Consider the following 72089-nt stretch of genomic DNA (forward strand, 5'->3'; position numbering starts at 1 on the left):
TTCCTCTTCTCTACACCTCAGGGTTTTCAAGGCAAAGCATACATTTACATAGAATAATTTGTAACAACTGGAAATACCTACACCATGATCCACTACTACAAAATCTTTTTCCAAGACCTCCCATGAGGTTTTATAGAAGGGGGGTTAACTTCAGAGACAGATTAGTGAGAGCAGAAAGAGCTTGCCCAGATACACAAAGAACTCTATCTATACGGAAGAAAGGGACATTCCTATGTTTGGGGTGCAGTAATTGTAACAATATTATCAAGGGCAACACCATCCCACACCCTCAAAAAGGCCAGAAAGTGGAACTAAGGGATTTCTCAACTTGTAACAGTACTGCAGTTGTATATGCAATGAAGTGCCCATGTGGTTTCCTATATGTGGGTCACACAAGAAGGTCCGTAAGAGAAAGGTGGCTGGAACACAAATCTAATATCCTCACTAACAATTTAAAATCCCCAGTGGCAAGACACTTCAAGGAACATAGGCACAATTTATCCCAAATGAGCTTTATGATCTTAGAAATTGTCCACATATCAGCCAGAGCAGGAGATGAATCTAAATAAGTGATGCAGAGAGAAATGCACTCAATCCATCTTTTTGATATAGTGCATCCAATAGGACTGAACAAGAAGTTCAATTTACATTGTTTTCTATAAATACCTATGAGTCTACTGTTCATATCTTTCAATCCATTGTATGTATGTATATACTGTATGCCATACCTTTTTACATTTCTTTGTTGGAAGCCCTATATAAAATACTGTTGTGGATACATGTGATTGTTTTGCGTTTAACCCTTTTCGAATATGATGTTTTATAGCTCAGTGAGATGTCTGAGTCTTTAGTGTGAATATATATTATGAACATTTAACTATATCGTCTCTCAAGCTAGACTCACAGCAGTAAGCTCTTCCTTCTTTATTGAATGTATGTAGAAATTGGTCACTCTGGTGTTATCCCTTAATTCTTAGCAAAGTGTTTTATTGGGCAAGATTTACACATTACCATACACGATAGACGTTATTCATAAAATCTGTGCACAAGGTGAGCTTTTGTGATATAAGTCCAATATATCTTCCTTTTCACATGTGTAGAGGAGGTGCCAAGCTCGATTCACACTCCTACCGCCCATTTTGAAGTACCAGGAACATTCACGCTGAAATATGTGTGGGATGATGAGCAAATAAACCCGCAGAGAGCCGCGGTTGGGCTCTGTCCAGTACCTATCAGAAGAACAGCACCTGTTGAAGTACCGACACCTACGAAAACCTGGACAGTAAGGTACCCATTGAGAAAACCATATCGACACATGAGACAGAGTGACAATTGTCAGAATACAATACCTGAAGAAGCTAAAAAGATACTAAAGGAATACAAATGATGACATCACAAGAACCCGGACTGACTCACATATAGAAGATATGACGACTTGTGAATGATGAAAAGAGACGAAACACCATGGATAAGTGACATCCTGAGCCTCGTGAAATAATTGATGTCAAGATGTCAGAAATTATGCCATATGCTCAATGAAGGCTTGTTTATGCTTAGTAGTAAGATAGATTGTGGCAAGCGCCACCTATACATATCTACCTCAAAGAAGCACTTTATATAAACATATTTCCACTATGCACAAGGGCATAACCAACCAAAGGTTACTAAAGGTCTCAAGACGAAAGTTTTGCAGCAAGCAAATCGAGAAATAAAGACGGAGAGAAACTCAAATGAAGGTAATCGTGCCAAGAAGCCAAGGTCGTATCGGCTGAAATAGACCAACAGTGGATACAATCAATGAGAATAAGAACAGAGTATCCTGTTCAGAAAGGTCAAGATAAGCCACAGATGACAGACGACTGGCAGAATTAAATCAAATACACAAAATTGCATGAAGAATAAGACAATTTCACGGTGTCGAAATCACATGACCAGACGAGCAAGAAGGGATGAAACTTTCACACCTTTGCATGTACCTTTGCCATGCACAGATGCCTTAACTTTCCCAGACCAAGAAGCAGACTCGAGGCCAATCACAAAGAAATAATTGACACATGACCACTGAAGTGATGAGTGATTGTAGCAATAGTTGGAGGGAAGCTGGGGTTGCAGGCGAACTCCCTGCACCTGGCCGGTTATTCTGCATGCTGCTAAGCAAGTGCAAAAGTATGAGTGGGGTTGATGCCAACCCAATCATAGTGGACCATGTAATCTAGGGTCCTATAGTTAGTAGAACCAATGAGAAGTCGTACTTTTAGTGACCTCCACAGTAGCCATTTTTGAAGGAAGGGCTCAGATGCCCCACCTGACATTGTTTATCCAATCCGCTCTCTCCGTTAACATATACAGATGTAGTACCTATATTAAAGTTACCTTCCTGGACCCAATCAAGTTGCATGCTATGTTGTGTGCGTTACACGTCAGTGATGACGAGTTTTTGGTATAAATTATGTGTTTTTTCTGAAAGGAAGATCGAGTGATTGCTGATATTCATGAACTCCCCGTTTTTTGTACTTGTCATTAAACTTGAGTCGTCATTATTGACTTGGTGCGAGAGTATTAATCTGTGTCCCCATCCATCTCACGGGTGCTGCTGCTCATCTTAAAGTGCTGTTTGGGAAGCCCCCAGTCCTATGGGCCGCTGCGGTCCCTACTGCACACATCGGTGGCTTGATGCTCTCTAGATCATCATTAGGCACCTTTATCCTTTTCTTTATTTTTTTAGCATTGTGTTGGTATCTAATATTTGTATGCAGGTCATCCAATTTATCATCACCTATTATTTCAAATACCACTATGGTACATTTCCATACTTTGCTGGTAAGTCCTCACTATAGGAGCGCTTTAGAATGTATTAAAGTACACTTTGCGATGCTCGTGTAGTTCCAGTGCTTTGCTTTTAGCAATTCAATAAATGGCGCCATTTTTTACATTTTTCACAGCTTCTTATTAAGTTCTTTACTCCAATTGATACTGTTATTTTAAAAACATAATATAAGGGTGCTCGTAGTAATGAGTTCTCAAATTGCACGTTAGGTTACACTGTACCTCTGTTTATACGGACAAGGCCATCTTCTATGACTTGTGCCGTTAGTACGGCAACTACATTAACACATAGCGTAATACAGAGAAGTCCTTCTTCTATGACGCATGCCATTACTACGGAAATTAAGAGCTTCATTAGGAGTAAGCCGATCCTGGAAAAAATGGCAGTATAATGGTCCATACTACCGGATCCAGCATTTTTTTCACACCGGCTCTTTCCGAGTTTGCTGGTAGGGGCATAAACTACCAACAGGCCTGAGCTGTAGTGAGCAGGTGCCTACTGGCAGAGTAATCACTGAATCACATGCACTGTTAGCAACAGTGCCGGTGCGTCAGTAGTTCCCATCCCACAGAGTCCCAAGGGACTCCATGAAATGGGAACTTAGCGCCGTTGCTAGCACTTGTAATAGCCAGGTAACACCAGGATATCGGGCGCCAGTAACAGTACCGCGAGTCTACCGGTAGACTCATAATGAGGGCCTTTATAAATGCATGTGGCAAGACACGAGAAACTGCGCACGCAGACCTGCTCAGAATGATAATTCCATTCTGAACGCGGGTAAGATAACCACTCTTCCTTTATCTATTATACATTGTATTGTATAATAATGTAATTAGGTAATGTAAGGGTACAATACGCTCTCCATTTTCTTTGCAGTGGCAAGTGCATTTCTTTGGTACATGGTCACAAAGTCTATGGTTATGTTTAGGTAACCCAGCTTTGTTTCTTTTATTCCTTCCTCCTTGGGTCTAAAATGGATTTTCAAATATCCATTTTTGTAAATGGTTTTTGGTACTTTTGATTATCCCCAGTGATTGTCCTCACAACTTGACCCCCAAGCAATTTGAGATTTTGCCAATAAGAGAGTTTTACAGATGCAAATTTGGGGTTGTTTTAACTTTTTTTCAATACCTTGCTTGTATCTAAGATTGTGAATGATATACCCTCACATGTATCTAGTCCATGCTCTGCACCAATGGATACGTATGCAGCACATAGATACCATTCTGACTGTGGGATTTTCTTTTTCTCTAAAAAACAAACAAACACACAGACATGATTTTTTCTTGCACATAGGATCATCTGTAATCACAGACCTCAGAGAAATTTCACTATTTCTCACATTGACAAATGTCTAATATAAGGCACAACACACATCCTACTAGAATATGGACATTCTGTGACCAGAAAAGGGTATACAAATTGTAATTGCACTGCAATATATTTTTGTTCATACAAGATTTAAAGAATATGGTTATATATTATACTGATAGACTGCCATGTTATATTGTAGATTGTTGAATTGCACCTGATGAAGTGAGCCTGAATCCTGAAATGTGTCGTGCTGATGATATCAAACATAAAGAAAATGTTATCCATTGGACTACTGTGGAATTGAATTATTGCCATTTCACTGAAATCAGTGGATGTTTTATACATCTGCTACTAATCTTCGCTGATTAGTTCATCACTAAGGTGTGCAGGGGATGGGAGTATCTGATACTTTTGGATACTTTTCAGTTGCAGTTGAATTTCCAACCTTGTGTCAAGGTTAAGTGAACTCCTCTGCACCCAAATTCCCTTGATCATATTTGAATTGTTTTTTAATTAACATCATTTAGAAGGTGTGCACCCACACTTCATCTTCTGTACATTGTTTTTTTAGAACAGTTGTCCAAGCCCTGGTCATCTCTGACCTGGACAATGTCCACACCCATCTTGCAGGAATCCGAGATGTCACCTTGAACCCTCTGCAAGCCATCCAGTCCACTGAAGCCCACCTTAGCACAGGACTAAGAAGATTTGACATCACTCGCATCCTCAAGGATTTGAACTGACTACCCTTTCAAGCATGCATCATGCTCACGACTGCCTGCATCACCTACAAAGCAGCCGCAACCAAAACACCACTCTACTTGGCTGAGAAACCTACAATCGCAGGTGCCATGCACCACCAGAAGCCACAACATCTCCAGGCTGGAAACAACGGATGGCAAGAGTTCAAAAACCATGAAACAGTCCATTTACCTCTATGCACCCTTTCTCTGGAACAAGTTACCAAATCAGGTAAGACTGGCTGCCTCCATCCTTCACTTCAGGAAGGACCTGAGAGACCCAACTCTTCAAAGAACATATCACCAATCATTGATAGCTCGACTGAACCATTTCCCTTTATCTGGCATTCCCCCCAGTGACTCCCCCTTACCCTTCCCAGATCCTCTCCTACCTCTGTATCCTACGTGTAACCCATTGGTGTGTCCTGTTTCTACATCATGTTGCTGCTTCCCAGGTACTAGGTTTGCACTTTTTAAATCCCACACATACACACATACATACATAGAAAGCATGGAAAAGTCACAAAGCATGCATAGACTGTTAATTAGCACAGCTCTGACTCTGAGCAGAAGCACTCGTACCTGCGGAAGGAGAGTCAACAATGGAACACCTGGCCAACATGGAGAAAACGGGGGGGGGGCACACAACCAGGGTGAGAAGAAACTTTACCATCCTGCACCTGGGAAAGTGGTAAAAGGGGCACTGGCAAAGTAAAGCCGTCGAAAATGTGGAGTAAAGTAACGGCGTCAGTTCCGCTTAACAGATGCTGCTCGCCATGCAAGTTGGGTCACAAGAAGAAAAGTGGGAAAGTAAAGGGAAGTAAAGTAAAGTGAAAAGTAACGGCGTCAGTTCCGCTCTACGGATGCTGCTCGCCAAAAAGTGGGGAATGTAAAGGTGTGCTGCTCAGAGTAGAATATTCTGAAGCAGTACTGCCAAATTCGAGTAACGAAGTAACACTTGTGTATGAGCGCGATAGAAATAAAATATCAATCAATCAATCAATCAATCAACTGAACTTGCTGAAGTTGAGAGTGTTGTACTGCAAGAAAAGGGAGATCTGTAAGAAAAGAAGTCCGAGGAAGCAGAGAGAAGTGACTGGACCCATGGACCACAAAGGCCTTATTTGATGGAAATTAAACATGAACAGTCTTACACATAAGAATGACTCAAGTTGATTAAAGATTATTCAGCAACCAAACTTAGGAAGTAGTGACTATCTCATGTTTGCTGGATTTTCTTTCATACATTGTCCATGTCCCTAGTTAAATGTTTTGCTTTCTTGTCCTGTCACACACTGCAGCCCTGATAGATTCTTTTCCTGATCACCCGTTCATGTTTTCACCACACTCATGCTCTTGCCACGAACTAGGGTTGCCCTGCCCTCCTTCTATTTGGATACGGTTCACTAGAGAAAGAAAAAGAAAGCCTGGGGAGGTACTTTTGCTGAAGGGGAAAAGATTAGGGGAGTGTACAGGTCATGCGATCAATAATTCTCACCGTTGTTTCCCCACTGGTTACCCACATTAAGTTGTTTATGTACATGTGGATACAGGAACCTCTATTGAACATGGTAAGGGCGGCTATAAAGCAAATTATATACATTATTTAAAAGCCTATCAATTTAAAAGAGTGTGCCCAACCCAAGATTGACACTGCTGGCGAGGCAATGTGTGTGGCTGACGTGGTGTTACAGCTCAAGGCGATAACAGGAAGTTGAAAGATGATTGACAAATCAAATGAGTGTATTGGAGAGGCTTTTTGTGACCGGTGTGCTTGGAAGGACAACAGGGAGAGTAGACAGTAAGGAGGGTCCGACTAGAATCTGAGGTTCAGAATTGGCCAATGAATAGAACTTAAACGGCTGTGCCCCATTTTCATTGGATATGGTTGTATGAAGTGATCTTTTTTGCCAAAGGCTCGAGGTGGTATGTACCTGGAAGAGATGAAAGTTGCCTGAAATTGAGAAAGTTGAAAGAACCGTCTAGTTTATATCTAGTGTAGAAGGTCACCAACCAATCCAAGAACGTTATAGAGATCCACGTTTGAACAATTTGATAATAAAGGGCTGGAATGTAAGCGCACAGCCCACGTAGATATGATCTTGAAGGTCTCAAAGGACAGTTTACAACCAACAAAAAATTGAAATAATGTGGTTATTAGAACTGATGTTACCCTCCATATACTTAACTATATGTCGCACCATTTGAAGCACAGTGTCATGTGAAACGATTTAGAGGATACAATTTATTCTCCCGAGTTACGTCTTTTATCAAGTCAAGCCAGAGGGTGAAACCTCTCTCTCGGAGATCACAAATAGGCACATTTTGAAAGAAAAGTGGTAACTGCATGGATGGCACCAGCAACATTACCGCTTTAAGGATGTTGCGTCCCCTCCATGCAATTTTAATCATTGCAACATGTAGTTCAAGATGTAAGTGTACATACAGATGGAATCACCTCTACAGCATGTGTTTGCAATCTGTTTTGCAGAAGGTGTAACTGCTGCCTGCCATTTAGTAGTATTTGCAATGGATTTCACAGGATCCAATCCATTGAATGTACAACAGCATGGAATGCCATTCTGGCATGAAGCCATGTCTTATTTGAGAGTGTAGCGGGAATGCACAGCAGGAAAGTACATCCTGTTGCACGCCCCACTCTGCCTCCCAATAGAATGAAAACACCTTATAATGTAAAAGCTTGGTGTAAACCATGCAGCTAGCGCGTGATCTGCCACCTTGCCTTTATGCTCTGTGGACTGACAGAATGACACTTTATGTGCCTTCTGAATTTGTGTAACTCGTGTAATCTGTTGCAGGAGTTTATGACTTGAAAGCGAGAGCCAGGTCTGCTTGCAGGACCATAGCAGACCATGACCACCAGGTACTTTCTGCACTACATCGGATTGGTGGCATGGTTGCCTAGGTAACAGCCTGAAGATGGCAGAGGCCACTTCAGGAAGCACTGTTGCATTGTAGACATGAGAGTACCCAGAAGCCATGTGGTGTCCCAGCCCAGGGCAGGCCTTTGGTGATGGGGGTGTAATTAAGGTGTGATTAGGTTGAGGATTGGAGGTTCCCAGAGGATTCTGGACAGAGAGAGACCACATTGCACCCTTCCTGTGGTTTCCAATTCAGGGGCATTACGCAACCATTGACTGGGAGTTTTCTCATTATGGAATGGCCTACGACCCCCTCTCTGCTAGGCATAGAGGGGTTCCCACACATCCACCATGGAAAGCATAGACCTTGCGTGTTTGAGGAGCCGCCCAATAGAGACACTATCTATCGGGTTAAGTCATGTCCGATCCTCTGGAGGAATCTTCACACTCAGGGGAGGCAGATGACTAACGTTTGGACTAAATATTAGAACCCAACATAATAGTCCTGCTGGCCCACAGGTAAGTGACTCCCCAGAAAGAATACTGAAAAAAGAAAGAGGGGTAAAAGGGAGAAAGTGTAGAAAAATAAGTATCTTTAATTTCTGTTCCCGGGGCCAGTCTATTACACATCACCCACCTTCATCCAAAGGCAGCAAAGTCTTTTCCCTTTGATCAGTTGTACAAGTTTGCTTGAGGCTCTCACAATGGTCCGCATTTGACTGGTTCGCTTTTCTGACTTTAGGGTAAACCTCCCACCTGTCAGGCTAGAATGAATGTCTTCCCCATTAGTGTGTGATGAAAATACAATCTATCATAGAGATCCAAGTAAAATGTAAAAAGGAAGAATAAAGAAAGTTCAATGAAGCCATCTAGGACACCCTCACAGACTGAAGGAGAGGTCGCCTTCAAGTCGTGGAAGGGTCATTATCCTGAGCAGGTACTCAATTACTAATCATCTCTTTGTTGGAGATTTATGAAGATCCACCACCGAGGTGAAAGATACGTTTTTTGTTATTGTATATGTTTTGACATAGTTTCCCCTGAAGAAGGGTTCAGACCCGAAACACATAGAAATGAGAATTACGTTTGACACCATTTGAAATTACAGAATGACAGTATTGTTTAGGTTGGAACATTTTGTTTAATTTAGTAACATATGTAAACAAGTACTTTCAGTTCAGCCTTATGAACCATCAATTTGATAATGTCTACGCTACATTTTTCCTCGTAGCTTTGCAGAGAATATGACCCTTAAAAGCAAACCATTGTTTTCATTTCATGATACGTTTCATCACATGATTACTCTGTTGAAGGCACTTTCATGATTATACCACTTGGTTTTGCTCTTCAGAATTGCTAGAAAGATGACAGGGTTGATTTTTAAACTTGAGAACAATCAGAGGGATTGTCTGGTCATGAGAGGGACACGGCTATGGCAGAGTTCTCTGGGAGACATCATTACGAACCCTCTTGTATAGATTCACATGTGGCCTGAACTACTTAGCGTGTGAGGAAGCTCACTACTCATGTGCAATGTGCACGCCTTGGCATATGAAATAGGCGGGACTAGGTCAGTCCCCACCCCCTTTGGCTCATAATAAAAGAGCTCTAAGGACTGAAGATATTGGCTGAATTGCTGGACGGGCTACTAAAGTGACATTACTTTCATAAAGGTCCTGGATATGCCCAGGGTGATGTCAGTGAATATTTGACAAAATACATGAAAACATAAAAAATAAAATGCTGGTGAGTCCTGTCTGCAGCTATGTCCTTCGTTTTTGTAACAATGAATGGTTGTGAAAACAAATCCAGATGTGTAGATCTGGACACACAGGTGTCATGATTGACCGTACAGTCGCCCCACCCACAACCGCACCCAGAGCTGATGCAGTCCCTTCATGGGACCGGCCTTGTCGCGTGTGGCAGAAGCTTCATTAAAGTTATCATGTCCTGAGGGGAGGCTGGCGGTATGAAAGCTGCTAGTTTTGTCTTGAGGTGTGAGAGATAACCTGCAGTTTACTCCTTGGCATCTATGCATGCCCCACGAGCCCCTCCCACTCTATAAAGACCACCTCAAGAGGGAAGTCATCAAACAATGTATGTTCATTTATAGGCGTTCCCTATGAGACTTTAGCGACTACTTAAAGTCCTGTATATATATCATAGGTATTTACTACATCGACTATACCTTTCAAATCCAATCGGAGCAAAGTTAATGCCAACGCCCGCTATTGTCTGAAAGTGTTGAGGCACATTTGCCATGTTGTATTGGAGAACTCTCCAGCTTCCATTTGAATAGCATTCATCAGCTCAGCACCTTATTACCCATTCTATTTGGAGGATGGAGGATGGAGGAGCAGAGAAGAATCTAATTGGTTGACATTGGGTATCACAGATCTTTCTCTACGCAAGTTCTGACGGGCATTTTCATGAGAGATCACAGAACTCTGACTTTTAGAAGACTCCACTGGTTGCTGGACATTGCAAGGATTTCATTTAAGATCCTAAAATGTGCCCACAAAAGGGTCATTGGTGATGCGCCACTCTATCTCAGAAACACAGATCCCATTAATTATTGGGCGCAGCACGGCAGTTATCTGGGGAAACCGTGCTTGTTGAGTCCATGACTACTCAGGTCAGGGCCGGAAGGGGGGTCTACCCCATGATTAGTCTCTTGTTTGAAACTATGTTCTGGATTTCATAGTGCAAACCTATCTTTGAAACAACTGAGCTCTTTATACCAAGGGTCTTCAGTACCTGAGTACAGTAGTATGGATACAGTTACAAGGACAGACCGTTAAAGGTGTACTTTGAAGGCTCTGGAGATGGAGACACAAAGGGTAACAGGCATGGGATAGATGTTAGGAAGGGCAAGGCAGACCGAGGGATGACTACTTTGTTGGTGGGTCTGCAGCTGCGCACTGGTTGAGCTACACTCCTGAGGGTTTCATCCAATTTGACCTTTCTGGGTGTTTTGTTGAGTCCCTGTTTCTGCACCACTGGTCCCTTCCCTTGCCTTCTTCTGCTATGAGAAAAGCAAGTGTGTTCCATTTAAACACCCAGAGAAAGTCCCCATTAAACAGCTCCTCCCACATTCTTCCAGGCTTTTTCTATGCCGAGATGTACTGCTTTTAGGCAGCAACTCACAATTAAATGTTTCTGTTTTTCTCCCCAGGATTCCACTCTTCTGATTATAGTCACTTACTTTGATTTTCAATACATTTTGGTTGCCAATCATCACAAGAAAAAGGGGTCCAAACAGAGAAGCACTTACTGTGCTCTAATTTCAATGTGATTGTCTTTTTGTAAGGCGCCTCACCCCATGCCTGAGTTTGGTTTCTAAGCACGTATCTGGGATTCAAACCTCTGTTGCTCTGCGTGGTCTTGCTTCCAAGACCAGTGTTGCCCCTGTGCTATCCTCCGTTCACCAATACTGTGTCCAGTGCATAGATGAATAAGTGCAGAGCTGTTATGTTGAACTTGCAAATAGCAGCATTGCTGGGCGAGATGGGTGAGATGAACTCTGAAGAAGACTGTTAAGTAGTCAGCTGGAGACAAACGAGGTTTTCTTTCACAGTGGTTTATTGCACAACAAATACTGGTCACAGATCAATAAATTCAGCCAACTGATGACGGTTCTTTTCACCTCATAGGCACAGGCGTTGTGCCTTACTTTACTTGTAACTTCCGCTGCTGGCCTTAATTAGTTCCAAGATAACAGCCAGGCGATTACGGGCTTTTCACCCTTCAACCTGTCCGCCGGGCATGAAAACGAAATTAACAAAATGTCAATAGTACACACTTCACCACTCCGAATCCTTCTTCTTAGGCAGCCGTTTCTCTCCACTGGAAGGTCTTGAGCCTTGGACCGGGTATGGTGTCAATCTGTGAGCTTTCCGCTTACTACTAGTAAGCTCACTCGTATTCCTGGTTGGTCTCACTCCACTCGGGTGCGGCATCTCTCGCCACGCGCTGCTCCTGAAAAATAAGACGCCTCCTGAGTCTCTTGGAGTTGCATTTAACCCTTTTCCGGCCCCTCCCCCGTAATCAGCCCCATGTGTTCTCAGCAACGGTTTTAACACACCTGATTCAGATTCCCCACCTCCTCCCTGCTCCGTCCACTGTGGGCTAACCCTGTACTTTGTTTGTGTTCGGGCGGTTTTAACATAAGGAAACCCGGTTCTCCCTTTCCTCTTTTTCCTTTCTTTACCCATCGGTGTGCCTCCCCCTTGATGCAGTATTTCGTGGGGCATTTTGGGATCTGTAGTTTGTCTCTTTTCATTGATGGCCAGCACTTGACGGGACTCTTCCCCAACTCCCTCCTTTCTCCCAGTGTCTAGGGCGGCTGCCACTGCTTCCACCTCACATACTTCCCCCAAGGACCCATGCCGTTCGGGCAGGTCCATGGCACGTGACAAGTAATCAGCCACCATCTGATATTTTCCTGGTTTATGCACAGTCACGAACTGGTAAGGCTGTAGCGTCAAAAACCATCTCAGAACTCTATGGTTTGAGTCTTTCTGTGTAGCCAACCCTTTTAGTGGTGCATGATCAGTAAAAATGGTAAACTGTCTACCCAGTAGGTAATATCGAAGAGACTCAACAGCCCATTTTATGGCCAGGCATTCTTTCTCCAGTGTTGAGTACGGAATCTCGTGTGGAAGCAACTTCCTACTGATGAAGGCTATTGGGCAAAGGTTTTGCTCAGTCCTCTGGGACAGCACTGCTCCTAAACCACATCCCGAGGCATCCGCCTGCAAATAGAATTCTTTTGAAAAGTCAGGACAATGGAGAACAGGTTTTGTGGAAATCATCCAGATCAGCTTCTGAAATGCTTGCACTGCCTCCGGGGTGATCCCTAGGGGACGGTTGGTTTTCAGCGCATCTGTAAGCGGTGCAGCTATGGTAGAGAAGTGTGGCAAGAATCTCCTATAGTACCCCACAAACCCCAAGAAGGCTCAAATTTCTTTCTTAGTTTCGGGAGGCCTGAGCTTCTGTAGGGCTTGAATCTTGTCCAAAAGGGGGGTTATCACCCCTTCCCCTACTGCATACCCCAAGTATTTGGTTGTGTGTGCTGCCAGTTTAGTCTTTTTCGGGTTAATGTGCAGACCAGCCTCTTTTAATGCTTGTATTACTTGGGTCAAATGTGCCAGGTGTTCGTTCCACGTATGGCTGAAGATCACTGTGTCATCCAAGTAAGCCGCAGCATATTCTTCGTGTGGTCGCAAGATTATATCCATTAATGCCTGGAATGTGGCCGGTGCCCCATGCAAACCAAAGGGTAGGACAGTGAACTGAAATAAGCCTTGAGGTGTCGAAAAGGCGGTTTTTTCCTGATCTGATTGGTTGAGGGGTATCTGCCAATACCCTTTGGTTAAATCCAGGGTGCTCAGGAATGAGGCTGAACCCAGTTTTTCTATCAGTTCATCAATTCTGGGCAACAGGTAGGCTTCATAGTGGGATATTGCATTCAACTGCCTAAAGTCCATACAAAACCTAGTAGTACCATCAGGTTTGGGTACTAGGACCACTGGTGAGCACCATGCGCTTTTAGATGGCACAATGGTCCCCAATTCGAGCATGTTATCTATTTCCTTGGCCATTTCCCCACGTTTTGACTCCGGAATTCGATAAGGCCTGAGCCTTACAATTTTCCCTTCTTCCGTGGGTATAGAGTGGGTAGCCATATGTGTTCTTCCTGGTATTCCTGAAAAATCCCAGCCACCTGCTTCAAGGTATCCAATAATTCGGTCTTTTGGGATTCACTCAACTGTTCCCCCATTTCCACATCCTGAAGACTACTATGGCTATTAGGGACCATTTGCTCTGAGACTGACATGTCTGAGAGTGTTGAACATAATATGTCCGTTGTTCCTTCTTTCCATAGCTTGAGCAAGTTAATGTGATCATTCTGAAATTTATTTTTCCGTTCGGGTTGTTCCACCTCATAGTTTACAGGTCCCAATGTTATTGTTATCTGATACGGGCCCTTCCACTGAGCCAACATTTTGTTTGTGTGGGTAGGCAGCAAAACCAATACCTTATCTCCTACCTTCAAAGTTCGGGGTCGGCTCCCTTGATCATAATACTTCTCTTGTCTGTCTTGGGCCCTCCCCAGGTTTTCTTGAGCAAAGTCCCTCAGTTTACCTAGATGTTCTTTTAGGTCATTAACATATTCGGTGAGTGAGGTTTCCCCCTGTTGTTCCCAGGTGTCTTTTAGTAAACCCAGTATGGACTTGGGCTGTCTTCCGAATAACAATTCAAAAGGGGAGTATCCGGTTGAGGATTGCGGGGTTTCCCTTAGTACCATCAACACCCAAGGTAGAACCCGATCCCATCCCAACCCTGTGGGGCTGGTGGCTCTTCTTATCATTTGTTTAATAGTTTTGTTATATCGTTCCACCAACCCATCCGTTTGGGGATGGTACACTGAGGTTTTCAAGTGTTGAATTCCTAAGGTCTTACACACCTCCTTCATAACCACTGACATGAAGTTACTCCCCTGCTCTGTCACTATCTCCATGGGAATTCCCACTCGAGCAAAGAACGGCATAAGCACATTGCATACCTGTCTTGCTGAGATTACCCTTAAAGGGAAAGCTTCGGGATAGCGAGTGGCATAGTCCACAATCACTAAGATAAACCGGAACCCTCTACTGGTGGGCTCCAATGGCCCTACAATGTCCATCCCAATTCTCTGGAAGGGTTTCCTAATCAGGGGCATTCTTTGTAGAGGTGCTCTAGCCGGTATATGATGACTAGTTTTTTGACATATGGCACACTCTTGACAATATCTGGCTATTTCCGCATATACTCCAGGCCAGTAGAAATTCTGCAACACCCTTTTCACCGTCATGTTTTCTGCTAAGTGCCCCCCTGTTGTGTGATAATGGGCCAGTTGGATCAGAGTTTTCCGGTATGACTGGGGAACCAGCAATTGCTCCCTCTCCTGATTATCGGAACCTCTGGTCACCCTATATATTAACCCTTGGTTTTCCTTGAAGTATGGAGTAGTAACTGGGGTCCCACTCATTGCTTGGGCTTGTTCCCTGGCCCTTTTTAGGGTTTCATCCAGTCCGGTTTCGGTCCGAAACGAGGGAAGATGGTCTCCCACTCGCCAGTCTATGAGGGCAATTTCCATTCCTTTTCCCCTGTTCTCTTCCATATTTTTTCTCTGGCTTTTTGTGAGTTTACCCCTTCTTATTGGTACCCCAATCTCTGTTTTGGCAAATGGAGCTTCCTTTAACCATTTATCGAATTCTGGAATATCTGTCCCTATTAGTACCTGGGCTGTTATGGCCGGAATAATGGCTACTTTTACTGGTATCTCTTGTCCCTGTAGCCCCAACACAATGTCTTTCGTAGATACCTTTTTACATCCCCATGCACACATTTAATGTCAATGGTTCTCACCTTTCCTGGATCTTGCTCACTCGCATGCAGTTGTATGGCCGTCTGTCTGCTACCGCTGTCCATCATGGCTTGTTGGGGACGTCCATCCACCGTTACCTCTATCACATAGGGCAGTTTCTTCCGATATCCTGGAGCTTGTAGTATTCCAATGTCCATTGGTTCTGCCTTGTTTTTTCTGGCACAGAACCGGGCTATATGGCCCCATTCCCCACATTCGAAGCATTGGGGTGCCTGCCCCTTTAGGACACTGGTTCCGTTGTTGGGCTTAGAGTCTGGCCTATTCCTGAGTTCTTGGATTGCTCCCCTGTAATTGCTGCGCAGTTTCGTTGGGGGGCCTTGCTGGTAGTGTTGTGAATGTGCGGGGTGTTCCGGCTTTTTGATAGGCGGTGGCCACATCTATGGTTTCCGACAGAGTAAGGTGGTGATGTTGCCTTACCCACCTTTGGATGGGACTAGGCAGGGCGTCAACGAATTGTTCCAACATTACCTTTTCCTTAATCTGTCCAATCGTGGCTGTGTTGGGTTGTAGCCATTTTTCCGCTAAATCCTGTACGCAGTAGAACAGTTGCCTGGGGCTCTCTCCGGGTTTCAGTTTGGTTTCACGAAACTGGAGCCTGTAGGATTCCTCATCCATCCCCAGCCTTTCCAACACTGATTTCTTGATGTCCACATATGGGGTGTCCCCTGTGGGGTTGGCAGCCTGATAGGCTCCCTGCATTACCCCAGTAAGCAGGGGCGCCAAAAAGAAAGCCCATCTGTCCTGTGGCCATTGTGCTGCTCGGGCTATTCTTTCAAAGTTTACAAAGAAATAACTAGGGTCATCCCCTGCCTGGTATTTTTGAATTACGGTAGGGGGAATAGCTGGATGTGCCCGTTGGTTAGCCATTGATTCACCCAGAATCCTCAATGCTTCTCTTCCCTGTTCTTGAGCTGCTGTTTGCACTCGTAGAGCCTGTTGTAGGGCCTGCCGGTCCGCCTGGGCTTGATGTCTTTGAACTTGCACCAACTGCTGTAGTTGCTGTTGGGCTTCAGCCAATGCTTTTAACACGGCTACCATGCTGCTGGTGATTTTGCGTTCCTCTGTAATCCCACCGCTGCCACCACTGTTAAATAGTCAGCTGGAGACAACAAGGTTTTCTTTCACAGTGGTTTATTGCACAACAAATACTGGTCACAGATCAATAAATTCAGCCAACTGATGACGGTTCTTTTCACCTCATAGGCACAGGCGTTGTGCCTTACTTTACTTGCAAATTCCGCTGCTGGCCTTAATTAGTTCCAAGATAACAGCCAGGCGATTACTGGCTTTCACCCTTCAACCATTCCGCCGGCCATGAAAACGAAATTAACAAAATGTCATAGTACACACTTCACCACTCCGAATCCTTCTTCTTAGGCGGCCGTTTCTCTCCACTGGAAGGTCTTGAGCCTTGGACCGGGTACGGTGTCAATCTGTGAGCTTTCTGCTTACTACTAGTAAGCCCACTCGTATTCCTGGTTGGTCTCACTCCACTCGCGTGCGGCGTCTCTCGCCACGCACTGCTCCTGAAAAATAAGACGCCTCCTGAGTCTCTTGGAGTTGCATTTAACCCTTGTCCGGCCCCTCCCCCGTAATCAGCCCCATGTGTTCTCAGCAACGGTTTTAACACACCTGATTCAGATTCCCCACCTCCTCCCTGCTCCGTCCACTGTGGGCTAACCCTGTACTTTGTTTGTGTTCGGGCGGTTTTAACATAAGGAAACCCGGTTCTCCCTTTCCTCTTTTTCCTTTCTTTACCCATCGGTGTGCCTCCCCCATGATGCAGTATTTCGTGGGGAATTTTGGGATCTGTAGTTTGTCTCTTTTCATTGATGGCCAGCACTTGACGGGACTCTTCCCCAACTCCCTCCTTTCTCCCAGTATCCAGGGCGGCTGTATCCAGGGCGGCTGCCACTGCTTCCACCTCACAAAGACATTGAAGGTGTGGGAAAGAGAAGGGGTTCAGTATGGAGATTTCAGGGGAGGCAAGGGAAGGGGTTTTGGAGTTTCCCATTGGGACAGAGAAGGAAACAGCCCATCACATCTCATGACATATTAGAAACAAACTCTTATGTTTGTGAGCAACAAATGTAACTGAAACCAATTGAAAACACACGTGGAATAGATCATTGCAGGCATATCTCATAACATGAGAACAGACCCGCTCCCATCGGAGGACAGGCCCCAACAGCATTAGCCACAACCTCACCTTTGCGCGATTAAGCATGAAATATCGCTGAACACAATAGAATGCATAGACAGAGCTGCCCAATGCAGACAGGCCTCAGTGCACGAGGGTAGGTCCTTAAGATTGGAGTAAGCACCAACGACATCAGTAATGGCCTCGGGTTTTTATATCAGGGATTGACTCACTGGTGAGGGACAGAACTCACCCGCAGCAGAATTGTGGAACAGCTGCCCGGTAGTCTTGACTCTAGCCTTTTACTAGTATTTGAGAACCTCACCAGTTAGGCCCGCTCATCTTTTAAGATCTTTTAGAATCTAATCCAGGGGCAGGAATTGCCTAGTTGACAGGTCTCCTAGAGTGCCTGACTCTGCTGCACCATCTTACTTTCTCTCTCTCGCCTGGAGTTGGTCTTTCCTCAATCTCCCTGTAATCTGTGCTCTTCGGGTCCCTTTCTCTCCTCTCCACGCTGATCTCTCCCACAAAGGTGTTGCCCCCCCTTCCCTCTTTCAGCTGTTCCCCAGTTCCACTTCTTCAGTATACTGGTAGCTTCAAACACAGGCAGCACTGCCTACTCTTGATTCACTTAAGTGAATGAGGCCTGCAGTGCCTGCCAGTGCCCCAAGCTCTGCATCCTTACTGGCTGACAGAGCATGACAAATGACAGACACGGTGTATAGAAAATGGCCCTTTAATGTGAGCCTGCCCAGGGCCCCAAAGCATGATTACACTGTGTCTCTACCGCCTCACAAACAATGCCTGATTGTCAACAAATCCATTAAACATCCACTTCCCCTCCTCTAACACTGCACACCATCCAAGGCCTAAGGTCCCACTCCCTGCCCGACCTTAGGTCATCACTGATGACCGAGCGTTTGCTACTCCTGTGCCAGATTGGCTTCTGTATATCCTCCCCTAACCCTACTCGTCACCCTTGACCCAACGTCTCCCACCCTGTATGACCATGTGTCATCACTAATGCCTGAACCTTCAATCCTCCTGGACCTCATGGCCTGTATATATCCTCCCCCAACACTACTAACCGCCCTGGACCTAATGTGCCTCACCCTCGCTGACCATATGTCATCACTGGTGACCAGGTCTTCCGTCCTCCCGAGCCGCATTGGCTCTTGTATCCCCTCCCCTAACACTACTCGCCACCCGGTATCTTACATCTCTCACCCTTTCTGACCACACATCATGCCTGATGACCAGGTCCTTGCTCCTCCTGAACCCCATGGCCCTTGTACAGCACATTGCTAACATGTTGGTGGTCCTGTCATTATCTGCTGTGCCTGTCCAACTTCAAACAAGGTCATTCCTAATGTCAAATGGCCATGTTAGCTATTGTTTTCTGGGGGACCTCTCACATCAACTGTTATGTTATGTTAGCTAAACTTATAAAGCGCTCGTACACCCGGGGGCATCTTAGCACTGAAACACACACAAATGCTAGCCAGCACTTTGACCTAAAAGAGCATGGTTTTCATAAGATGTCTGAATTCCAGGTTGTTTTGGGTTTGTCGAAGGGCGAGAGGCAGCACATTCCACAACTTGCCAGCAGCAATCGAGAATACTTATCGACCTACCCTAGAAAGACGAATCCTAGGAACCAAGACTAAACAGGCATCACCAGAATGGAGGGCTCGGTCTGGAATGTAGGGAGCAAATGTATCACAAAGATAGACTGCCCCCAGATAATAATAGGCCGGATGCAGATAGGGCAGAGGGCTTGGAACTTCACTCGCCAGGACACTGGGAGCCAAAGGAAGGAACCCAGAACAGAGGTAATATGATTACCACAGGGTGAATTGGTGGCCACTCGGGCAGTCAAATTCTGCAGCAGTTGCAACTGATGAATAAGGCCCACAGGTTGGGACTGGAACAGGGAATTGCAGAAATCTATTTTGCTAAGGACTAATTTGGCCACAACCAAAGGACATAGGTGACCTGGTAAAAATGCTAAAACCTAATGCAGTATCCTGGTATGGAAATAACCAGCCTTACAGACCGCACCAACCAGAGAGTCCATTGAAAGAGTCGAGGACAAAAGAACCCCTAAGTTCTTGACCACCGTCACTGGCATAGGAAAATCACAATAGAACAGATGGCCACCACCAAGACCTCTGTCATGTTCCTGTTCAGCGTCAGCCAATGGCTGTTCATCCACCCCGCCATGGCCATCGGGCACTGACACAGGCACATACACTCCTCAGCCTGGTTACGATCGAAGCAAACCAGGATTTGAGTGTCATCGGCATATGAATAGCACCGGAGGATTGAAGGGGCAGACAAGACAAACAAGAGGCTGAATAAAGATGTTAAGATGCATAGGGGACAAGGCAGAGCCCTGAGAAACGCTGCAGAACAGAGAGTGGGAAGGGGAAGAAAAAGGAGGGAGAGAAAAAGATTGACTCTTTATCTGTCAGGAAGGAGGTAAACCACGCTAGGACAGGCCCAGAGAGGCTGCCAGGACCAGACGGGACTGCAGGATAGAGTGGTCGACAGTGTTGAAAGCCGCTGAGAGCTCTAACAATATCAGGACATCCACTCACCCACCGTCCACCAGCCTGGCCATGAAATCAGCAGCAGACACCAGGACACTCTCTGTGCCATGTCCCAGATGGAATCCTGACTGAAAGGGGTCAAGGAGCCCAACGGAATCCAGGAGGGAAAAGAGGAGAGGAGATAGCAGGGCTTCCAAAATGTTCATGAAAAATGGCAAGAGGGAGATAACACAGAAATTGTCAGGGACATAAGGATCCATGATGTTTTCTTTAAAAAGAGGGATAGCAGCGGCCTGTTTAAGCTCTGCTGGAATACATCCAGGTAGGCATGAAAGATAAACTGCTTGCGACACCCAGGGGTCATGCCGGGCATGATGTCTTTAAGGACATCTGGTGGAACAGGGTCAGAGGGAGCGGCGGATTTACGCTGCATGATGGCATTGCTCACTATTTCATTGGAGTCCATATTGGTATCAACCTGATGAGCCAAATGGATTAGTATGGATGTTTGATATTTTAGAAATAAAATATTCGGCCGGTGAATCGCAACGCAATTGCGTAGGTGTAACATTAAGATTAATATTAGCGGTCGAAGACAATGGACCTCATTAGGAAACTGGTGGTGACGGTATGAACAGTGATGGTAAGGGCCGGTTATTGCCCAATCATGGGAGGTGGTGCCGGTAGCGAGCATGCCAGTAGCTGTGGTTGCCATACAGGCACGGCTACCACCATGCTCGTAATGAGGCCCAATGATTTGACCACCGAGAACAGTTCCCTTGGCTGATTTCAAACATTCTAGATTTTATGAGTAAAGAAAGCCTACTTGGCCTGATAGATGACTACATGATAGTTTAAGTGAGCTGATGGTAAACCTACAGAGTTAAGTGAACTTTGAGGGTGTGACTACATCAGCAGCAACCCTTAAGTACTCAGTCAATGAGGACAGGTCAACCATACTACTAGTGTTACACTCTTTTTTAACAAAAGAAGAGCATTCCAATCTGCACAGCGCCAGTTCCGCTGCATAGCTGTAGAGGGTGGATTTTTAATAGGGAGGTACGGGGAACATCAGCACAAAATGCAATAAGTGGTGGTCAGACCAGAGTACTGACTCCGCAGGAAGAACATTGATTCTGGATTTGTCGAAGAATACTAAATCAAGGGTATTTCCTAAAACATGAATGGGCTCAAACACAGACTAATACGGACCCAAATCAGTAAGAGCGTAAAAAGACGGGGATACAATAGGGGCATGTGGGAGATTAAACTTAATAATGAAATCTCCCAAAATCACCAGTTGAGATGAGGAACCAGTATCTGAGATGGAAGGGGATGCAGATCTTACTCATGCATCAGTAATCAGAACGACTTAGGAAGTTGGCAAAATCAAGGATGTTTTAATAATAAGTCTTTACAACAGGGAGTACAACAGACATCAACGGATGCTGCACAGCTTGCTCAATGAGTTCTCAAAAACATATCATAAAAAACATTATTTTATACTAAATATTCATCATAAGTGACGTCATGCTACCTGGCAAAATATGAAAACTAACTAGGGATTGTGGTTGGTCTACGGGGAACATCTACATATACTTTCTATGGGATACAGGGTCGTTATTGGGTCTCTAAAATCAGGTGGACAATTAAGCCTACCCCCAGTGCAAGACATCATCCTTGTCAGACTAATATACGATGGACTATTGGCTTCTCAAACTAAAGGGCTCTTTACTACGTGGCCCTCTATAATTGGTTGGCACGCTTTTACCCTTCTGGAATATTCCACCCGCTAGCAGCACAGAAGCTGGGACCCCAGGTGCTGGGGGGTTGGCCTGGTCAGGCCTCCCCACCCAATTAGCCCAACGTCCATCATCGCTCCTGTGGTTTGTTATTCAATTAAATCTGTTTGAACTTGGCCTTGTAGAGGCTCACTATGCCTGAGAATAAAAGGAAGTGTGAACATGGCCTTATCTTCTGGTCTCGGTGTAACTCACCCCAAAGTCTATTTTTATCTGACCATGTGAGTGGAGACCACGTTTTTGAGCTCCTTCGTAGTATTTAACCTCATTTGTGCCAAGGACGAGGTATCTCATCCTTGGAATTCCCTCCCTGTTGCCAAGGACGAGATAGCTTGTCCTTTTCGGCACTCTGTTCAAAAATGTAATCCAACCCCTGGGCTATGTGAGGAGAGGTCCTCCCTCACTGCCAGGGGGCTGGGTTACTTTCAGTTTCACGTTGGCGTGCGTTAAGCACGCCTACGTGAAAGTGAAAGTAATGTTCACCGCAGCAGCCATTTCGGGCTGCTACTGTGAAAATAGAAGGTGAGTCTTCACCTTTCTCCCCCTCGATCTCCGGCTGTATTTCAAGCCAGAGATCGAGGGAGGTGTCATTGGAAAGGGGAGATTCTCCCCTTTCCAACGACACCCTTTGTGACAGCATTGCTGGGCGCGGATCGGGCGCAGAGCGCTCGATCTGCGCCCATCAATGCCACTAGACTAAGATGGATAAGTTTGTGACGTGGGGGGAGAGAGAGGCTGCTTACAGTAAGCAGCCCTCTACCCCCTTCTCCCCCAGAGCATGGGTGCACATATGTGCACAACCCTGGGGGCAGATGGCTGATCATCTGCCCCAGGGAAGGGGGCAAAATAAAAAAATAAAATAAAAAGAAACAACTGTGATGGGGTGTGGGTGGGATTTTTATTGCCCCCATGAAAGGGTGGTGCCCCCCCCTCCCACACAAAGTGAAAAGGGGGCCACCCCTTGTAGCCCTCCCTGGGGGCAGATATATGCCCCCAGGCACGAGTTCATGAGGTGGACCCCCACCCAAATGGGTGGGGGAGGGCCACCATGAATAAGTGTGCAGGCCCCCCAAAGGAAGGGGCCTGCAGATTAGGCCCCCCCTGGGGGCAGATGGCTGATCATCTTCCCCCAGGGAAGGGGGCAAAATAAAAAATAAATAATAAAAAAACAAAAGGGAATTTTGGGTGGGAGTTGGAGGGCCACTAGCCACCAGGGATTTATTTTACTGAAAAGGGGGGTGGCCCTCTCCCCCTCATCCCAAGGGGAAATGGGGATACCCCTTGTAGCCCTCCCTCGGGGGAAAATATCTGCTCCAAGGAAGGGGCATCTGCCCCCAGGGAGGGTTGAATGAGATGCCCCGATGAATTTGGTGTGGGGAGGAGAGGGTCAACCCCCATTACATTAGAAAATTACCTGGTGGTTTAGGGTGCCCCTCAGCCCGCCCTAAAGTGTAGTGTATAATTTTCCATTGTATTCTTTGTTTATGAAACTTGCCTTGGCGTAGAGGGGCACATTGGTGTGCCAATCTGGCGCTAGGGTGCCCAAACCTTACTGCCCCACTCACTGGGGGGCTTGTCCTACACATTTCTGGTGGCCCTCATGCCCCAACCCAAAATTGGGTGGGGTGTACCTCACGCAGCCGTTTGTAGGAGGCCCAGGGAGGCCTGCTTCAGGTGTCCCCGCCACCCATTTGGGGGGTGGGGGGAGAGGGCCATCAGAAATTGTGGGGCAGGCCTCCCAGTGGGTGTGGCTGTATGGGTTGGGCACCCTGGGGCCAGTTTAGCACACCAATGTGCCCCTCTGCGTCAAGACAAGTTTTGTAAACAAAGAAAAAAAGTGAAAATGGTGGAACGCATTTTAGGGGGGCTGTGGGGCAGCCCAAAGGGACGGGGAATTTTCTAATGGGATGGGGCATTGAACTCCCTGCCCCCCACCCACAATGGAGTTGGGTGCCATGCCATGCAGCCCTCCCTGGGACCAGATATCTGCTCCTAGGAATGGACGCCTGAGCCCAGGAAGGAGTGCAGGACAGCCCCCCCTTATCTGCCCCCAGGGAGGGCTACATGAGATGTGCCGCCCCTCCAATTGGGTTGGGGATGGAGAGGTGCTGCCCCCTTCACATTAGAAAATTCCCGATGGTGTAGGGTGCCCCTCAGCCCCCGCTAAAGGGCAGCCTGCCATTTTGAATTATTTTCTTTGTTTATGTCATGATGCCCGCTCCCGGGGAGCCGGTTCAAGCCCGGCGTCCCCGAAAGCGGACATCCAGTCCCCAAGGAAGGACCCAGCAACCCCATATAGGGGCCCTTTGGACAGTGTCCTGGTGCCTATGGCGCCAGGCTCATAAAAGACATCAGTCCTGGCGCCATAGGTGCCAGGCTCATTATGGAAGTGCTTGGGTGCACTTACCTGATGCAGACCATGCTGCAGGATCCCGGCCTCCTTGAGGCCTGAAAGGAAGTACTTTACCTGTGGGACTAATTTACCATCCGGGCGTGGTCGGGGAAGGATACATACCTGATTGGAGGAAGGATACATACCTGGAACTTCTTCCAAGGCTATTTAAACCCCACCCGAACAGCCACACGTGCTTCGCGTTGTTCTGCATCTAGCAGCTGGACGCTCACCATGTCTGCTCCTGCATCCTGACTTCTGCCACGCCTGCCAGCATCCTGGATCACCTGCAAAGGAAGAGAAGAAGAGAACAGAAGAAGGAAAAGTCCATACCTGCTAAATCTGCATCCCGGAGACATCTCGCCGACAATCCTGAAAAGGAAGACTTTAATTTAAAAGCTCATCGCGTCGATCGCTGCAGCGCCACATTCCACTCACCTTTACAGGGCGCCTCCATGTTCAGCAGCGATCATCCGGATTCGTAGTCACGCCCCAGCGTCTAGGGAGAAAAACACCAGAACAAAAGGTGAGAGAGAGAAGGGAATAAGGAAAGCTAAATCTCCATGTTAAGACTTACCTGTTGATTCATTCCCTCTTCATTTCGGGTCCGCGCCGCATCCTTGCATTTCCGGACCCCGGCCCCTAAGGGGAAAAAGAGACATCAGCGTTAATGAGCGAATGAAAAGACATTACCAAAAAATGCTCATTAAAGACTTACCTGATTTCTACAAGGATTTCACCTCTCATCTCGGGTCGGTGCCTGTTCCCCGGCATTCCGTACTCCGGCCCCTATGGGGAAAAAGACACTAGCATTAGTATATTAATGCATGGACACAAGGGGAACCTCTTATCAAAAAAACTTACCTGGAAGCCAAGCAAGTTTGGTTCTCACCAATCCGAAAATCCAGTGAAGTAACTGGATACCAACGCTCCCCTGCATCAGAAGCAGGATGGAGAGCTCATCCTTCCAGACCCTAAGGTGTGACGCTACGAGAAATCACAGAAGGGTTTCAAGGAGGGTGAGAGGGGAAAGTGGGAGGCCGAATGCATTACCCCGCAGACAGTTAATCCCCTATTTTCGCCTACAGAAGGATACTTCTGCGAGCCAGACAAGCCAGATTTGGGGGCCCGGTCCAGTCCGTCTTCCGAACCCTGCGCATCACCTTAGAAGAGGTCACAGCAGCGCGAACCAGGCCAGCGCCTCCGTGGGAGTCAGGTGAGCGTAACAGAACGCGAAGCCTTCCTACAAATTCCCACCCAGGCGCTATGGAAAGTTCTGAGACTGATCAGTTGGCCCAATTACTGGGGGAATTACGGGCGGAAGTACATGCCACTTGTCAAGAGACTAATGCCCTCAGGAGGGAATTAATAATATCAAAGGAAAGAACTGATGACCTGGCAAGACAGCTTTTGCAAGGTCAAGCTGGGCAAACTCCTCTACCCGGTTCCGGAGGGAACCCCGCTCCTGTGGTTTCCAGTAACCCTGTGCAGATTAATCTACCTGGAAACAGGCCTCCCAGTGGGTGTGGCTGTATGGGTTGGGCACCCTGGGGCCAGTTTAGCACACCAATGTGCCCCTCTGCGTCAAGACAAGTTTTGTAAACAAAGAAAAAAAGTGAAAATGGTGGAACGCATTTTAGGGGGGCTGTGGGGCAGCCCAAAGGGACGGGGAATTTTCTAATGGGATGGGGCATTGAACTCCCTGCCCCCCACCCACAATGGAGTTGGGTGCCATGCCATGCAGCCCTCCCTGGGACCAGATATCTGCTCCTAGGAATGGACGCCTGAGCCCAGGAAGGAGTGCAGGACAGCCCCCCCTTATCTGCCCCCAGGGAGGGCTACATGAGATGTGCCGCCCCTCCAATTGGGTTGGGGATGGAGAGGTGCTGCCCCCTTCACATTAGAAAATTCCCGATGGTGTAGGGTGCCCCTCAGCCCCCGCTAAAGGGCAGCCTGCCATTTTGAATTATTTTCTTTGTTTATGTCATGATGCCCGCTCCCGGGGAGCCGGTTCAAGCCCGGCGTCCCCGAAAGCGGACATCCAGTCCCCAAGGAAGGACCCAGCAACCCCATATAGGGGCCCTTTGGACAGTGTCCTGGTGCCTATGGCGCCAGGCTCATAAAAGACATCAGTCCTGGCGCCATAGGTGCCAGGCTCATTATGGAAGTGCTTGGGTGCACTTACCTGATGCAGACCATGCTGCAGGATCCCGGCCTCCTTGAGGCCTGAAAGGAAGTACTTTACCTGTGGGACTAATTTACCATCCGGGCGTGGTCGGGGAAGGATACATACCTGATTGGAGGAAGGATACATACCTGGAACTTCTTCCAAGGCTATTTAAACCCCACCCGAACAGCCACACGTGCTTCGCGTTGTTCTGCATCTAGCAGCTGGACGCTCACCATGTCTGCTCCTGCATCCTGACTTCTGCCACGCCTGCCAGCATCCTGGATCACCTGCAAAGGAAGAGAAGAAGAGAACAGAAGAAGGAAAAGTCCATACCTGCTAAATCTGCATCCCGGAGACATCTCGCCGACAATCCTGAAAAGGAAGACTTTAATTTAAAAGCTCATCGCGTCGATCGCTGCAGCGCCACATTCCACTCACCTTTACAGGGCGCCTCCATGTTCAGCAGCGATCATCCGGATTCGTAGTCACGCCCCAGCGTCTAGGGAGAAAAACACCAGAACAAAAGGTGAGAGAGAGAAGGGAATAAGGAAAGCTAAATCTCCATGTTAAGACTTACCTGTTGATTCATTCCCTCTTCATTTCGGGTCCGCGCCGCATCCTTGCATTTCCGGACCCCGGCCCCTAAGGGGAAAAAGAGACATCAGCGTTAATGAGCGAATGAAAAGACATTACCAAAAAATGCTCATTAAAGACTTACCTGATTTCTACAAGGATTTCACCTCTCATCTCGGGTCGGTGCCTGTTCCCCGGCATTCCGTACTCCGGCCCCTATGGGGAAGAAGACACTAGCATTAGTATATTAATGCATGGACACAAGGGGAACCTCTTATCAAAAAAACTTACCTGGAAGCCAAGCAAGTTTGGTTCTCACCAATCCGAAAATCCAGTGAAGTAACTGGATACCAACGCTCCCCTGCATCAGAAGCAGGATGGAGAGCTCATCCTTCCAGACCCTAAGGTGTGACGCTACGAGAAATCACAGAAGGGTTTCAAGGAGGGTGAGAGGGGAAAGTGGGAGGCCGAATGCATTACCCCGCAGACAGTTAATCCCCTATTTTCGCCTACAGAAGGATACTTCTGCGAGCCAGACAAGCCAGATTTGGGGGCCCGGTCCAGTCCGTCTTCCGAACCCTGCGCATCACCTTAGAAGAGGTCACAGCAGCGCGAACCAGGCCAGCGCCTCCGTGGGAGTCAGGTGAGCGTAACAGAACGCGAAGCCTTCCTACAAATTCCCACCCAGGCGCTATGGAAAGTTCTGAGACTGATCAGTTGGCCCAATTACTGGGGGAATTACGGGCGGAAGTACATGCCACTTGTCAAGAGACTAATGCCCTCAGGAGGGAATTAATAATATCAAAGGAAAGAACTGATGACCTGGCAAGACAGCTTTTGCAAGGTCAAGCTGGGCAAACTCCTCTACCCGGTTCCGGAGGGAACCCCGCTCCTGTGGTTTCCAGTAACCCTGTGCAGATTAATCTACCTGGAAACATGCCGCTGGCCCCACCCGAACGCTTTGCTGGGGACCCCAAACGATTCGCCGTATTCATGGATCAGTGTTGTTTGCACTTCCTATGCAGACCTGGGGCCTTCCCTAATGATCAAACCAAGTAGCCTTTGTATTGTCATATCTCAGCAGCTGTGCTGCCGATTGGTCAGTTCCACTGGTTACTCAAGATGACCCGATTCTCTGTGATTTTCAAAGGTTTCAAGCAAGCATGGAAAGGTTATTTGCTCGACACTCTCAGGGGCAGGCTCTGGATGACGAACTTCTATCCCTGCGACAGGGCAATCAGGACCTCCTATCCTATATTGCAACCTTTAATAGACTAATTGTGGAAACGGGATGGACAGAGGATAAAAGAGTCACGTTGTTTTATCGAGGCCTTTGCGGAGAACTTAAACATGTCTTGGCCCAAGTTGTAAATCCGCCCCAAGAATGCACAGAGTATATAGACTTAGTGATCCAATTGGATCACAGACTTCAAAACAGAAAAGCAGATCGGTCCAGGTTTGAGACTCGGGTGTTGGTCAAGACCTGTGCTAATCCCAAGGGAGTTGATGTCTCTGAGACTATGCAAATTGGAGGGGTTAAAGGACCCTTAACTCAAAAGGAACGTGAAAGGAGGCGGCAGTTAAAATTATGTCTTTATTGTGGGAATTCTGGACACTTTCTACGAGATTGCCCGGCAAAACCGCCCCGAAAGACGGTAGGAGCCGCTGATAAAAACCATGAAGACTCTGTTTCGGGAAACGACTCCGCCCGACAAGTGTAGGGGTCCGCTTGCCGAGCTTGAAAACTAACTCTCAGACCTCGCATTTCATTGTGCCAATGGTTCTCGTAGATCCAGAACAGCCTAAGCGGTTGCATGCAATAAAGGCATACATCGATAGTGGGGCTATTGGAAACTATGTGGATCGTGAATTGGTCTCTAGGATTAACCTCCCTCTCCGTCCTAAAACCAGCAAAGATGTCATCACCACAGTCGATGGAACTGAAATTGCCTCTGGACCGGTAACACATTCCACTACTGAGGTGACTCTTATTGGTCCCGACGGTCATCGGGAGGGTGTTGTTTTTGATGTTATCAAGGCTCCACAGTTTCAGGTTATTCTTGGAATCCCTTGGTTAGAGACACATAATCCTCGAATTGATTGGCGAGCTAAGAGAATAACCTTCCCGGATTGTACACAAACCTGCTACCCAGAAAACCTGAAGATTAATCTAGCATCTGTAACCTCTGCCTCCATGCAACTACCTCCGGAATACCAAGACTTTCAGGACGTCTTCCAAAAGGAACAGGCCAACACGTTACCTCCTCACAGATCGTACGATTGCCAAATCGATCTGGTGCCCGGTGCACAACCCCCTTGTAGCAGGATTTATGCTGTTACCGAACCTGAGAATCTGCATTTGAGACAATATTTGGATCAATACCTAGCTAATGGTTTTATTCGCCCGTCAAAGTCCCCGGCATCCTCGGCTTTGTTCTTCGTGCCCAAAAAAGAGGGCGACCTTAGAACTTGTATCGATTACCGCGCATTGAACCAGATAACGGTTAAAAACCGTTATCCTCTGCCTCTGATCCCTGAACTCCTTGACCAGGTGAAGGACGCTTGCATATACACTAAGCTAGATCTCCGGGGGGCTTATCATCTGGTACGAGTTAAAGAAGGCGAAGAATGGAAAACTGCCTTCCGTACTAAATACGGATTATTCGAGTACCAGGTGATGCCTTTCGGATTGTGTAACGCGCCGGCTGCCTTCTAATACTTCATGAATGATGTCCTTCGGGAACTCATCGATGTTTGTGTTGTCGTATATATTGATGACATTCTGGTGTACTCCTCTTCGGAATCTGATCACAGAAAACACGTCAGGGCAGTACTTGAAAAACTGCACCAACACAAAACTATTTGCTAAATTGGAGAAATGTGTTTTCCATACCACAGAAGTCGAGTTTCTAGGTTTCATCCTGACACCCAAAGGAGTCCGAATGGACTCAAGAAAAGTGGATGCCATCCTCAAATGGCCATCACCTAGCTCTGTAAAAGGGGTTCAAAGCATGCTCGGCTTTGCCAATTTCTATCGCAGGTTTATGCCGGAATTTTCACGCGTGGTACAACCCATTACTGCACTCTTGAGGAAAAATAAACGTTTTGAATGGTCTGAAGAAGCCGAGCAGGCCTTTCAGGATTTAAAAGCTAAGTTTACCTCCGCACCTATATTGAAACACCTGCGTCCAGATCTCCCTTATGTCATCGAGACTGACGCATCTAGCCTAGCCATGGGAGCTGTCCTGTCCCAAAGAGATCCCGAAACCAACCAACTGCACCCCGTAGCATTTTGGTTCAGAAAATTCTCGGCACCCGAGGTTAATTATGCAATCACAGACAAAGAACTGTTAGCCATTAAGTCCGCTTTTAAAGCCTGGCGGCATTATCTGCTTGGCGCTCGACATACCATCACAGTGATCACTGATCACCGGAATTTACAGTATTTGAAAACCGCCAAGGCTCAGTCATCATGGCAGCTCCGATGGGCTTTGTTTTTCGCTGAATTTGATTTCGTGATTACCTATCGACCTGGCTGTAAGAATGGCAAAGCAGACGCCTTATCCCGAATTGGAATGGGAGAATCTGATACAAACTCAGAACCAGTACCAATAATTCCCGAACAGAGGAATCTAGGCATGACTTCGTTACAGACGCTTGAAGACATTCAAGCCAGAGTGAAACAACTCCTGGACCCTACAACCTTACAGGAATGGATACAAAAGGGATCAGATTTTACCATAGATAATGGTTTACCTTATTTCCAAGGACGCTTATTCCTGCCACATAAGGAATTACACGAACTAGTTATTTCCGGTTATCATGATACATTAATAGAGGGACATCCCGGTATTGCCAAGAAAAGGTGAAACGACAATTTTGGTGGCCCTCTTGGCGAAAAGATGTTAAATCTTTTGTGATGTCCTGTGGTGTTTGCGCCCAAAATAAAAGTCAAAAGAAAAGACCAGCCGGAATCCTTCAACCTCTAGACATACCACCAGCACCCTGGCACACCCTATCAATGGATTTTATTACAGACCTGTCTCCTTGTTCGGGGTACAATACTATTCTGGTAATTGTGGATTTGTTTTCCAAAATGGCCCACTTTATTTCTTTGAAAGGTTTACCTTCAGCTTCTGTCCTAGCCAAAGAATTCCTCGAAAATATTGTTCAGCTACATGGATTCCCATCTATACTAATCTCTGACCGGGGAAGCCAATTCATTTCCCACTTCTGGCGCAAATGTTGTCAAATGGCGCAGATCGACGTAAGATTATCGACCAGTCACCACCCTCAGACCGATGGTCAGACCGAGAGGACAAATCAGACCCTTGAACAGTACTTACGGTGTATGTTACAGCAATCTGAAAGCAACTGGAAAGACATTCTTTGGATAGCCGAATACGCATATAATAATTCGGTACACTCTGGAACTGGCCACAGTCTTTTTTATACTTTGTTTGGGCATCACCCTCAAACCTCAAACCTTGACTCACCTCAGAACCTCAGAATGCCTGCAGTAGAACATCTGCATTCTACAATTACCCAAGCCTTCAAAGAGGCAACTACGCATTTACAACAAGCCAAGAGAAAATACAAGGAGATTGCTGATCTACATCGGAGTGAAGCACCTCTGTATCAGATTGGGGATCAAGTGTGGTTAGCTACCAGACATTTACCACTCAAAGGGCCTCGAACTTTTAACCCAAAATATCTGGGACCTTATTCTATTACGGCAATAATGAACCCAGTGGCTGTTAAACTTGATTTACCAGCTAGTATGCAAATTCACCCTGTTTTTCATGTGTCACTTCTGAAACCAGTGGTACCCGGAACCCGACTACTCAAACCTCCAGAACCTATTCTAATAGATGGGGAGCCCGAATTCGAAGTGAAGAACATTTTAGACTCAAAAATGTTTAGGTCAAAACTGTTCTACCTAATTGATTGGAAGGGGTATGGACCTCAGGAGAGGTCGTGGGAACCCAGCGACCATGTGCATGCACCTCGATTAGTCAGGAAATGCCACCGACTCTTCCCAGACAAACCAAAACCCCCGGAGGGAACAACCTTGGGAGGGGCCTTGGGGGGGAGTGCTGTCATGAAGCCCGCTCCCGGTGAGCCGGTTCAAGCCCTTTGTCACACACCCCTTTAATTTCCCAAATGTGCCCTATATTTAGTCGCTGCTTTAGGCACCATACACTTTTGTAACCTGCACAAGTCACCTACCCTTGAAAAGGTCTTCTTGTGCTCTTTCAAAAAATGTATGTTTGCCCTTCCTCACCACATTGGTTTTCCTGATTTACACATGCTAAGTACGTCTTTTCAGGCCGTAAGCATAAAACTCCTGTGTACCATGGCTCAGTGTTTGGCTTGTGGTATTGCTTGTTTTGTAAAACACTACAAAAAATGTGTGCTTTCCTAACTGCAGGAGTTGGGGGAACATAGCAGAGCATTGCTTTTCTCAAAATTCATACAAGCCATTGCCGTACCAAGCCAACCATGTCCACCACATACCTTTTTTTTCGGGTCATTTTACCGCTTTTCCCTCAATCTATGGCCTTTTCCCCTACCTAGTTGTGGCTCGACCTATGCAAATCACCCCTTCCTAAACTTGGAATTTTGTCTACTTTCCAGAAATGTATGCCTTTCTGTCCTCCAATTCGGCTTTCCTACACTTTTCATCCATTCCGTCCATGCATGTCCAATTGGCAAAATGGCCAAAATCGCCTACCTCTCACAAAACGGTTGATAACCACATCAAAATCATTTCTTTTCGTTTCCACTCAACCTGTTCTTGAAAGCCAGGAAATTGGAAAATTCAACACAGCAAACCATTTGTTCCTAGCTCTCACAAGGAAAAAAAACACTGGCTTCTTTGTACATCATTTTATTGTCATTTTTTGAAAAAACAGAACATTTTCGCCCTTTTTGCTTATTTTCTCTCACCCCCCTACAGCAACCTAGGATTCCTGGGTGGCGTTACGACCGCCTACATTTGGGAAAAAAGGGGCCAAATTTGGTTGAGATATCTCATGTAACAATAAAGTTACAAGGCATTGAAGGGCGACATACCAAAATCACCAAAAAGGGCCTTTGCACTGGGTGGAAAAACTCATGGCAGTTAAAGGGTTAATACTATTAAATGAAGAAATCTTGGCACTTGCAGGGGTTTTCCATTACACCTCAAACAGGAGCTCAGCCTGCATCTCACGCTCATGTATCTTCTCGAGTAGATAACTAGGCTCTCGGCGCCCAGACTCTTGACACTGGGCCAGGCAAGCTTTCAGTGTGCCACACTTCCAGCCCTTTCATTCACGGGGTCCTGAAGAGTCATCAGTCGTATGGCTCTCAGCTATTCCTTTATAGCATTCAATCCTTTTATGGTAGTATTGATCGTCTGCAGGTGCTCTCATCTGGTTATCTGTAACCATTTGGCATTTGCCATCGTCTCGATCCCTGGCATAAAGATTGTAGGCAAGCACTGCTGAAGTATGGCTGAACAACCTGTGTTCATACGGAATCAAATTGAAGGCTTCTATTGATTTACCTGGGAAGTAATTCTCTCTCTTTATTTGATTGAGAAATCCAATAGATGTCATCTTCCTCAGGTGAGCATCTGCTTTTGGAAACTCACCAATGTTCAAATCACTCTTTGGAATTACTAATGCTGGAACATGGACAATCTCCATAGAACATAGTCCTCCCCAATCTCTGTGCAGCTTCATGTATGTTCTGGATCCGCAGGCCCAGTAGTAGTCCATTATCAATACTGTCCCATCCTTCATTCCTGGTACATCGAAGATTCGACCACACTGCTGATTTTCTCCACCTTTTCGTGTGCCATTGTTTCTAAAGCATAGTTCTGTACTAACCAGAGGCACTATCGACAACGGGCCTCCTCTGTCTTTGACCCCTGTCAGCAACTTTGCAAGCCTCGGCCAGAGAGGTTTGCATCCCTTTTCCACACAAACTATAACTGGTTTATGATGTCCAGTTACTGCAACAGCTCTGCATATGACTATGCCTTCTTCCCAGCCATATGGAGAAAGTACTTTTCCCCAGAGCTGCATCTGGTATCTTTCCTTGCATCTTCATATTTCTTCATCAGTCTTTCTTTGGCAATTGAGCTTTCGATTTATTTCCCATTGGATTCCGGCTTCCTTCATGCCAGGCTGTTCATATCTTATCACATGATCTCTGGTGTGCGGTCTCTCTCTTGTCTTTAAATCTTGAATGTAATCATCTTCTTCTGGTGCTGTCCGTTCAGTTGCCCCTACTGCCCATACCAAAGATGATGTTCGACCCTGAAATTGACCTCTTGTATGGCAGAGTGCAAGGTGAGTCAAGCAATGAGCTGTCTCGACATCTATCTCGAAAGCTATGAATATCTAGGACTTCCCCATAATATAAGGTAGGAGAGCACACACATAGCAATTTTCCTCAGAGGTTCTCTTTCCTACCTCCTTTCCCAAATGCGCTGTTCTATCTAGATAATCGTTTCACTCATAATCATCTTCCCTTGCAATTCTCTTGGGCCTTTTTCTTGCCAATTTAGCTCTCATAAGAAACTCATGAAATACATCCGTATACATCCTTCCTACAGGGGGAATCATAGGAACACTTGTCAGAGAAATAAGTGACTTCACATGTGTCACTGGTGTAGGGAAAATCACATAAGGCCTCAGCCTCCTTACAACATCTAACTCTGCATAGGTCACTGGAGTGGGAAGAATCAAAGGGACTTCTACCTTTTTTGGAACCAACAAGGTAAGCAGCATTATTTAGCAGAAATAGAAAAACAATGACAGATGTTGTGCACATATATATTATGCACCAATACATGAAACACGCCATTGGTGTCTTTCGACACGTGAGTCTGCTCACTTTCTGGAACTGCATTATGCTCAATAGACCACATTGTGCCTGGTGCACTATTTCTAAGGAAGGAAAACACCTTTTTAATCAGACAGCCTGTTTAAATGCTCAGGTAGCTGTTGAATTTGCTCAATTATCGCTGCCAATAATCTTCTAATCATAGGGCTTTTTTTAGGATCCTGCACAAAAGTGTGAACATCAGTGCTATACCTAACAAGAGCAGGGTAAGCTCTGAGTATAAAAACAAAGACAGCACGAAGGAGTATATGGACATCGACATCAGACAGGACCACATGTCTGACCAAAGAGAAATTCAGTGATAGATGAATCAGGTAAGTGCTCACTTTTCCAATTGTCCAAAATAAAGTCAAGAGCTGGCATTTTTCGTCACATCAGTACTTTCCAAAGTCCAATTTGACACAATCCCTGTGGTTTGAGAACAGTTACTTTTTGCACCCCAGCTAAAATATCTATAAAGAGTGTCCGGGAAAAGCCACATTCCAAATGCACACTTGCATCTTTTGAATCAGCAATCTTAGCATCCTTCTTCCTCGTCATCGATCGAGTCTGCACGTGCTGAACTGCTTCTTCATGACTTGCTACCGAATCAGGTGGGTGTGTTCTGGTCTCACCTACATACAGCTTCACGTCGCCCAAGTAGATCTAGGCGTGCCTTTCTTGAACTTTTACTGCAGATAGAGTAATATTCTCCACAATGAACGGCCCACTAAATCGGGGCTCATGTCACTTCCTAGTGAAGTTGCGAATTAGAATAGAATCACCAATAAATCACCAATAAATTGTTTGGGTACAGATAGTTCTGTGTATCTGGTTGCTGAATGGTCTTCATCTGTGTCCTGAGACCGACAACCCTTATGCTTGAGTTGATCTGAAATGACTGAAATACTAGCGGTGATACATATTAAATACGCACATAGCTCATTTCCTAACAATTCTGCAGTCATCTGGGCATCAATTCTACTCCTCATTGGAGGTGACAGGGGTATCTCATTCGCCTTCCTGTGACTAGCTCATGGGGTGTAAGGTGGTGGTCCGACCCCGGCTGATTCCTTAATGCATATAATGAAAGGGGCAGGCAATACAGCCACTCCTTCTTCAGTGTCAGTTTAAGTTTGACAATTATTTCTTTCAGAAGACCGTTGAGTATATCACATAACCTGTTTGATTGCGGGTGATAAGCAGAAGAAAACGTGTGTTTAATACTAAGCAATAAGCACCAGGGTGTGGACATGGAGCAGTTTTAATCCATCTCAAAAAGGGGCACACCACCACTATCATATACCTATATCCACTATATACTTTGAGCATATCAACATAGTCGATATGTAAATGCTGAAAAGGACCATTATGATGATGGTGGAAGCTTTGGTGGGCTCGGAGGCACAGGTAAGCTACTGGCAGAAAAATATTGCCGATTATCTACGTCTTCTGAAAGCAGTAAGACCCTTCATTAATGAAATCAATGCCTCAACAATTGCCAGAGCAATCATCCTGTTGCGGCTTGATTATGGCAACGCTCTCTTGTTAGGAGCCACTAAAAGAGAAATTCAAAAGTGCCAAGTCATTCAAGTCATTCAAAACGACGCAGTTCGGATAGTCAAGAGTATAAAAAAACAGAGAACATGTGTCAACAGGGAGAAGAGCTCTACATTGGTTAAGAGTGGAGGATAGAGTTAAGTTCAAGGCCATGACAATAATTCATAGATGCATATAGGGAGAAGCCCCGAGCTATTTTAAAAAACACTTCTCCTTCTATTCACCTGGAAGATGTATAAGATCAGCCGACAGGGGCACTCTGAATACTTCTGGGGCAAAGTATGTATCTAGGCAAGGTAATTCCTTCCCGGTGAAAGCAGTAGACATCTGGAACAAGCTGCCGATGGCATTACGGTTAGAAGCAAACTATCAGAGTTTCAGGAAACAGCTTAAAACCTTGTTGTTTCAATGAGTAATAGAGTCCCTCCCTCGAGGTTCTTAACCTTACTCAATGAGGAGAGTGACGTGTTTTTTTTTTTACTTCCTTGGTTCCCACGCCATGATGCCTGCGGGCTACCGTCGCAAAATAAGCAAGCACATAACATAACATAACATTAGGTCGAGGAATCTCTCCTCTAATTGTTTGCAATGTGTGTCCAGTGGTAAACATTTGACATACGATGCAATTTACTACATAAAAAGCAACGTGTTCTAACAGGTTTGGTACAAACCAATCCTCCACAATAGTTACTGCGAGGCTTCCCCTAGTTACATGCACAGGGTAGTGTAGTTGTTCTAAAGCTACCCTTAATAAGGCTAGAGGCATCACCGGTTTACCAGTGCTGTCCTGTCACCATAATGCTTCAGAGGGGGATAAAGAACAGCCCATCTGTCTCTATAGCTCCTTTTCTTCCTGTGGGGCACTGCCTTGAACCTCCACGGTCTCGGGAGGATAGCTCCAGAGCAACGCGCTTGCCTTGGAAGCAGACGACGTGGAGCAACACAGGTTCGATCCCCGGGTCCGCGCTTAGAAACCTCTGGGTATTAAGCGCATTATAAATAAGCAATCATATCAAATCATATCATCAACTGCATTCCATATAAATGATTAAATCCTTCATTTACAATCATAATCATAACAATTGTTTTGTTTACATTAGGAGTATCAAAACTAGAAATATCATGTGAATATGCAACCCTTTTGGCCTCTTCGTCTGCGGCTTTGTTCCCGCGTGAGATAAAATTAGTTCTCTTAGTATGTGCTGCACATTTAACTATTGCAATGGCTCCTGGGAGTTGTAGTACTTTAATAAGCCTGTCCAATAATGCAGCATGTTGCACTGGAGTGCTGTCCGCTCGGAGGTAGCCCCTCCTTTTCCAATGTGTTAGCCCTGTGTGCACGGTTGACATCACATAGGTGGAGTCACTATACACGGTCACTACCTGTCCTCCGTGTTTCTCAAGCACGACAATAAGCACCACCAATTCTGCAGCCTGTACCGAAAAGTGAGACGGTAGTCTTGCACTTGCTACCACTTCAAATTCCCATTAGCTCTGGGTCTTACCACAGCTGAACTTGAATGCCTTTCCCCATCAGTTTCATCAATTTTTATGACCCATCAATAAAGAGAACCTCCCCCACCCTCCCTACTAGAGTATTCTCCTTTACCCCTGGGATCTTGTCATAATACTCCTCATAGTTAGAGCAATAATGCAATTGCTCATCTGCTGCCAAAGGCTCAGCTACAAATGTGGCAGGATTCACTATTTTACACCTGACTATTTTGATTGCTGGATTTCATATAACTACCCTATATGCAGAAGCCCTCGGATATGTCAGTGTACCCTTAGGTTTCTAAAGAACAGCAAACAAAGCATGCTCAACAAATAAAGTCATTGAACACCCCATCACAATACTTGCAGACTTCTCAATAGCGAACGTGGCTGCTGCCAGCGATTGTTCGCAAGGAAAGTGTCCTCTCATAACTGGATCTAGAATTCCACTATAATATGCCAGAGGTTTATACCCAAGTGTTGTCCTCAGTGTAAGCAGTGCTGTCATAACTGTTCCATTCGTGTATGAAATAGGAAGAGCTCCTCAGAATAATTGGGAATTCCTAAAACTGGAGCTGTACAAATTGCATTCTTCAACTCCTTTAAACCTTCCTCCATTTCTTCAGTCCATTCTATTTTCTCATTGTTCACTTGGGCTTTCTTTGAAGCCTGCAAAAGGAGTCTTGTGTATAAACTGTAATCAAATACCCATGCTCTAACATAGTTACACAATCCCAAGAATTGCTGCATTTGATTTATCGTGTGCGGCTTTGGTGTTTTCATGATCACCTCAGCTCGTTCAGGTGCAACCTTATTTCCCTCATGCAAGATTAATTGGCCTACGTAAAACACCTCCTCCTGGCAATATTGCAATTTCTCCTTGTCTATCTTGTATCCCTTGTCTGCTAGGATAGTCATTAGCCGAATCAAATATTGTCGGCACTCATCTTCTGTCATATTACAAACTAACATGTCATCTACTTACTGCAGCACAAAGCTTGGCAAATCAATATTGCTTAGGTCCATCTGTAGGACCCTATTAAAGATTGACGGAGACTCATATTACCCTTGGGGCAAACAAGTGCTTTTCAACTTAGTCTGACGAAACATAAATGATGTGAGGTCTTGAGAGTCCTTATGCAACGGGATTGAGAAAAAGGCATTTTTCAAGACAATAACTGTGAAATATTGGACCTCTGTGGGAATACTACATAAAATCATCAATGGATTCGTAACTAGAGGAAACTCTGCCTCTACAATCTGGGTAATTGGTCTCATGTCCTGAATTAATCACCATGACCCTCCTTTTGATTTTTTCACAGGGTACACAGCAGTATTACAAAGTGACTCTGACGTCACCAAAATACCTTGTTCCATCATAGCTGATATAGGGGGTCATTATGAGTTGGGCGGTAAGGGATACCGGGCACCGGTAAGGAGACCAGTGCCAGTAATCCCTTACTGCCCAATTCCGAGGTCCCTTAGTGGGAACTGTAAAGGACATGTGGTCTGACCACACGTCCTTTACGGGTCCTGCTAAGGGACCAGGGCGCTAATAACGGGCCTGCTATTCGCGGGCCCGTTATTAGCGCCTTCCCCATTCCCATTGAGCCCTATGGGAGCTCAAATGGGAATGGGGAATGATTGGTTGAATCGGGACTTACCGGGTCCGCACAGGTTGGAATGTCCCGGCAAGTCCCCATTCAACCAGACCAATGCCGGACACGGCATTGGAGGCAGCCATGGCACAAATATCGCCATGGCTACCTCCAATCTCGGAATGAGGGCCATAGTCTTAAAAATACCCTCATCCGCCTCTTGAGACATTGGGTACTGCCTTGCTCAAGGTAAAATTGCTCCTGGTTTTAGTAAATCTTAACTTCTCCCACCCCCCTCAATAGGCCTACATCAAATGGGCCTGTAGTCCATAAAGAGGCAGGCACTTTTTCCATGTCTTCATCAAAGAATGCGGTGTGCTGCTGCACTATCATCATTCGCGGTATCATTTCCCTTCTCTCTATTCTGATCCAATATGTAATACTCAATTTGAATATTAATTAATCGTCTGACTGGTCAGCCTTAAACATATCTTCACCTGTAACGTCAGTCAATCTATACCCTTCCCCAATGGCAATTACTGTTCTCCATGGCCTGCCCTCATCATCAAATCCTTTGAGCATGGCAAATTCTCCTCGCACTTTGGCTGCCTTCAGCTGTAAGGGACAAATCTGTCCCCCCTCTTCGTCCATAGGTATCTGTGGCCTGAACAAAAATTCATCAGGTATCCTCATAGTCTTCCCCACTAAGCCAGGTAGTGACATCAACAAACTGCGTACCCCATAAAGAAAGACTTCTGCCTCTAATGGCATTCCTCACAGAGCTATCTGCCCTGTAAATGGCATGATACATTCACCCACATTTATATAATATATCCCTGGAGTTGAACACACTATGCCTTCATTAGTAAAAGAAATGGTCATATTTAGCTTTGTCATTAAGTCCCGGCCCGAATATTAACTGGTGTCTGCCTTGAATACAATAAAGGTACATACATATCACATTCTCCTATAGAGACTGGTCATTCAACGGTAAAAGGAACTCTACTTGTAGCTCCAGAGAAGCCTTGCACATTCGTGGCATTTCCTGATAACAAAAACGTTCCCTCTCCTTTACATGAGCGAGTTGCCCCAGTGTTTCCTAAAAAAGAAAAAGATTTGCCTCCTATGGTAACATCAACCCTTGGTTCCCCTTGAGGATTCATTGTCACCGATAGTACTGAACACATCAAGTTGCCCTGTGAGCTGTCCTATTGTGGATACATGCATATTTCCGTGCCTGTAAAAGGTCTTCCTCCCACGACAGCGACACCCCCTACTCAAGGAGTCAATAACTGTCCAGGGGTCGCACTCTGCTGTATCTGCATGGCTGCATGCTGTGAATACCCTTGCATCAGATTCAATGGTGCTTGCTGTGGTTGTAAAGCATGTTGCGTTTGCGGCGCTTGTGCTTGATATATTGTCTGATGTTGAGCAAATCTGCCCCTATTTTGTGAGCTAAATGCTGGAGGTTAAGCTGCCCAGACTCTTGAAAATTGCCCATTCTGTATATACCCTTGGTTTCCACATGTTAGCACAATGTGCATTGTCACACCACATGTCCAAAGTATAAGAGGAAGTCTTCTCATTTGCCCTCCTTGCATATTTTGATTGTCATCCTGCATATTCTGAAACCCGCCTTGATCATTTTGAACACCACCCTGATTATTCTGGAAACCACCTCTTCCTCTAAAACCCGATCCTCTGCCTCTCGGCAAAAACCCATTTCCTCCTTGACCCAACTGGCATTGATTATTCACCTGTGGCATACCCACTGCTTGCTGCATTCCCAGCCCTGCTCTGCTTGTCAGTACCACCCCTTCTATGGCGTACTTTGACAATTTCTTCTGCACTAACTTAGCCTCCTCAAGCTTCCTACCATCCTCCTCCTTCTTATTTTTCTCTTGCAGCAATCGGCAATGATGCACAATAGTCAACTGTATTTCAGCCCATGGCTCTGCTTCCATTACACTAGCTTCTTGATCTGTCTCTGTACCTATTATGGCAATCCCTGACACAAAATGTGGTAAAATACTGGCACTGATTTCCCCTTGGCTCTCGAGTTTCCAAGGACTACCGTTCCTGAATGCTTTGAATGTAAGCAAGCAGACCCTCGTTATCCTTCATCTTACGTGCCATAATTGCACCCATATCTGACATATCAGGATACTGTACCCTGGGCACTTTCCAAACAGCCGCCCTGCAATTATTAAATGGCGCTCAATCATGAGCTCTGCTATGTGTCGTGACACTGCTCTTGTACAAATGTCATCAACTCTTTCCCCAAGAATGGCTGCTAGGAGACCCTTAATGTCCCCTCTAGCTAATGTATTTCCTCCTGTCATCTTTTCTAACTCAAAAATCAATTTTCCCACACCCACTGTTAAACTAGAGACTTTGCATCTTAAATTATCCTTATCCATTTGGGGCCAAGGGATATACTGTGGTCTGGCCCCTCCTTTCTCCAATAAGGGGAATTGTATGAACCCAAATCTGCAATCGGCTCCCATTGTCTGCCTAACCATTGTGGGGACAATGGCTCCTGATTGCCTTCTACCTGGCAATGACCTCAGCCTGTTCACATATGGTGGCGATTCCCCCCTCTTACTATGCTATCGTCCTTTAGGTCACTCTGGGTATGCCATGGGGTCTGGCGTTCTATCTTTAGGTTGCTCTAGATCTGACCATCTCACTTCCTTGTCTGTCTGCAAAGATCCCTCTGGACTGCATGCACTTTCTCCCTCTTCCCCACGGAAGGTTTCTCTGTCTTTATCTGACATATCTAGTCCCCAACTAGTATGGCTTTCATATTTCTCATGTCTGTTTAAAGTCAGCCTGTCTATAGACAAGGTTCTATGCTCAGGACTAAACAGGCTTTCTCCTTTGCCTCGTGATTGGACACCCATGGCTCGATATTCTTTTCCCTTGCTTCTCGATTCACTTTTTGTCCTCATCTCTTGATAAGCTTTATTGATCCTATCTCTGATGCTTCCTATCTCCATTTTCTCATCTAGATTTACTCTAGACAATCTTGGCATTGCTCCTTGTGACAGGAGAAACTACTCTATGTCACCCCATGATATTACTGGACTCGGTTCCATCAGCTCTTTCTGAATGCGATTAATGTTGCGTGACCTCTGTCTCCTTTTTCGCTCCATTTCTTTGTCTAATTCCCTTTGCTTCTTCGCTTCCCATCTAATTCTATCCTCCTCCTGTATTTTCTCTTCCCTTCTTTCGTTTACTCTACGCACTTCTTTGTCTCTTCGTCTTTGCATTTTTTATCTCGTAATTTCTGTTCTTCTTCCCCTTTCTCTTCTTTTCTAGCCTGTCCCGTTGTTCGATTGCTCTCTGCCTGTTGTCATACTTTCTCTGTTTCTCTGCCCTTTATTCCTTTCTTAGTTGCTCCTCCTGATACATCTGCTCTCGTCATTGTCTACTCTTCCTTTTATGCTCATCCTCTTTCAATCGTTTCTCTCGATCCCTGTCTTTTCTATCCTGTTTGGTTTGATCTTCCCCTTGCCTCACTTCCTTGATAATTTTCCCATCGAGTTTCAGCAATATCTGTCCACCCAACCATTCGTTCTTTAGGAGCGTAACCGCGCCAGCTTCATCCTTTTCTCAGTTCCATCTCTTAATCTCCCGTTCTATATCTAAAGACACATTCAGTTGTTAGCTTTTCTCCTCTTTGTCTTGTAAGACCTTAAAGATCTCCTCCTTATCTTAGGTCCTTTCCCTTTCTGGGCTCTCGTCACTGCTATAAGCAGGCGGTTCATGTGTCGGATTACAATATCCTGTTGCTGCTTTCAATTCTCTTAATGGATACAATCCTTCATCTTTTGTACTATCGCCATTTACTTCAGGTGCGGTAGGGGGAGCAGAAGGCTCAACACCTCCCTGTACTGATTAAGCAACCAATCCTCAGGAGGCGTATCTTCCTGTTCCTCCTGGTACGTCTTCCAAAGCTCTAAGCTAGCTAACCTTTTCTCCAATTTCTTCCCTGTGTACGCAGCGTGCAGGGATGTGATCATATGTTGCAAAACCACTTTTGACAGTGATCCCCCTTGTGGCCATTGCATAAACATTTTGTCTGTGGTACCCTAACCCATTCCGCACTATACTGTCTGAGCGTGGGTGCGTGTTTTGGCAGTTAGTAGCAAAGATGCATCAGTGGAGTAACATCCCCCATTGCAACAAGTCTTAATTGACTGTCGATACTTAGCATTGCTTTACACAAAATACATTTCAGAAAAATAACAAATATGAGCGTGCACCAACAGTCTCAGCTCAAAGCCTCTACTTCACAATTTACTCTAATCTACCTTTTTCAGCCGGCGCCGACAATGACTGAACAAATATATAATAACTTTCGATCTGTACTCAGCACAACCTATCCTTGTCACTCTTCGACACTTCACTTTTTTCAATACATAAAATACACAGACAAACTAGTTGACTTCAACATGTACTTCCTCAGCCCCTAAACTACTGTGATAGGAGTTTGAGTTATTCCCTCTCACAGACCTTGTCCGTGTGCCACCTAAGTACACACTTTGGGTTCTTGAATAACCCATTCTTGATGCTCCTTGAGCGGAGGACTCTGGGCTTATCTAGACGCTCCTCCCCTCAACGTTCCTCATCATATATTTACTCAAACAACCCACTGTTACTCTTCACTATTACCACAATCCCCTGTTCCCACATTATTTGCCATTCCCCTCAAACCACTCACCATTCGCCTTTTGGCTCTTGACACTCGGGATCGTCTCCTCCTCCAACCAGCCACGGTTGCCTTCGGTCCGCTCAGCGCCTGTAGAAAGCAGGAGGGATTTTGTGAAAAAGGGGCCTATCCCACCTTTATCTTCCTTACTTGCAAGATTTCTATGTCGGCCGCTCTCCACAGGAAGCCCCGCGATCCTACAGCTAAATAGCAGAGGACGCACGATAATCTGAACTTCTAAAAGACTACTGGGTTGATGGGTCTTTCAGAAACCATCCTCCCTCTGCTTCCAAGTGAACCCCGGGACGGGTCCTTTAAGACGAGGTAACAGTATCTGAGATGGATGGGGGGTGCAGATCTTACTCATACATCAATAATCAGACCGACTCAGGAAGTTGGCAAAATCAAAGCTGTTTTAATAGCAAGTCTTTAAAACAGGGAGTACAACGGACATCAAAGCACGCTGCACAGCTCACTCAACGAGTTATCAAAAAAACATTTCATAAAAACATTCTTTTATGCTAAAAAATCATCATAAGTGATGTCATGCTATGTGGCAAAATAAGACAACCTACAAGGGATTGTGGTTGGTCTACGGGGAACATCTACATATACTTTCTATGGATACAGGGTCGTGATTGGGTCTATAAGATCAGGTGGACAATTAAGCCCACCCCAAGGGCAAGTCATCTTCTGTGTCAGACTAATAAACAATGTACTATTTGCTTCTCAAACTATAGGTCTCTTTGCTACGTGGCCCTCTATAATTGGTTGGCACACTTGTAGACTTCTGGAATATTCCACTCATTAGCAGCACACGCGCTGGTACCCCGGGTGCTGGAGGGTGGCCTGGTCAGGCCTCCACACCCAATTAGCCCAACATCCATCATCACTCCTGCGGTCTGCCATTCAATTAAATCTGTTTGAACTCGGCCTTGCAGAGGCTCATTATGCCTGAGAATAAAAGGGAGTGTGAGCATGGCCTTATCTTCTGGTCTCGGTGTAGCTCACCCCAAAGTCTATTTTCATCTAACCATGTGACTGGAGACCAAGTTTTTGAGCTCCTTTGTTTTATTTAGTACTATTAAATGAAGAAATATTGGCGCTTACAGTGGTTTTCCATCACACGTCACACAGGAGCTCTGCTTGCATCTCACGCTCGTGTATCTTCTCGAGTAGATAACTAGGCTCTCAGCAGCCTGACTCTTGACACTGGGCCAGGCAATCTTTCTCGAATCTTCCTTCGTCGTCAGCTATTCCTCTTCTTCTGTGACACACTGCCATCCCTTTCATTCACGGGGTCCAAGTTTGCTAAAATGCGTTGCGGAACATCCAGATTCTACACATTCCTATATATATATATTGGTGCATCACCTGCAATATATTCACTACGTAGCCAGCCTTATGATTACTTCGTCTACTCGCATTACTGTGTCTGCACATTTTTAAAATGGTTTTGCATTTTCTTCAGTGCTTCTCCGCACCTGCAATCTTCATCTTGATCCCGAAATGTTGCTCACTTCGTTACTTCATCATCAGATTCTAGGAGTTCTATATTCTTTCTTCATTCGCATCTCTTTTAGGTGTGTCACTTCTGCTTTATGTGACGTCACCATTCTTCTCTTCATTCATTTTCACACTTCTTCTGGAAATTCCTTCAGGAGACCGTCATTTCTTTGCGAATACATATAGGGTTTTCTCAATGAATACCTTGTTTCAAGGATTTTTCGCGAGATAGGCTCCATTATTGGCTTTGCACATGTCACAATTTCCGGTTGCCAACATATAGGCAGGATATGGGCGGTACTTGAGGGACTTGGCTCCTCCTCTACAACTTCACCAGAAGTTCTGCCACCAAATCCAGCGAAGGGTTCAAGAACCCTACATGGGGGCCAGGTGGCCTGTGCAATATCAAGAAATGCACAGAAAAGGTTGCTGATACAGCCAAACAAATAAAGCTTCAATGTTCTCCACATGTGGTAATGGAATACGTGATCATTGAAATCTAGATTTAAAAACAATAGCAGCACCTCCTCCCAGATGGGGCGACATCCAATCAAGGGGAATTATTTTATATTCCCCGGAAAGCACCTATACCAGCATGGATGCAGATGCCTCCCTGAGCCACGTCTCGGTTAGGCACATACAATCAAGGGATTTGCCACACAAAACATCATAAACAGATGCTGTGTGAGCTACTAATCGACTAATCTATTGTGCGTTAGATAACATCACTTTAAAAGAAGATTCCCACCTCCTTTCTGCGGGTTAGACAGCCAACCAATGTATCTTTCCAGTTCACAGGGAACAAAGCATCACAGGGAGACAAATACTATATATATTCATTGGTGAGCCTAGCATCAGTAGCGACACCACTTCCGCCCGCAGCACGGATGAGCACAGATGGGCTTGCCTTTGGCGTGCATAAGACATGCCCACTGCACTCACCCACTGCACTGTCTGGCCTGCCAGCACATTTACGCTGTGCTGAAATGTCAGGTGACCGCTGCAGAGCAGAAAGTGAAAGCATACTCTAGCCAGCAGGACGCGAGTGTCCGGTGGCTAAGATAAACTAATGTCCCCACAGAGAATAAACAATCAACATCAAGGGAGGTTTTAGGGAAGGGAAATAAACACAATTGGCCTCATTATGAGTGTGCCGGTCCGGAAACAACGCTGCTGGTAAGCCTACCGGCACCGTTGTTTCCGGACTGGCGCACTACGACTCTGCAGGCAGGTGCTGTCCCACCTGCCAGGGTCAGAACTGGCGGGCGGAACAGCACCCACCCGCAGAGTATCACGGAAGCACAGGCAGTGTTGTTAACAGTGCCAGTGCTTCCCTGACTACCGGACTCCATGGGAATGGGGATTTACAAAATTACCGGCGCCTGACTTCCTGGCCGCCGGCGTCGGAATGCCCTAGTGTAACCGGGAAGTCTTGCGCTGGTAATTCATTACGAGTCTGGCATGCGAAAGGACATACCATGTACCACTTCCCTTTAGGCTTCCATGAGTGGATGGACAATACTCAGTGGCAGTGAGACGGGGTCATGGCTCCTATAGGGACTATTCTATGGTTACGTGGCTTATGTTGGGGAATCACAGGACTTCCGGCTGATAATTGTACAGCTTCATTATTTCATGGGGGACTTCCATGTTGATATATGATGTATTTTAAGGGTGGTAGTTGGAATTTCTGCCTTGCTTTCTGCAGCGCCAAAAGGAATATTTCACACGTATGTGCTGTTCTGATGACCTCTGGGCATTGTTGGATGGCAAAGTGTTGAATTTTCATGGATTATCATGTTGTTTTTGTGAAGCTGTTTTCAGTGTGTGACAGTCTGCTACTTTTCATGCATCTTAGTATTTTCTTCTATTAAGAGATGGAACTGAGAAAAGAATAAATCATGTGCCTGAAATGTATTTTAAAAATACCATTTCGCCCCGTTTTATGGGAATCCCTTGTGAATGTAAGTGCTAAATTCTTGTAGAAAAGACCTCTTCAGCGTGTTGCCTGCTTTGTGCAAGTGATAAGGAACGATTCTCCAGACCCTGCATAGACAGTGGGACAATTCTCTAAAAGACACGGAAAAGCGCACTGCCCTTCACTGAAACTGCGCGCACCTACACTTCCCAGAAATCCCTGGGCATGGTCTGGTTTTAAAAAGATGGACTGCGTGCTCTCGATAGCCTAATCCTACTCTCTCCATTCCACCATACAACATCCTTTTCTTTTCCCCTTCCTGCTCCTTTGATATAAATAAACCAGCCCGGACAAATCGCCTCCTTTCTGTGCACAAGAACAAGACTTGCCAACCACCTGCTGGTATGTAGCGCTCGCAAGAAATACCTGCCGGAGATTTTGCAGAACGTCCAAAACGTATCAAGATTACAGCAAGGGAGGTTTGTGCATGTGGCGTGACTTCGATCTAAGGGCCTCATCACGAGTTGGGCGGTATCTCTTTTGGGATACCAGCCAATTTTATTTGCATTAGTGCCCATCTGTCTAATACCGCCGGATCACGGGTTGGGTGCTAAACGTTACTCCACATTGCCCATTGGGTCCATTGGACCATTGGACCCAATGGGGAATTTTCAGCGCAATTACCGCCGGCGGAATTACAGCAGGATAATTGCACCGAAAATGGGTGGAGCAGTAAATGCGCAGTAACCCTGTTACCGTCGCATATAAGGGTTGCCGCCCAAATTGTGATAAGCCCCAAAGTAGGGTACATGTTCTTTAGGTTTATGTTAGACCTGAACAAGTTTTGAGGAGGGGCAGGAGGCTGCTGTGAGGGTTTGAGTTACTGTAAATATGGGAACTTGCATTTGAAATACATTTGAATTGGATACATTTAATATTACAATGGGGCTCTTTTTATTACTATTAAAATAGGTTTTACATTGCAATTCAAATACGGCTTTGCTTGAATAGGTTTTGAATTGCAAGTAGAGTAGAAATACCAAAGGGCTTTTTCATTAGTCAGCATTTCCTGAGGACATGTGGCATGTGCAAAACACACATGCACAGGAGGGGAAAATCCCAGTGACTGGCCTCAGTGATACATTGAGCATGTAATGTTGCTGTGATAGACTAGAGAGTCACTGAATGGCTTGAGAATCACAACATATGGCTTCTGATGGAGAAAGCCTGACAATGACTGGGTTACGAGAGGCAAATGCGCTTTTCCTCACGGGGTAAGAAAAATAAAGCATTGTCTAGAGCGGGGGCACCCAGAGCCATTGCAGGAGCAGACCCCCACATTGGGACCCATTATTTTATTATTTTTATTGTATTTTTATTGGTATGGCTGAAATAAAAATTCAACCTTTCAATACAAAATTTAAAAATAAACATTTCAACACACATTATACTGTTTATACAAAACCGTTCTGTTAAAAGCAAATTGATAATGCATAATCACATAAAATATCCACAGTTATTGCAATTAGAAAAGTTCCAGGGAAAAGAAATCCTTTACCACTGCTAAAATGATTATAATATGATAGCCATTACAAATCTTTTTCCATAAAATGTCTGCACTTAAGCATCCTTAATCACGCCCTCTACACCTTTCTCTCACCAAATACTCTCCATCAAGATTTCTCCGATCTTCTGGCTCCAACTCTCTGCTTGTCAAGCGCGTCTCTAAGCAGCTAGCGGGTGGCTGATCTATTTAATTGGCTGGCTCCCTCCGCTAGCCTCCCCCTTCCTCTTCGTCTTCAGCCGTATCTCCTCAAATTCCACAAGCTTCCCACGACTTTCCTCTTCTCCTCCTCCTCCCCCCTCTCTCTCCTCTGCTAATCTCCTCAGTCGCTGAGATTGGTGCTAGGGGCCCTTATGTGTTCTTATGGGTCCTGCCTTCTGCCCAATCGCCCGCAGCCTCCTCCCTTCCCCTGCACTTACCTTTGGGCACTCACCGGCCTGTGTTGTCTCACAGTCCTGCACTGATTGTATTTACAGGTGACCACTCTTCTACCAAGTGGTCACTGCCTGGCATTTACCAGTTGCCCTTCAACTGGCTCTCTGATGCTACCCCCTCTCAGGAACCTCTAGCACTTGCCCCCTCCGCTGTCCCGTCTGTCCCTTCTCCCCCTCTCTCTCTGAACTTGCACGTTCCAAATGTTCACAAGGCCTAGTAGGGCTGCCTCTGCCTTTTGCTCATCATTGTTTTTTATTCCATTGTCTTTTTTTTCCATTCTTCCCTCCCCTTTGCTCTGTGGGTGCTTTGAAACACAATTTCTTGATGTATAAGCGCCTTACAAATGCACAGTTAATAAATAAATAAATCCTTAATATAATTCTGTCAAAACAATTTATGTTGTGACATCAAATTAGGGCACACAACCACTATGTGCTTCAAAGTTTCAATCTAATTTTCATTTTTACAAAACTGACACTCTCGCTGAGTAATAGGCCACTTCAATCTAGATCCTAAAACATCCCTAGTCTGCCAAAAGTTAATACGGAGTCTCAAAAACAATAAGTTGCATTTTAGACATGGGAACTTCAGAAGGTATGACTGCATTTGATGAAGAGGTTTCATTTGGAAGTGCCCCACCCTGAATATCTGATATTCAGTGCATTGCCCCCACGTTATTCTCCAATCGTATTGCCATACATTACATTTAGCCCATTCAGGGTTATTTAAAAGTAGATCTACAGTAATATCAGCCTCTGTCATAGTACTTAGACATGTTTTCTTCCACGTCTGCATAGAAATGTCTGAGTTTGGACCTAGTAATGAGGCTATGAAAGGGATAATTGTAATTGCTTTATTCTGGTTCAAACTGTATTTTCTAAACATAGACAAGAGCCGCCATTTGTACATAACACTTTGTGATAAAAGCCCTAACTCATGACGTATTATTTGATTTGGGAGACTTAAGGAAAGGCCTAGCACTTTCTTCCAAAAGAACCCCCTATGATATTCCAATCTGGCGTCTCTGCCTCATACATTAAAATTGATACCACCTTTTGTTTATAAATAGGAACGGCAGTGGAACATACAAATGTTCCCTATTACCTTTGAATAATTCACCCCTGCATTACGGCAATTTGGATCTTATGCATAATTTCATCTCTATATACGGCTTTCTGAATGTTATTCTTGGTGGTCATGCTCACGTAGTGGCATTCATCCAATACTAGCAGAGGCTTTTTGTATAGCGACCATTTCAAAGAGATCCTCTTATGCAACTTATTTGGTGTTAGCGTAATAATATTCGATTTTTCAATATCAATGAGCAGATGATTTCTATTAGCATATTTTTCTAGGGCCAATAAAGATATTTGAAGGCCAAATTCTCATCTACATATAGTAGCCATGGTAATTGAATAGCTCCTATTTTCGGCAGGTATGAAACCACTGCTTCCAAATATTGACCAATGTCCACTATAAATAGATTAAAAAGTGCCAGGGCCAAAAATGCACCCTTGCTTAAGACCTCTGCTAGTAAAAATTTGATTGGGCAAGAGACCTTGCTGATTTAGTTGAACCTGAATTGAGGTGTCTGAATACAACTGAGAGACAAACAATATGCACCGGCAGGCCACCCGTTTCCTTTTTTTAAACAGAAGTTCTCTTGGGATAGAGCCAAATGCTTGCTTAAAGTTAATGAAGGCCATATAGACAAACTGTTTTGATTGAATAACTCTTTTCTTCACCAGGGTTATTGCCAAACGATTTACAGAGGTACCTAGCCTCACTTTATTTCCCTTAGTAACAATTGGGCAAAGATTTTCCCGGGGCATCTAAAAGGGCTATTTGCTGATAATTCTCCAGCAATTCCCGGTCTCCCTTTTTAAAAATTGGAATAATTACAGACTTTTTCCAAACTCGCAGAATTGTCTTTGTGTTTATGACCTGATCAAAAATAGTAAAAAGGATCATAGACCAAGCTTCCTTGTGGGCTTTCTACATTGAATTTGTGAGGCCAACTGGACCTGGAGCTCTAGATGTACTCAATTTGTTTATAAGGCACAAAATGTAATCAAGATCAAAACGCAAGGTGTCCACCGAATTCCAGTTGTAAATTCCCTTAAAAACCAACAGGGTTAGAGAGGCATATAATTTTGAAAAATAATGGTTTCAAACTTGCTCTTGAATTGGGTTAGTGCAGCGGGAGCTGAGGTTGGTTAGACCCCAGCCTTAATAAAGACCATATTTGAGCACTGTTTTTTGATGCCATAGCTCTAAGCATGTTCTCACCATCTTGCTTATACATTGCTGCCCAAAGACATTTTAGCCAATTCATATACGTTAACTTTAGTTTTTGTAGCATTAGCCTTTTAGGAATCTGATGGTTTCATGTCAATTATTTGAATGTCAAAGACATGCCTGTGGTTAAAAATGGGTTTAAACCCCAATTGCTTGTGTTCACTAAATAAGCTAAGTACCGAGACATGCTGCTCTTGATCATCATCCATCATCACTCAAGCTGTCTGCCATGAGACTAGTCTTTGAACTCGGCCTTGCAAAGTATCACTGCTCCTGAGAATAAAAGGGAGTGTGAGCAGGACCTTATCTTCTGGTCTCGGTGTACCCTGCCAAAATTCTATTTTCATCTGATCATGTGACTGGAGACAATGTTTTGAGCTTCCTTGTATTTATTAATATTAAATGAATAAAACTTGGCAATCAATGTCCTTCCGTCGAACATTAATAGGAGCTTGGCTCTTGCCTTCTTGTCCATTGTATCTTTTCATTATAATTAACTAGTTTCTTGGCTGCCTCACCCTTGACATGGGGCCAGGCAGGCCTCTTTGATTCTTCTTCCATCCACAGCCAGGCTTTTCCAGCCCTTCTATTCATGGGCTCCAGTTTACCCAAATATGATTGTGGAACTTTCAGATTCCTATGCAAATATATACCTTAGCGCTTCGCTACAATCTATTCACTACATGGCCAGCCTTATGATTACTTTGTCTACTTGTGTAACTGCATTTGTACAATTATAAAATGGTTGCCTGTTTCTTGCATTCTCTTCACATGTGTCATGCACCAGCACTGGAAGGTCTGGTACCGATGGAAGCACACTTAACAAGGCAGTCAGGAACCTCTTTTGGTGGTCTATGCCTCATCCAATATGGCCGCCAGCATGTATTTACGTACGACGCACCAGTGCCCCGATGCATTGTATCAAAGTACTTTTGTTTTTCTTCACAGCGCTGTTTACTGAGCTCTTAGCTTGTTCTAATTATCTCTCCAGCTTATTGTTCTATTACTCTTCCTCGTCTTCCTTGTCACCGCGCGTTTGCTTACTTACGGGTATCTTTCTTTATTGAGGTTTGTATTCTCTGTTAATCGTACATTGAGGTTTTTCTAGTACTCCTCAGTCTCTTTTCCTATCGTTCTTTCGCTTGCTTACCTTTTACCCTGTCTTCGTTTCCTTACCTATTTTTACCCTGTTCTATTTACTCAGCCTTCCTACTATCTCTTTTCTTCCTATTCTGCAGACCGGCTGGGTTATTCGGTTCACCATTCTCGGCGTTCCTCTACCTTCCGGTTTTTGCTACCCAGATTCCCGTGTGGATCTTACCGTTTACTGCTACTTACCTGCTGTGTAAGTGCCTTCCATCCTTCGGCGCCTCTTCCTGGTGGAATCTAACTTTTGCACTTTCTCTCATTGTTTATCACTACCGGCTCCTGCTGTCTGAACCTTCCTGCTGCAACATTCGAGGAGGTTTCTCAGAATGCACATTTGAATGCAGAGTTCATACTACACTGAAATATTGGTCTGCATTGTTTACACTCTGCATCTCTACAAGGAAGCAACACCATCTTACAGGGTTTTTTCAGCCGTATGGCTTTTTCCCTGGATTTGGGGACTGACTCCTGGGAGGCACCTGGATTTGGTTCCCATCTGGTCACGGTGGCCTCCGGGGAGTCACGTTTGTATTAACATCAAAAGAAGAATAAAGAGTCCAGAAAGACTAGAAGAAAGAAGAAGGCAGAAACTCAAGAAGACCCTGCCGAAGACTCAGGAGAGGAGAAGTTGGAAAGGAGGGGACCTACAGTTGCAAGTCCTGACAGTATACAACGTCAAAAGACCAAGACAATGGCCACTCCAGAGCAGATACAAGAGATGTGCAATGCTATTCAAGCACTACAAGTTGACATGCAGAAATTACAAGCAGAGAATCAGTCCCTTTGTCAGCAAGTAGCTACCAGAGACGAAGGAACAGGTGAATTACCTCCGATGCCCCTCTCAATGAACAAATATGATGGAAACCCAAAAGGAATGAAGGAATTCCTAGGCGCTTGTGCTGCATATTTTTCTTTCAGAAGGAGAAATTTTGAGACCGGAAGGGCCCGGGTTGGGTAGTGCCTTCAAATGGGCGACACCTCTAGTTACTTCGGAAGACCCTTCTGTAAATGATTACGACTTGTTTGTCCGCAATTTCAAGACTAGGTTCGAAAGACCAGAGGTCCAGTACTCAACATATGATGCCCTACTGGACATCAAACAAGGGAACCAAGATGTCCATCTTATATATCCCAATTTCAATGATTGGTGACTTTATCAGGATGGCCAGACACAGCCCAGCAGACCATATTTCGTACAGGACTGCACGAGGATATAAAGGATGAACTGGCACGGGTAGAAAGACCCGAGACATTCTCCGATTTGGTATCCTTAGTTCTCCGTATTGAATTCAGATTGAACGAGAGACACCATGAGAAGAGAAGAGGCTGAGGACCCTAATGGAATTACCAAGCAGTAACACACCCTAAGGATCGCACTCCCATTGAAGAACCGATGCAGATCGATTCTACAAGATGACCCCTGTCTTCTAATGAAAGAAGGCGCAGAAGGGAACTAAATTTGTGCATGTATTGTGGGTCTTCGGAGAATCAGTTGAAGGACTGTACAGAGATTCCATCACGGCGTTCAGGAAACGCGCAACCCCGTGTCTATGCAAGGGAGACTACGGGGAAGGTGGCACAAACCCTTGCAACTCCACTAGCTCAGGAGAGGACATCCGACTGATGATTTTCTAGGTATCATTAACCCTTGCGACTGGAATCTCAATTTCAGTAGTAGCCATGTTGGACTGCGGAGCAGCAGGCAACTTTATAGACATCTCATGGGCACAGGACAAGGGGATTCCGCTTAAACAGAAGGGGAAGTCCATTTCTGTAGAAGGCGGTAATGGACGTCCACTGTCGTCGGGACCTATAACTACGGAGACTATGGGCCTCATTACACAGTAGGCGGTAAAAAATGCGATTTACCGGCATGGCGCTATTAGCGTGTCCGCCCTCGCAGGAGACCGCTAATAGTGTTCCATTACGAGTAAGCGGACACGCGCATAGGGCCATGCCGGTAAATGACCCTACCGCCCTGGCGCAAAAGCACCTTTCCGGCTCCGACCAAAGTGCTGATAGCACCTCCGCCCTCATGCAGCATGCTATTAGCGGTCACCGCTATTAGCGGTCACTGCTATTAGCGGTCACCGTAAAACACCGGAACCGGAAATAGCGTCATCGCACAGGAACGGGAAAGAGCCCGGCGGCCGTCTTTAAAAACACAATCCATTGCCATCCCCTGCACTCAGGACCTGCAGCAACACCACAACTGGCAAAACCACTTCCCACAATAACAAACAATGCCCAAGGCCCTAAAGAAAGCTGATGTGCGCCAGCGCAAAGAACGCTTTTCAAACGACGAATTGAAAATGCTGGCAGACACCTTGGCTGCAAATGCAGACGTAGTGTTTGCTAGCGACATGCGGCGCCCTGCACTACTGAGAAAAAAGGAGATCTGGGCTGAGGTGGCGCAGAAAGTCAGTGCAGTGGGCTCCACCCCCCGCACCGTAAAGGACGTGCGCAAGCGGTGGGATGATCTGCGCCTCCGTGTACGCAGCATATTATCGGCCAACAGGAATCTGGCCATGGGCACAGGAGGCGGAGGAGGATCCCCGATGAAGATGCAGGAGTGGGAGGAGACATGTGCCAGCACCATTGGCATTGAATCCATCGAGGGAGTGGGCCGAATGGAGTGCGGTGTGGCAACAACGTCAGACGGAGGTGAGTGTCCACGCAAAACACTGCAATGCAAAGCATGAGTTCCTCCCCCAAATGTGAAATGGGAATTAGCTAATGGATGGGGTCATCACACACACATGTACACAACCCTGCATATATGCTGTGCATATTCCCACACAACCACATGCATGCAGCACCTCACACACGTGTCACCCTGACTCATGTCCGGATGACCCACCCATCTGGCCAACAACCTGCATGTCCAAACTAGATGTCCAAATCCAAAGGACTGCAGCAACAACAACATATGCATGATGCACCTTGACCCATCACTGATGCTATCCCTGTCTTGCTCCCCCACAGGGTCACATTCTGACAGTGAGGAGCTGGACTCTGCAACGCAGGCCCCACCACCCAAAAAGCAGGCCAAGGGAAAGGATGCAGGCACCAGGCCCAGTACATCGAGGGGCACTGGGAAATCTGGAGTGGCCCAGCGTTCACAAGCCACACACGCACCGACCACACCAAGGGTCGAAATGCCATCCGACACTGTGGTAGCACCCACACCACCCACCCCCACCACTCAGGAGCCAGTGCCAGAAGGCACGCCGTCCGCAGCCAATAGCCCCGTCGGGGAAGCAGCAGCCACGGCACCCATTAGTGATGTGGACGACCCATGTCTGACACCGGAAGGGCAGCGTACACCCAGCACCCAGCTGTCCCCACACCACAGCCCATGCAACACATCCAATGGCAGCATCCATGAGGTGCATGCCGGAGATTCAATGGATGGGTCATTCAGTCCCGTGGCAAGCTCATCTGATGTTGGCCACATGCAGCAAGCTGCGCCGAGGAGTAACAGGGGCAGGGCCGCAGACGACAGCATGAGCCTGATACGACAGCGCCAGGAGGAGCTCAATGCCCTGGATGCCCGGCAAGTGAGCGAGGCTGCCTCGACCAGGGAGGAGATCCGGGGGTTATCAAGGGACATGAAAGCTCCCTTGGACAGCAACACGACGCGCCTATGTGACGAGATGGCCGCTGTGAGGCAGGTCCTAACGCGCATTGCTGAGGCGATGGAGAGCATGCGTCACACACAGGGAGCAGATCAACCTGCCACCCCCTCGTCTACTAGCTCCTACCAAACAACCATCCTGCGCAGGTCCAGCCGGTCCTTGCGGCGGTCAGACTCACAACCCCCCAATGGTGGTGGTGGAGAAGAGAAGTAGGGCCAGCCTGTCACTGTTGACACTTGGAGACTAATGCAGCACTGATGTGCACACCATGTTTGGTGGAGTTGTGGGGGGAGGGGGGTGAGGGTGTTTGGTGGAGTTGTGGGGGGAGGGGGGTGAGGGTGTTTGGTGGAGTTGTGGGGGGAGGGGGGTGAGGGTGTTTGGTGGAGTTGTGGGGGGAGGGGGGTGAGGGTGTTTGGTGGAGTTGTGGGGGGAGGGGGGGAGGGTGTTTGGTGGAGTTGTGGGGGAGGGGCGTGAGGGTGTTTGGTGGAGTTGTGGGGGGAGGGGGGTGAGGGTGTTTGGTGGAGTTGTGGGGGGAGGGGGGTGAGGGTGTTTGGTGGAGTTGTGGGGGGAGGGGGATGAGGGTGTTTGGGGTGGAGGGTACATGCACGTTTGAATGACATAATGCTCAATACACACGTAATGGCATGGATAATCACATGACTGGACATTGATTATTGTGTATGTGTGCTTTATTGTTGAAGGGTGCACTGTGTTAATATCCTCCATACACCCCATGCCCTGAGCTCCACATCAATTGCACCCTCCTAATCCATGTGCATCAGAAACAATGGTCTATCAGGTGCTGCCGCACAGCACGTCCCTCATGGGCATCGCCACCTGCATGACCTGCAACCCCCTCTCCTCCATCCTCATCCCCGTCATCATCCTCAGACGGTGGTTGCAGTTCAATGTCAGGGGGCATTGGCACATTCCGTCTGATACACATATTGTGCAGCATGACACATGCCATGGTGATCTTGGCCACCTTCTCATGCCCGTACAGGAGTGCCCCGCCTGACCTGCTGAGGAACCGGAAGCGTTCCTTCAATAGGCCGAATGTCTGCTCGATCACCACGCGGGTACGGGTGTGTGCATGATTGTAGTCCTCTTCGTGCCTGTTCTGTGGGTTCCGCAGAGGGGTAAGGAGCCACCTCTTCAGGGGATAACCTGCATCACCTGCATGGGTGCAACAATGGTTATGTGTAAGTGTCTACATAAAGTGGAGCCTGCACATATCACACAAACAAACATAGCATTTTCAACGACATCCACTGATCCAAGGACGCATGGCAATCAGGGTAACTGCAATGTGGGAAGGTGAGGTGGTCCTTGCAAGTGGACATGTACCATGCATGCATACGTCAGGGATTGCCATGTCCCGCCTGAGTTTAAGTAATTTGTGTTTCCTGGCCCTGGCAACGTTAGTGCCACACTGCTAGTACACTGCCATTCCTTAGTTGATGTCCCCATGCTGTTCAATGGCAATTCAGTGGTGGGGTACGGGTGTGGCTCACTACAATGGCTACAGGAGATCCATTTGTATGCACTCATGTGCGCGGATAATTTCTGATGTTGTTCAGCGTACATTTCAGATGTGATTTTTATATGCATGTTGCTGATTTGTGTAATGGGGGAATGGTGTGTTGTGCGGTGTGCATGTTGTTTGGAATGGCCTCTTTGGCGTAATGGATAGATACGTTTGTCGTGGCACTCACTTCTAGCATGTGGTTTTGTGTCTGGTCCATTGTGGGCTGCCTCACTGTACAGTGATACAAATACGTATGTCCATTCTTCTCCTGACGCCAGTTCACGCCCAGTTGGAGTATGCATCTCCCCCCCCCCAATCACGCCCAGTTGGAGTATGCATCTCCCCCCCCCAATCACGCCCAGTTGGAGTATGCATCTCCCCCCCCCCCAATCACGCCCAGTTGGAGTATGCATCTACCCCCCCCACTCACAATCACATCACACTGCCATGTGGTTGGCCTGCTACTCACCAAGTAGCCACGAACGTTGTCCAGCATGTCGCTCCATGTATCGTGGTATTGTCGAATTCCGCAGGACCATTGCATCATGGGTTGAACCGGGATATCGGGCACAGCAATGTGTGATGATCTTATTGGAGTCACATACCATTTGGACGTTGATGGAGTGGTATTGCTTTCTGTTACGGTACACTACCTCATTGGCATGTGGGACCACCAGTTCAACATGGGTACAGTCGATGGCCCCGATGCAACTTGGGATGCCTGCCAGTGAATGGAAGCCAACTTTGGTGTTGGAGATCTCCTGGGCAGTCCGTGGCATGTATATGTGTTGACTTGTGTGCTTCAGGAGGGCATCGAGCACCTAGTTCAGTGTGCGTGAGAATACTGGTCGTGATATGCCATGCATCTGACCTACCGTATGCTGGTAGGTGCCTGTGGCCAAGAAGTGGAGCACAGTTACCACCTTCAGTAGAGCGGGGATGGCAGTACGGATGTCAATGAGACTCACAATGTCGTTGTATATCATGTCTACAATGGTGGTGATGGTATCCCGGTCCAGACGGTACAGGGTGTGTATCTGCTCAGGGGTTAGGTTGACTGGACTGGCCCTGATCCTGGGAATTGGTGGCTGCCTCTGTGGTATCACTAGGTGCACTGGTGGTGCTTGCTGCGCCTGTCTTGCCCTCCTCCTCCTCCTCCTCCTGCGTCTCCTCTGTGCTGCCTGTTGTTGTAGCTGCTGCACTGCAATCATGTCCTCTAGCCCATGTAATGCTGCTAGTATTGCATCCATCTTGGTGTGGGAATGGGTGTGGGAAGGGGTGTGGTGTGCTCTTTTGTGCTGCCAGTCTCCATTGCCTCCACCTGTGCTGATTTTGTCAACCTGTGGCAGGTAGGAACACTGCTGTGCTCTTTTAACGTGTGGTTCGCGATGGCGGTATTAGCGCCTTGCCAGTAAGGGGTTTTTGGGTCTACTACATGCCGGTATTGCCATGTCCGCATGGCTCGTGATGGCGTGATATTAGCGCTATGCCGCTATTTCCGGACTGAGGGGGCGCGTGCTCACAGACTTGCCGCTAATAGTGCCACCATACTTAGCGGTGCCGCTAATAGCGGTATGTCCGGGTCGTAATTGGGGAGGGGATTTACCGATACCGGTAATCCCTTACCGGTAACGGTAAATCCCTACCGCCTAACGTGTAATGAGGCCCTATGCCTTTACTGGTCTCCATGGAAAACCATACAGTAGAAATAACCTTTGATGTTATCAGGGCTGCATACTTCCCTATAATACTCTGAATTTCTTGGTTGAGACTCCACAACCCCTCCATTGACTGGAGTTCTAATCGACTGAGTTTCGATTCAGATTACTGCGGCAAGAATTGCATCAAGGAACAACAGGTTGAAATTCCTGTTTACCCTACCGCCCAGCCGACCATTTCTATTTCAGCTATTCCCATACAGTATAAGGAATACGAAGGGGTTTTTGAAGATGTGGTTCACAAACTCCTCCCGCCTCACTGCCCTGAGGATTGCAGGATAGACTTAAAGGAAGACGCCTCCCTACCTTTTGGGCGGATGTATCCTTTGTCCCAGCAGGAACTGATGGCCTTGAAAGAATACCTGGATTCAAATCTTCAGAACGGATTGATAAGGAAGTCACGATCTTCCGGTGGAGCTTCGCTTTTCTTTGTGGCCAAGAAGGGAACCAAGGAGCTACGCCCTTGTATAGACTACCGAGAATTAAACAGAATCACAATTCGGGATCGGTATCCCATGCCCCTTATAAGGGACATCCTCAAAGCAGTCAAGGACTCTCAGATCTTCACAAAGATCGATCTATACGGAGCATATCACTTACTTGCAGGCGATGAATGGAAGACTGCTTTTCGAACACCGTTGGGGTTGTATGAATACTGTGTCATGCCTTGTGGACTGGTCAATGCCCCATCGGTGTTCCAGAGGTTCATGAACCACATTTTTGCTGATTTGCTAGGTACATCCGTTGTAGTGTATTCAGACGATATTTTGGTCTACTCCTCCACACTACAGGAATATCAGAACCAAGTGAAGGAAGTACTACAGAGGCTTAAAGAAAACCACCTGTATGCTAAGGCTGAGAAGTGTACATTTGAGGCTGCCGAGGTACCCTACCTCGGTTTTATCTTATCCTCAAGTGGCATACGGATGGACCAAGACAAAGTTATAGCCATTCTCAGATGGCCAGAACCTTCTTCCAATAAGGATGTACAATGTTTTCTTGGGTTGGCAAATTTTTACCGCCGCTTCATTCCTCACTTCTCGGAGATGGTACTTCCTCTGACTATGCTTCTTAAGAAGGGTAGTATTTTTGACTGGAATCCTGCTGCGCAATCAGCCTTTTCTACCCTCAAGAAGTTGTTCACCTCAGCTCCGGTGCTTATTCAACCAAACCAGTCTAAACCTTTTATTGTGGAAACAGATGCTTCTGGCAGAGCCAACGGAGCTGTCTTATTACAAGAAGACAGTGAAGGTGTAGAACACCCTATAGCCTACTACTCACGTACTCTTACTTTCAGCAAACGGAACTATTCTGTGCTTGAGCGAGAGTTACTAGCAATGAGAAGAGAATGCGAGGAGTGGAGACACTTGTTACAAGGGGCTATGAAACCATTTTTAATTTGCACTGATCATAGAAATGTGCGAGTCCTCCAACAGATGGAATGCCGCAATTCACGCCATGCCAGGTGGGCCTACTATTTCTCTAACTTCAATTTTCAGATTACGTACACACCCGGTACACAGAACGGAGTTGCAGACGCTCTTTCTAGAAGCTAGTCCAATGAATTGGAGGCGGAAACTACGCCCACCGAGAAGGAAAGAATGTTGCCCAACCTAAGAATTATAACTCCAATTAACAGCTTTCTTCATAACGTGCAGGAAGATTATAAGACCTGGACTAGACTGAGACTATTGTCTAGGGGTCTTCAAGAAAGAGATGGACTATGGTTTTTTAAATCGGCTCTCTTTCTCCCTTCTCTGGAACTCCAAGAACAAGCACTTCACCTTTGCCATGATCTCCCCTTGACTGGACATAGGAGACAAAAGGCCACATATGAACTATTGACCAGAAGCTTTTGGTGGCCTTCGGTACGAGCAGATGTACACTCATATGTTAATTCCTGTTCGGTGTGTGGCAGTTCCAAGATCTCAAGGCAGGGACCTCTAGGTCTCATACAACAATCTGACTTGCCCTCTCGTTCTTGGGAGAATCTATCTATGGACTTCATCGTGGAGTTGCCTCCATCTCAAGGAAAGACAGCTATAATGGTTACTGTTGATTCATTCTCCAAACAAGCCCATTTTTCCTCCCTTACAGGAGTACCTTCTGCTGCTGAAACAGCTTCTGTATTCCTGAGAGACATTGTAAGAATACACGGATTACCTCGAGTCATTATCTCTGACAGAGGGGTACAATTTACCTCCAAATTCTGGTCCATATTGTGCAAGGAACTGGGAATCCATAGGTCATTGTCATCTGGGTACCACCCTCAGTCTAATGGGCAGACTGAGAGACTAAACACCACCCTTGAAGAATACCTTCAGTGTTTCTGTAATAAGGAACAAGATAATTGGGCATCCCTGTTGCCTATGGCAGAGTTCACATACAACAACACCATACATACAACTATTGGAATGAGTCCTTTTCTGTGCACCTATGGGTACCATACACATTTTCTACCCACTACAGTCATCAGTAGTACCAAGGCTCCTGCTGTGGATGAGGTTGTGTCCAGGATCCAGCGAACTCACCAATCGGCCTTGCAGACGTTGGAAGAAAGCCGAAGGAATTACAAGAAATACGCTGATGCCAAGAGAAGACCGAATCCTCTATGGGTTCCTGGTACAATGGTTTGGTTATCTACCAGATATTTACCTCGTTGGACACGGATGGGAAAATGTTCCCCAAGATACATCGGTCCATACAAGATAGAGGCAATGATCAATCCTGTCGCCTACAAGTTGAAGCTGCCACCTCGCCTTAAGAGGATACACCGGGTATTTCATACCTCCCTACTAAAGGCACACGTTGAGGATCCATATCATAGGAGTATTAAGAAGACGAGTGTAGCAGATTCCAACGAAACCAAGGAGTATGAAGTAGCCAGGCTGGTGGACTCTCGTTATCGACAAGAACTCCTACAGTACCTGGTACACTGGAAGGGATATCCCAGATCTGAGAGAACCTGGGAGCCCAAAACACATATAAGTGCACCAAGGCTTGTACAGAAGTTCCACAAGTTGTACCCGAGTAAACCAGGTGGAGACCGACATAGAAGGGGGCATACTGTCATGAACCAGTCCTGGAATGTCTGGTACCGATGGAAGCACACTTAACATGGCGGTCAGGAACCTCTTTTGGCAGTCTATGCCTCATCCAATATGTCCGCCAGCACGTATTTACGTACGACGCACCAGTGTCCCGATGCGTTGTATCGAAGTACTCTCGTTTTTCTTCCCAGCTCTGTTTACTGAGCTCTTAGCTTGTTCTAATTATCTCTCCAGCTTATTGTTCTATTACTCTTCCTCGTCTTCCTTGTCACCGCGCGTTTGCTTACTTACGGGTATCTTTCTTTATTGAGGTTTGTATTCTCTGTTAATCGTACATTGAGGTTTTTCTAGTACTCCTCAGTCTCTGTTCCTATCGTTCTTTCGCTTGCTCACCTTTTACCATGTCTTTGTTTCCTTACCTATTTTTACCCTGTTCTATTTACTCAGCCTTCCTACTATCTGTTTTCTTCCTATTCTGTGGACTGACTGGGTTATTCGGTTCGCCGTTCTTGGCGTTCCTCTACCTTCCGGTTCTTGCTACCCAGATTCCCGTGTGGATCTTACTGTTTACAGTTACTTACCTGCTGTGTAAGCACCTTCCATCATTCGGCGCCTCTTCCTGGTGGAATCTAACTTTTGGACTTTCTCTCATTGTTTATCACTACCGGCTCCTGCTGTCTGAACCCTCCTGCTGCAACATTCAAGGAGGTTTCTCAGAATGGACATTTGAATTCAGAGTTTTTACTACACTGAAATATTGGTCTGCATCGTTTACATTCTGCATCTCTACAAAGAAGCAAGACCATCTTACAGGGTTTTTTCAGCCGTACGGCTTTTTCCCTGGATTTGGGGACTGACTCCTGGGAGGCACCTGGATTTGGTTCTCATCCGGTCATGGTGGCTTCTGGGGTGTCGCGTCCGTATTTACATCAAAAGAAGAGTAAAGAGTCCAGAAAGACTAGAAGAAATTAGAATACGGAAACTCAAGAAGACCCCGCCGAAGACTCATGTGAGGAGGAGATGGAAAGGAGGGGACCTACAGTTGCAAGTCCTGACAACATGTGTGATCATCATCCCATATATGAAAGTTTACTCGATTCTTACTTCGTCTTCAGATTCTATATGGTCTATTCATCTTCTTTTCTGTCATCTCCTCTGAGGTGTATCACTTTGCTTCATGTGACATCACCAGTCTCGTATTTCATCCGTCTTCACATGCACTTCTGGGATCTTTCCCAAGAGGCTGTCAGTTCTCCATAAAGAATGGTTTCCTTAATGAATACTTTGCTTCAAAGGCTGCTCATGTTATAGGCATCATTACAGGTGTCTTGCTTGTCACTATTTCCGGTTCCCAACATATAGGCAATTTAGGGGTGGGACTTCCTGTAGAGGCTTTTGGCTCCTCCTCTACACTGTTAAAATGCCAGCTGCAGGCCGCCCTCTTGCCGCTTTAGTTGCTTCACCAGGGAAATCATATAGCCATTCCAAACAGGGAGGTTCAGGAGCCATTTCTCCTGAAGCACGATAATGTCTAGTCCCATCAGTGGATTATCTTTTTCCAAGAGGAGGTGTTTAAAGCCTCTAGTATTCCAAACTACAATTATTAGACTTCTTTTATAACTGTGAGTTATTCTAAAAAACTCTGACTCTTCCCTTCTAATGCCGCAGGGAGCCAGGACAAATCAGAATCCTTTTTATTCTGGATTCCCTGGGATGGGTGTTCTGACTTGAGTGTTGTGTAGACCGTTGATACCTCCGTCCCCAAGTGACACACAGGGGTTCCTGAAGAACCCCCTGTGCGACCTTTGAGGCCACAGGTGGGAGATGTCTCTTCCCGGATCCACGGAGCCTCAAGAACACCGATGTTGCTCCAAAAAGAACGGGGTTAAGCACCAGGCAATGACAGTATAACACGAATCACAGAATCTGAGAGGTCTTACCTATCCGGTGGTAGGAAGGCACGGGAGACCAAAGTGCAGGAGGTTCGAGACTCAGATGAAAGGTAGTCCCCAGAAGAACAGGGACCAGAGTCGTACGGGGAAGCAGGACGGGCCACCTGAGCCAAGGACTGGGTGCGTGACGTGGGAATCGGGAGACAGTTGTGGCTACTTGGGTTTCTTCTCCCCTTGCAGGTTTCTCAAACTTAGGTGGCCTCTCCACTGGGTGTACCTAATACGCATTTACTGTTGTTCTCTAAAATGTGGTAAACTAGGGTTTTTCTCCCCTCGCAGGTTTCTCAAACTTAGGTGGCCTCTCCACTTGGTTTACCTAATACGCATTTACTGTTGTTCTCTAAAATGTGGTAAACTAGGGTTTTTCTCCCCTCGCAGGTTTCTCAAACTTAGGTGGCCTCTCCACTGGGTGTACCTAATACGCATTTACAGTTGTTTTTCTGAAAAGTGGTAAACTTGGTCTTGCCGCTCACTTCCTGTCTTCGTGCTTTCATATCGTCTGTCTTCCCCCCCACTCCCTCCTACTCCATGGTGCTCTCTATCTCGCCTATCTTCTCTAACTGCTTCTCTATTGACTATCCTGCTCTCCTCACTAAATCTGGTAGGAAAAAGTTTAAAAAGGACATCCTGGTCTCCAACCCAGGCCTCCCTATCGCTGACACCTACACCAGTGCCTGCTCCAAGGAAACTCTTACTGACATCCTCTTTTTTGTGCCTTTGCCTGACCTATGGACCCTTCATATGGTCTCTGTGCTCACTCCTTTCTCCTCTTCTCCCATTAATGGTGGCACCCGTTGGGATGTCCTCTTGGCCCCCTTCCGCTCCTCTAAGGCCATCATAATGTCTACGCTAATGGGACCGTCTTGGTCCAAGGCCCTCAGGCCAACCTTCACCTCTTTGATAGATGCTTCCCACGCCTCATTAACTTCCTTTCCTCTCCTGCTGTCCCCCCTCCTCTGTCCTCGGCTACCTTGACTCTACCCCCCCCTCCCTGCCCCCTCTCTTGCTCCTTCTTCACCTCCTTCTTCTACACCTCTGCAGGGCGTACCTCTGATCTGTACCCCTCCCCGGAAGTCCTTCAAGGATGGCAACCTTCTCCACATTGCCACTCTTAACTCTCGCTCTGCCATCAAACATTCCCCTGATATCTGTCACCTTCTTGAGGAACTGGACCTGGATGTCCTCGGTCTCACTGAGACATGGTTCACGGCGAGCTCTGTCACCAGCATTGACACACTCCTACCTGATGGTTACAAGATCCTCTCCGTGCCCAGGCCCAACGGTGCAGAGGGGGGTGTGGCCCTTATCTTCCCTGAGTGGATTCCTGCCACTGTCACTCCTACGCAGACCTACTCCTCTTTTGAGTGTCTTGTCTGCCGACTTTCTCTCTCTCCTAGCCATTCCCTTACAGTGGCTACTATCTATCGGCCACCTGGTCAAATTTCCTCCTTCCTCTCTGAGTGGGCTGACCTCTCCTCCTCACTCCTGGCCTCAACCACTCAACTCCTCTTCCTTGGTGACTTCAACATCCACCTGGATGCCTCCTGTCCCCCCTCTGGACTCTTTCATGACCTCTGCGATTCTCTCTCACTCTCTATTCTCCCGTCTGGGCCTACCCATTCTGCAGGGCACACTCTTGATGCTCTGATCTCTTCTGACCTTCCCCTCTCCGTCCCTCTCTCCACTCCTCTCTCCTGGAGTGATCACTTTCTCCTATCCTCCCACCTCACCCTCCCTACCCCACAGGCAAAGCCACCCTCATCACTGCCACCCACCTTCTCGGTCATTCGACCCATGAAGCGCGTGTCAATTGAGGCTTTTGCTGCCATCTTCTTGCCCCCCCCTCCCCATTCGGCTGACTCCCACCATGACACAGCCCTCTCCACACTCCACTCTGCTATATCTGATAGTCTTGATATCCTTGCCCCTGTCATGAGAATCCACCTGAAGCCCAAAGCCAAATGCAACTCCTGGTATGACTCGGATCTCGTCACCCTAAAACGCAAGTGCAGGGTGGTAGAGAGGAAAGGGCGTGCTTCATGTACATCCTCTGACAAACTGGCCTGCCGCCTGCTCCAAAGGCAATACCGTCTCTCCGTTCTCACCAAGAAGAGAGCCCTTATCCAAGCCTGCATCTCTGCTGCATCTAACAACTCGGCCGAACTCTTTAAAATCTGCAAGGAGCTTGCCAACCCTGCTGCAGTCTCTACCTCTCCTATCCCCTCCCAGGCCCTCTGCACTGCACTGGCCTCTCACTTCATCTCTAAAACTCAGGACATCCTGTCCACACTCTCCTCCTATCACATCCCTCCATCTCTTCCTGGCTCTTCCTCTGGCCCTTCTGCAGCCACCCCTCCTCCCTCCTTCTCTGCCTTTCCCCTTTTTTCTGCTGACGAGGTTTCCAGACAAGTCCGATCTATGAACGTCACGTCTAAACAGGTTTACCCCTGCTCCTCCAAAACTATCAAGGACCACATCGACACCCTGGCCCCTGCCCTGGCTGACTTTTGCAACCACTCCTTCGCCTCTGGAGTCTTCCCATCCCCCCTTAAGCACTCCCTTGTGCACCCTCTTCTTAAGAAACCCTCTTCCGACCCCGCCTGCCCGGCTAACTATCGCCCAATCTCCATCACTCCCTTCCTGAGCAAGCTCCAGGAGAAACTGGCCATCTCCCAGCTCAACCTCCATGCTGAATCTATTGGTAGTCTTCATGACCATCAATCTGGCTTCAGAGCTGCCAGAAGCACGGAAACTGCTCTCCTGAACATCCGTGAGGACCTGCTCTCGAACTTCGACTCCAACACTCCGTGTGTTCTCATTCTGCTCGATCTCTCTTCTGCCTTTGACACTGTCAACCATGCCATCCTGCTCAACCGTCTCCGTGATAACCTGGGTATCACTGGTCAGGCTCTGGCGTGGCTGACCTCTTTCCTTTCCAATCAACCCTCCCAGGTCCAACTGGGGTCCTTCCTCTCTGACATCTTCTTCTCTACCTGTGGTGTCCCCCAGGGATCTAATCTCTCTCCCTGGCTGTTCAACCAGTATCTGGCACTCCTTGCCCACCGCATCGCCACTCTCTGCCCCAACTTTCAGTGCTATGCGGATGATACCCAGCTCATTTTCAGGCTACACTCGGCCTCCTCCTCTCCTTCCCTCATCTCTGACTGTCTGTATGCTATCCAGGAATGGTGTGCCGCCAATGACCTTTGCCTTAATGCCAGTAAGACTGAGATTCTACTCATTGGCACACCCACTGCCTCCTTCCCTGCAGCGCTCTGGCCAGCCTCTCTTGGCCCGCTTCCTGCTCCTACTTGCAAGGCAAAAAACCTCGGGGTCATCTTCGACTCCACACTCTCCTTCTCTCCTCATATATCTGACGTCTCTAAGAAGTCACACTACCAGCTCCACCTCCTCAGAGGTATTCTTCCCTTCCTCTCCTTCCCCCAGAAGCTCACGGTCTCCAGAGCCCTGGTTCTCTCGAAGCTGGACTACTGTAACAGCCTCTATCTTAATCTGCCTGCCTCCACTCTCCGCCCTCTGCAACTCATCCAGAACAGGACTGCGAGACTTGTCCTTGGCCTCAAGCCCAGGACTGAAATCTCTACACTGGCTCCCTGTGGCTGCGAGGATTAAGTTCAAAACCCTCTGCATTGTCCACAAGGCCTTCTGGGGCCTGGGGCCTAAATACCTTCAACTCTCTCTTCCTAAATATCTTCCTTCCCGAGCCCTTCGCTCATCTGTCTCCAACTCCCTCAAGGTCAGCCGCTTCTCGAAGCAACGAGCTGGGGGTAGATCTCTCTCTGCGGCAGGGGCCTCCCTCTGGAACAGCCTTCCTGCCTCCCTGAAACTTGAGGAGAACCATCTTCGGTTCCGGAAGCACCTCAAAACCTTCCTCTTTGCTTCTGCTTTCTCTCTCCCTCTCCCCTGCTAAATTCTTCATTGAAACTGCACTGAACCTGCACCTGGGCCACTCTCACCGACCTCGGTCCTTGGCCCAGCACCTCTACACTTGCAATGCCTCCCTGGCAACCCCTGCACTGCGGAACGGTCTCTGCATCCCTACAGCCCCCCCCCTCCCAGCACTTGTCTGCACTTAACTTGCACTTGCCACCAGCTGGCCCTATTTATTTATTTATTTTTTATTCTACTTACCCTGTTCAGCACTTCCCCCTCTCCCCTTGCACTTTTTCCCTTCCCCCTACCCCTGCACTTGCGCGATCTGAATGACACCTGGCCTAGTATGATCGTTGTCTGTCTTCCCCCCCTGTTAATCCCTCCCTGCCTCGTCGCGCATTGAAACACTTGTGTATAGGTGCCTTACAAATGCCATATCATATCATAACAAATCCGATTGCAAGTGAAGGATGGTCCGGAGTTCAGCGACGAGTAAACAGTTCCAAGCAGAGGGGCAGAAGGGCAATCCAAGCGATTCCAGGTGAGAGTTCCGAAGTCAAGGTATACCAACAAGAGCAAGGTCCAAACGTAGCGCCAAACAGGGTCCAAGAGACAGCTGAGAAGTGGTGACTGTTTTGCTCATCAAGCGTTTTGTAACGGTCGCCTGACAGTCACGTGACGCGATCTGCCACCACGTGATGGACGCTGCGCTGGGTGACGTGATCGGACAGTTACGCGATGCGGGAGCGTTCTGTCGATCCTTCTGGCGTGTGTTCTCCATGGCAACTGCCAGTGCAGGAAAGGCTGCAACCGGGTACGAACATGACACCTGGTGCGGCGTAACCGGTCCTGTGGGACAACCAAATCATGTGAGTCTCGTAACCGGGGAGTAGTGTGCAAACAGGAGGGAGGTGTTGTGGGAACGCTAGCTAAGTTCTGGTGTTCGCGTGGATGCCTAACAAAGGGTCAATATGGCAAGAGATGTTAAGTGGTTGCTGGAATCGAGCAGCCCTTGGGGCTTGAGCTATGTGTGTGTTGGAATAAGAAAGGTCTTCCCTCCTCCGACTTTGGGGGGACATAGGTGCTTTTTACTTCTTACAGCTCTCTGACCCCATGAGCTTGATATATAGCTTCTAGATTTGTTACAAGTGATCAGAGCTTTACCGATTGAATTGTTTCTGTGTTTTCATTGTAGCCCCTAGAATACTTGTCAGTTTGTAGAAATCACCTGCCAAATTCATCTTCAAGGCTTACAAGCCAGGACCCTTTCTGTGTTATATAGGTAAGAATTCATATTCATTATGGTATACATCTTACAATCCCTTTTCCTTATGGGGTGCAATGCTTGCTAAAACACCCATTTGAGGGCTCTCCACTCTCCTGTATGGCTTATTTTTTGTGAGGTTCAATCAAACTGAACTACCTGATTACTTATGTCTTTATTGTGTTTGGCAATCTATCCCAGAATGCACATGTATTCAGGATGAACGCACATGAACTAGACTATTCTAAGGCATTGCTTGGAAGCTTCATCAACACATGTTAAAATAGTGCCTCTACTTATTGGTTTTGACTCTCCTTTTTTATGCCATCATTAATTTAATTTTGCTAATAACAATTAGCCAATATTTCAATTCATGATATAAGCAATAGACAGTAATTGTGCTACAATACATGATTCTGATGGTGTGTTGTTTTTTTTCTCTTTTTTGTTTTTTGTCATATGTCTTTTGTTTATCTTTTTCATTATCCATCATTCTGTTTCGCTCTCTCCCTTGACACTCTTTCCTCACTAATGTGATGGAACATATGGAATGTGATATTTTGTGTTGTGTTATATTCGCTTCATGTTGATTGTGCTCATGAACAATTGCTATTGTCATTTTCTTTTTTGCATTGAATCTAACGGAACATTTTATTGTGTCTTGAAAAGGACCTATTAGGTTAAAACACATGTTGGGACTGCGGGTCTGTTCAACTACCACAATTAAAACAATACTTTGGTTTTCTGATCTTCGATCAATTTCTAAATCTTTATTGTCAGATGTCAGCGCATGTATAGGGATGCATTTTGTTTTCTTTCCTACTTGCTTTACAATATTTTGCACAGCATTGCATAATGCCTGCTCAGCAACTACAAGGACAGAGAGACACAGGAGGGGTGCAGTTATGGACATCGAGAATCCTATTGGGGTCTTGCCCTTCCAAAAATGAGGACACACCCAAATGGTATTCAGAGAAACTGGGACAGCTGCAAGCTGCCTACCCAGTAGTTACACCTCGACAAAGATACAGGGCTTTAGCCATGTTTCTTCCCTCTGGCTGCACACCCCCTTTAGTAAGCTGGGACAGCTGGATTTCGATCTATGGCTAGCTGTACTTGTAAGACTAAGAAGGATAGTAAGCCAGACAAAGAGGCACTCTCTCCATCGCATCCATACTGTCAATGTTGGCAGACATAATAGGAACACAGGGTGCTGCTGCAACCATGAATCTAGGTGTGCCCATAGCATGTACTAATTATCAAATGGTTGAAAGCATAATTCTACCTTTATTGAAAGCAGAGCTTGCAAGATTAGAAGTTCATCGGAAGCTGTCCCTACGAAATGAGCAAGGAAAAAGGAAGAAATGTGGGGACATAGTGATGTCCACTTATCGGCCACTCATCAGAGATCAGCTAGGCAGGTAGCATGCAGAGGCGCAGAAAAAGGCTAGCAAAGGATAGTAAGCCAGACAGAAGGACATCAATGACAGAGACTCTCAAGAGGTAGGTGATCCTTTCATGGGGGAAGGGGTGGTAGAACACTCGCCCTCAGCTTCCTCCAACAGAAGAGGAAAAATACCCAGAGCATGAACCAAAGAATGAGAAAACTGCAGGAGACAGGAATTCCCCTCAGGCGTAAGGCACTTACAGGGGTAGAAGGTATTGGGGTAAAACTAGATGGCAGCCCCACTTTATGCTAACAGACTATGATTTCATAGAGAGAATACAAATGAAAAGTCCACTGAAAAATGGTACTGCTAATTGTAATTTTGCTACCCCACCGGCAAAGACATTAGACCATTCTAAGCTGAGGAAAAGAGGTGAAAGTTGAAAGGAAGCATACTACAGCCCTTCAAGTGCAACACAATGCAGCATCTGCACACTCATGGCATCTTTCTCAAGACAAAGCATCACACTGACTGGATAGAAGTCCTTTTAGATTCTGGGTCTGATATTTCTATTTTTGAATGAAGCCACAATGCACTGTTGGAGCTCACCAAGGCAAATACAAATGCAGGAATAACTACACCCCCTGGGCAATGATAGCAAATAATAAAGTGTATTGTGTAGCCATTCAGCTGGAAGGTGAAAATCCCAAAGAGAATGAGGC

At 46.4% G+C, this 72089-nt stretch overlaps 1 protein-coding gene across 1 annotated transcript; it reads right to left on the reverse strand.

The window, feature by feature from the left end:
* Nucleotides 1-38257: 38257 nt before the first annotated feature.
* Nucleotides 38258-38710, reverse strand: LOC138520592 (uncharacterized). The gene has a single exon (XM_069632920.1). The coding sequence runs from the start codon at nt 38708-38710 to the stop codon at nt 38258-38260; it is 453 nt and encodes a 150-aa protein (XP_069489021.1).
* Nucleotides 38711-72089: the final 33379 nt, after the last annotated feature.

This window comes from Ambystoma mexicanum, chromosome 13, assembly GCF_040938575.1.
Source record: "Ambystoma mexicanum isolate Mex_15411 chromosome 13, UKY_AmexF1_1, whole genome shotgun sequence".
NCBI classification, from domain to species: Eukaryota; Metazoa; Chordata; class Amphibia; order Caudata; family Ambystomatidae; genus Ambystoma; species Ambystoma mexicanum.

Bases quoted from the DNA above. Each gene is read 5' to 3' on its own strand.
- LOC138520592 (XM_069632920.1), bottom strand. From the start codon at position 38,710: ATGACAGAAGATGAGTGCCGACAATATTTGATTCGGCTAATGACTATC.